The sequence below is a fragment of the Lissotriton vulgaris genome, chromosome 6, assembly GCF_964263255.1.
Source record: "Lissotriton vulgaris chromosome 6, aLisVul1.2, whole genome shotgun sequence".
NCBI lineage: Eukaryota > Metazoa > Chordata > Amphibia > Caudata > Salamandridae > Lissotriton > Lissotriton vulgaris.
In genome coordinates, this window is record NC_141694.1 from 455121953 (window position 1) to 455194041 (window position 72089).

The following is a 72089-nucleotide window of genomic DNA, read 5'->3' on the forward strand; positions in this document are numbered from 1 at the left end:
TATAAATATAGGGACGCTGATCCCAAGAAATTAGATCACTTTGGACTACAAGAAAAAACCTTTACTGAGGAGAGGAACCTGATGAAACTGAGGAGAGACTTTCCCAAGCTGAAGTGCTGCTAGGGGTATTAGCCTCAAGTGGTTGCCTTACTGCCAAAGGAAGGAGAAAGGAACTTTGTGTACTTTGCTTTCAACTTGTGAAGGAGCTCCAAGGGCTTGGAACAGAGCGTGCCTCCTGCCTAAGTCTCAGGGACAACAGACTTCACCCCCAGCTCCCCATAGTTCTTGTGGAAGTGCCTGCTGCAGTTTTGGGCCTCCTGAGGAACATTGTGTCGCAAGAAGCTGGAAGCGCGACACAATGAGATCAAAGCGTGTCACCGTCGCTGCTGATGCCGTCGCACTTCTAAACAAGGGTATCACCACTGGAGTTGTCACACTGCACCGCATCGAGAGAAGCGTGCCGCAAAGGAGAGAAAGTGTGTCACCATCGCTGCTGCCTGATGTCGTACTTCTGAACAATGGTGTCACTGCTGGAGTTGTTGCACTGCACCGCATCGAGAGAAGAGTCTCGCAACAAGGCCGGACCGTGTCGCCATCGCTGTGCCTGCCGTCGCACTTGAACTGGAACTGTCTCACTGCACCGCATTGAAGAAAAGTGCGCCGCCGTCAGAGCTGCTGCTGTCGCATTGTGGATGTCGCTGCTGTAGTTGTCACATTGTGCGGAAGCTTCACGCATCGTGGGAGAAGAATGTCGCAGTTGGAGCTGTTGCCATCGCATCGCTGAACAAGGGTGTCGCCGCTACAGTCCACGAATCGAACCGAGAACTTCTCGCATCCCCGGAGAAGCGTACCGCATCTGGAAGATCTTCACGTCTTTATTTCTTTGCACCTGAACCTTGCCGTATTTCCCTCGCTGCGACATTGCTTGTCGTGGAAGCGCAATGCATCGTAAGGTACATTGAAGCAAAGTTTTGCATCTTAAGAACTGAACTTAACTAAGCTAAATCTACCATCCTAAAGTAACAGTATAGTGTATTTTTGCAATTTATGGTCTTGTGGAAACTATATAAGTATACCTATTTTTTATATGAAAACCTTGTGTGGTGTCAATCTGTAGTTGTGTCACAGGGTTACTGTATGTGGTCACAAATGCTTTACACACTGCCTCTAAGATAAGCCTGTCTGCTCGTGCCAAGCTACCAAGGGAGTGATCAGGGGTTATTTTAGGAGTGTAATCTCCTTATCCTGACTAGAGGCAAGGTTCCCTATTTGTCACAAGTACCTACCTGTGCTAACTAGAGACCCCCAAAACTAACAGGGCCCAATTATGAATAATCTACTGCTGTACTGCTTTTATATTATTTTCAAGCTGTGTATTGAATTATTGTATTTGTATTCTCTAATTAATTGTTGACTGGCAGTTGCATGATTATGTAGCTGGATTTGTAAACATGATTCTAGGATATTGTTATTTTGGATTAATTGGTTTTAATTCTGGATCAACTACCTGCTTGGGAAACTCATGAAGTGCAAATCAGAACATAAAGTGTGATTTGGAGCATCTTTTAAACTGAGTAGAGATTATAGAATGACGGACAGCCGTTTGATTATTAATTTATTCATCATTTGATAATTCTTTGAACATATTTCTGATTATATATATTTTAACTATTGTGGATAGCTTTTGGAAGCTCGGCCAGCACCTAGAGAAACCTAGCAAACAAGCAAGCTTTTGGCATTTAATTTGAAATGTGGACACACACAGGCCAGATTTAAAAGGACACTCAGTGCACTACATATGAATCTCCTTTTGCTTTGTCTTTCAGGGACACACTCTAAATCTCTGACAAAGAAAGTATTTTTGGGATGTTGGAGGAATTATTCAGGAATATGAAATCTTTAATATGGACACTTTTTTCACCACTCAGATTCTAGTAACAATTGCCTGCTAGATTGCAACAAGGCCTACTACAGACTGCTGGAATAGTACAAACGTCATCTTGGAATCTGCAGAACATCTTTTAATATAACATAAGCATTTAAGGATGCCAAATGAAACAAATGAACAGCCAAATTCTTGTACCAGATTTATGATTTTTGAGCAGCATTGTAGCATTCCAATCTTTGATCTACTCTGTCTACACCTTGCATGTGTCTGCACTTCTGCTGCCTATCCCTAAACAGTCAAAGCTGAAGTGATATGATTGTGAATACATGTTAGTATGTGTACATCTCTTCTGCCTGAAGATTTCAAAGCAAAAAGTTCATTACTATGCATGCAAGGCATTGCCTTGTTCCTGTAAAACCTGGGTTACTGGTTGAAGGCAGTGAAACAATTCTCAAGCAGGGACCACAATCCTTGTCAGGGTGAAGACACAAGCACACCCCAAATTGACCTGTTCTTAACCCTCTGATAGGTTGGCACAAAACAGTCAGGGTTAACTTAGAGGCAATGTGTAAATAATTTGTGCAGCACTTCAAAAGGTAATAAAGTAAAAACACAACACAAGAAATACCCCACACCCATTTTATTAAATAGAATAAACTATAATAAATACATCAATACCAAAGACACAAACATCTAATTAGTAGAACAGGAGATATGCAATTCAAAGATTTAAATGAAAATAATTCCAAAAAAGCACAAAGCACAAACTGTGATCATCTGGTCGTGCCAAACCGGGACAAAGTTAGGCAGACTGCAAAATAATTCAATCCGGTACAGCAACCCAGTTAGGCCAGCTGAACGAGAGTACCTTAAATTCTAGTTGCAAAGATATAGAGAGTCCAGTATTGAGGATTTTGTTCACACAGCACAGGAAATGTTTGACCTAGGCAAGGAGATGTGTCATGAAGTGGTAGTTCCCGTGAGCTGCAAAGTGCAAAGCGATATTATTGTGTGGTGATGTGTCGGCACTGCTGGGCAATGCAAAGTCCTTGTGTTAGGAAAGTCCACATCACAGAGGCAATGTGTCAGTTCTGAGGGTGAAGGATAGTGCAGCAAAGGCAATGCACTGGTTCTACAGGAGATGCACCACACTGCACAGATGTCTTGATTACACTTGATCCACAGATAGGCTGGCAGAGCGCCATCAGGCCCGCTTCCCAGGGTCCAGGAACAGGATGGCACCACTTGGGACTGCAGTACTCACAGGGAGCAAAGTCAATTTCACAGGCATCCTAGTCTAGGAAATGGCTTCAAGGTTGTTAGGTCCCTGAGGCTTCTGATCAGGAGGCCAGCCAACTAGCCCTTGGATTCACTCTGGGGTCCTGGGTTTAGAGATGCAGGTCCAGTCCTCCTTACCCAGGCAAGAAGGCAGCATGTCAGCACAGCAGGGTAGCAGTCTATCAGAGCAGCAGTTCATCAGAGCAGCAGTCTAGCAGAGGGCCAGTCCTTTCAGCAGCACAACCATCCTTCCTTGTGGCAGAGTCCACAGGTCCAGAAGTATACTGTAGAGTTGGGTCTAAGGGTCCAAAATTTTAACTGGTACCCACTCTGAACTGGGAGAAGCTCCAGAGGATTTTACCCCACCCCCAGGTGTCAGCCATCCCTTTCCTCCCTGTCCTTGTCCAGATTGTCTAGGGTAACAAAATAATAGTGTCCAACCCTTTGTGAGAGTGCTCAGGCATGCCCTTTGTGATGTGCAAGTGTGGTAGGTGACAGCTCCTCCTTTTCATTAACTCAGACTGGCCCATCCTGCCAACATCTATCTTCACTTTGTCTCATTGTCCAGGAGCAATACACCAAGACCAACTGCCATATATACCTCGTTCTGTGAAGCAGATTCCGGCTGCAGGCACCAATGGGTAGGACAAGGAAATTTCAATTCCAACTTTCTCAAAGTGCCGTTTTCAGAATTGAGATTAAAAAAATGATGTTACCATTAAAGAGGGCTTTTAATTACAATTCTTTATAAACTAAACTTGACTTGTCTACCTGCTCTTACTTAGAAGTTATAGCCGAATACATTTAATAGGTTACCTCCAATCTTATACCATAGTGGAGGTAGGCCAGACAGCAATGAAAATCAAAAGTAGGAGGGTTTCACTACCAGGACATGTATAACTTAAAAGTACCTGCCCTACATTTTACATACACTGCATCCTGCTCTCTGGGCTGTTCATAAGGTTAGCATATGTATTAAAAAGGAAGGTTTGTGCTTAGCAAAAGTTGTTTGCCAGGTTAAAATTGCAGTTCAACATTGCATACACACAGGCTGCAATGGCAGGCCTGAGAAATGTTTAAATGACTACTTGAGTGGATGGCAAAATCTGTGCTTGAGGCCCATTAGGCCCATTAGGAAAACAGCAAAAGGAACAAATGATGTACAGAATGCTGCACAATGCAAACATTTACTCCCACTCACAAAGATCCAGGTTTATTCCATTGTTCTTTTGTTCACCACGCCACCCCAGTTTGGACCCAGCCATATGCAAATCAGTCTTGACCCTGTTCCTCATGGGAACAGTCCAGCCGAAATGGCAAGTCAGGTCTTCCCTGGACCAGAAACAAGCATCCTGGTACCAGTTCGGGGCATCAAACGTCATCAGCCAGGCTAGCTTGAATCCAGTGGAGCAGTGAGCACAGGACCCACATCTGGGATTACTCTTCCCACTTACAGCGACAACAAAAGCAAATGGAACAAATTATGGGTAGAATGCTAAACCATGCAAACATTCACCCCCAGTCACAAATAAATGGGATTTAATCCCGTTTTCTTTTGCTCACCATGCCATCCCATATGCAAATCAGTCTTCACCCTCTTCCTCATGGGAACATTCCCGCCTGAAATGCCAAGCCAGGTCCTCCCTGGACCACAAACAAGCTTCCTGGGTCTAGTTTCAGGGCATTACCCCTCAGCAGCCAGGCTAGTTTGAATCCAATGGGAAAGTGAGCAAGGGATCCAAGTCTGGGCATACCCTGCCAACTTATGGTGAACAAAGCAAACTAAAGGAGGATGGTATTTCGCATGAAACATTGAACCCAATGTTGAATGGTGCTGTTATTTTGTTTTACAGATACAATGTATGTAGTACTCCATCACACACAGTGCCCATTTATGCATAAATCACGTTAATAATGAATAGTGATGTTATTTTGTTTTGCAGATACATGGTATTGGTGAAAACCGTAAGTTACGGGATCACCTTTACATTGTTAGAACGCCTTAATGGGTGAACTAGAATTTCACGAGGCCTTTTGTTCTCAAATCACTTTTGATCCTGAAGAAAGCCTATCTAATTTATTTATTTATTTTGAAAGTTTTATAGAGTGCGAACATGATCCTTGTGGATATTAGAGCGCTTTACATTAAATCAGTCTAATTATACAAACAAATAAATGCAGATAAATCAGGTATACATAACATCTTGAGCAAATGAAAGCAGTAGGGTAGATAACAGGACATACCCGTTGAGTCAGGTCAGGGCAAATAAAGTGACTAGGATGTCTAGTTGGACCCTTAGTAAGGATTACTAGTAAGAGTACGCTTTTTCTCAGAATTTCTTTAGTCTATGATCAGGTGAATTGAACCATGAGAATTGCTTTAATTCCTTTTTGAAAGATGCGGTAGAAGCATTCAGTCTGGTTTCTGGGGGAAGTGTATTCCATATCTTGGGCGCCTTCCCAGAGAAGGTTTGTTTATATATTATCTTCTTGTTGAATCTTTGAGGTTTCAGTAGTAGGTTTTCCGCACTTCTTGAAAATCTTATCCCACCAGAGATCATCAATTTCTGTGCGAAGCAGCTGGGTGCATTGTGATGTATGGCCTTATGCGTCATGCACGCTATTGTTAAATGAATTCTGGCTTCAAGTGGTAGCCAATTCAAGCCTTTTACGTCTGGGTAAATGTGGGAGCTTCTATTCGAACCAGTGATGAGTCTCGCTGCAGAATTCATTGAGGCTCTTAGGGGTGCTGTTGTAGCTTTTGGAAGGCCACACAGAGAGACACTTCCATACTCCACACAAGGGTTAACTAGAGCTTGTACTGCCAGTCAATGACTGGCAGGAAGGGTTTTAACTTCCTCAGTGTGTTTATCTGGAAGTTTGCTCCCTTTGTTGCGTTGCTTATGTGTTTCTGCAAAGTGAGGTTGCTGTCAAGAGTTATTCCCAAATATTCCACTGAGTCCACGATGGTTGGTTGAACATTGAGTGCAGTAATATGTTTGATTCAATCTTGCCTTATGGGGACATTGGCGGGTGGAGCTATAAGGAGTAATTCAGTTTTTAGAGCATTCAATTTGAGATGTTTTTCTACCAGCCATGTCTGGGTGTTCCTGAGCGTTGTGTTAAGCAATTTAATGTATTTTAGGGTGTGGATCTTAAGATAAAGTTGTGTGTCGTCAGCTTACATATGATATTGCATGTTAGACGCATGTAGTATTTCAGTGAGTGGTTCCATGAACAGGTTAAACAATGTTGGGGGACTCCCAACGTTACTGGTGCGGGTTGGAAAGAGTGTTGTTGACCTTGACTTTTTACGTTAGGTTATGGAGAAAAGAGGTAAACCAGTTTAGCACTGACCCTGATAGACCCATTCTATGTTTCAGAAGATCTATCAGATTCTTGTGTTTGACCGTATCAAAGGCTGAGGATAGCTCTAGCAGGATGAGTAGGCATGTTCCATTCTGATCAAGGATTTGTAGCATATCTTCAATAATGTGTGTCCTGGCTGATTCAGTGCTATGACTTGCTCTGAAGCCTGATTGGTGTTTGTTAAGAAGGTCAAAGTGATAAATATGTTTAGTCAGTTGGTGGTGTAAACATTTTTCAAGTAATTTGGGCAAGGTAGAAATACTGGAAATAGGGCGATAGTTGTTTAGGTCCGAAGGGTCAGCTGTGGGTTTCTTTAGGATGGGTGATTCCTGTCCTACTTTCAGGGAGTCTGGGATGCAGCCTTGTTGAAGTGAGCTGTTAATGATTTTGGTCCAGAAAGGCAGAAGCCATGGGGTTAAGTATTTGCTGGGAGAGGATCGGTGAGGTGATTGGCAAGCTTCAGGGCATTAGGAAATTTTGCCTAAAGCTTCTTCAGTGTTAGTAGCAAAGGATGACCAGGCTAAGTCATTTTTTAGGTCGAACTTTGAGGGGATGTGGTGTTGCGCGGTTGGGAGTGAAGGGGAGGTTTATGTATGGGGACCGGAGTGTAGTAATAGATAATTTAGGAGATCCTTCTTGATGTTATCAGTCTTCTGAATAAAAAAGGCAGAAAATTCTTCTCAGTTGGGTTGCGGGCGGGCTATGTCTTGGAGCCGTTGAGGTATATCCTTAAATTGGGTTTTGATTAATTCAATAAGTTTTAGGGGACGATTTCTTGCTTGGTCTAGTTGGTGGCTGAAGAACTCTGCTTTAGTGCCCTTGATCTTTCTAAAGTAAGCATTTCTCTTTTTCCTTAATAACTTGAGGTGATTAGTAGAGGGTACTGATCTCCAATTGCGTTTATAAGTTCTGAGAGACCGTCTATCCTCGTTAAGTAGACCGTTGTACCAGGGCTTAGAGTCTTTAGTGGAAACTGTCTTTCGTTGAAGGAGGGCTACCTCATTAATTACAGAGGTCATGGAATTGAGTTAGAGGTTGGTGAGATCATGGACGTCGGAAGAACCTGCAGGGGCAGAAGAAGGCTGTAGCTGGAGGAAGGTAATGTGTTGGAGTTGAGTTTTTTCAAGTCTCTTTTCCATTTCTTTGTTTTTGTGGATTGAACAAGTTAAGTTTCACTGTTTCCTTGATAGAGAAGGTGATATTATGACGGTCTGACCGGTCATAGGGTTGGATCGACTCCAACTGAATGACGTCACTTTTGGAGATCATTAAATCCAGGACTGAGCTTTATTATGCATAGGGCTATTGCAAATTTGGGTGAGGCTAGATCATCTAGGAAGTTTTTGAGACTATTGACCACTGCGTCGTTGTGGTCGTTCCAATGGAGATTGAAGTCGGCGAGGAATATTTGGGTATTTTGCCCCCGGGTGTTGAAACCATATCCATGAGGTGTTCGGTGAAAATGAGGTTGTCCCCAGGTGGATGATAGATTATGTGTAGCGAGCAAACTGATTTGCCGTTGCTGCTGATGTCGAGGCATATGTATTCGCAGGAGGGGAATACACAGGATATGGCTCTGTTTACAGTGATGTTGCTACGATGTATACAGGTGATACCTCCCCCTATATTATCAATTCTATCCAATCTAATGATGTCGTAGTTAGGGGGCACTAGAATGTCGATGAGTGGAGTGGAGGATTCTGTTAGCCAGGTTTCGGTTAATATTATCAAGTCCAGCTCCTGTGAGATGATGAGGTCAGCTATATCCGCTGCGTGTCTAGAGGCGGATCTACAATGTAGGAGTGTGCATTGAAGACGGGGTGTGATGAGGGAAGAAGTGGGATTCTGAATGAGAGGGACTCTTCTTAGGTTGTTATAGATGATTCCTCTATTGTTGTGTGTAGAGGACCTGTGTGGATTGAGGGGGATAGTAGGGATGCTCATCTGAGTGAGAGTTAAGGGGTTCATAAGGGAGGGTTCATAAGAGTGAAGTAGAGAGAGAAGATCGCTCTCCGAAAACAGATTGATGCTTCACATTGGGCGGGTTAGTATATTACGGGAGGGAACTGTTTTCCAACTGGGTAGAGTACGTTTCTAGGAGAGTGTTAAGTGGTTCGGGCACTCACTCGATTTAGATGTGCTCGAGGAAATAGTGTGCCATGATTGTCTCGACATCACCTCCTTAAAAGATTGGAGTTCCTTTTTGATTTGCTGAAGTGCGGTCATAATCTCATCCAGTCTTGGGTCTGGTGCAGTTATGAATGAGGTTGGTGGCTGTGTTATGCATGTGGATGGCTGCGATGTGGTCAGGTTGGGTGTGTGATAAGGCACAGGTATGAGTAGTGTTGGCGGCAATGTTGTGACTGTGGATGGATGAGTTGTGGATGTAGATGGCTGAGTTGTGGGGGTGGCTGGCTGGTGTTTTTTTTATAGTGCTGACCAGACCAGTGGGTATCGGAGCGCTTTACAACATAGTTTCAGGATAGACCAACATATTAGAACAGTCCCCAGCAAAGAAATTAGGTAGTCCAAAGAGTGCTGAGGTTTCTAGAGGTAGGGTAGAGTTCAATGGTCATCTTCTGGAGTGCTAAAGTTCGGTAGACCGAAGAAGTTCAGCAGTTCAAGAGCGTTGAGTCTTCGAGAGGTAGTAGTAGAGTCCTGAGGTAGTCTAGTTGAATGCTGAAATTGAGGTAGACCAAAGGTATCATTAATAAAGTGCACAATTAGTCCTGAGACGCGTTGAGGGGATTTGAGCAGAGTATAGTCTGAGAGCACCGGCAACAGGGATAGCGTGGCAATCCATTCAGGAGGGCGCCGTTCAGCAGAAGGGTTTTCAGGTGTTTTTTTAATTTAGTGAAGGAAGGGATAGTTCTGATGTCTGCTGGGATGGAGTTCCAAATTTTGGGCGCTGTTCCAGCAAATGATCTAGCAGCTGTTTTGTGTTTGCGTGTTCTCAAGGGGATGAAAAGGAGGGAGTTTGAGCTCCTGAGGTTTCTCGTCTGCCCGGCCCTTTCTAGTTTGGCGGCTAGATAGTCTGGTTCTCCAGTGTGGAGGGATTTGTGCGTGAGGCATGCCATTCTGAAATTGGCTCGCTGTTCAACTGGGAGCTATTTAAGTTCTCTAAGAGCTGGTGAGATGATGGTCATATTTCCTGATTCCAGTGACTATTCTGGCTTTGAGGGGGGCCAAGTTGCATTTTGTGGTCGTGGCGGTAATTCCGCCGCAGCGCTGCGGGGTACGGGGGTCGCGCAGAACACCATGCTTGTGACAGGACCACTCCGTCACGAGCCACGGGCGAGCTATGCTCTTGACGGAGTGGTTCCGTCATGACCCCATCCGCTCATTAATTCACCCGCGCAGGGGAATTGATGCCGCATGGACAGAGCGGCTGTGGCGTGACAGAACTACTCCGTCTTGAGCACAGAGCACCCGTGGCTTGTGACGGAGTGGTTCCGTCACTAGCACAGAACGGGTTAAGGTCTTTAGGAGGGATGAATGGTTTGATTTTGTATAGAAGCTTTAGATTGAGGGAGGCAGTCTTTGCAGAGTTTTTGATGTAGTTGGTCATGTCCAGTTTGGGGTCTAGGGTGATTCCTAAGGATTTTACGGATTTGGCCAGGGTGAGATTACCATTTAGAGTGTCCAAAACTTTAAGCCTCTCTGCAATTTGTGGGTTCTCTTCTTTGTTGGAGATGAGGAGATCTCCTTTTTGCCTTGATTGAGTTTAAGGTGATTCTGGGATAGCCAGCGTTGAATTTCTTTTAGAATGTTGTTAAGTCTGAGGATGTCGTTTGGGGAGGAGGTTTCTAGATAGATTTGGGTGTCATCTGCATATAGGTGGAAGGGGATCTTTGCCTTTTCAAGAATGGTGGTAAGACGTTTCTTGTATATGTTGAACAGTTTTGGTGAGAGCACCGAGCCTTGGGGAACACCTCTGCTAACAGGGTGGAGGTCAGAGGTAAAGTTTTTGATTTTTATCTTTTGCGAGCGGTCCTGGAGGAAAGATGAGAACCATCGGAGGACCATTTCATTGGCACCAACCTTTTCTTGTAAGGCCTTCATGAGAAGTTCGTAATCTAGCGTGTTAAATGATGCCGATAGGTTGAGGAGTATGAGAAGGCAGTATTGCCCAGAGTTGAGTGATTCGTGGATGTCGGCTGTGATCTTGAGGATCACCGTCTCAGTACTGTAAGCTTTTCTAAACCCCGATTGGTGTAGGTCAAGATGGCTGATGTTGTCCATGTGTTGAGTCAGCTGAGAGAGAACGTATATCTCCAGGTTTTTGGATAGAAGGGGGAGATTGGAGACAGGTCTGAAGTTGTTCAGATCTGTGCAGTCAAGGCCCGTTTGTTTAGTAGTGGCGTGACTTGGCCAACTTTGAGGCAATCAGTTATAATGCCGGATTGTAGGGAACTGTTGATGATTCTGCACCAGAAAGGAGCTATGGAGAGTTTGAGATTTTTGGTCAGTTGAGTAGGTATAGGGTCCAGGAGGTGAGAAGCGGGTTTGGACGTGGAGATTAGCTTGGTAATCTCGGCTTCAGTGATGGGAGTGAAGCCTTCCAAGAAGTTGTGCTGAGAAGGCAAGTGTTTCTAAAGTGTCTAGAGGAAGGCTTTCATTGGCAGGATCGATGCTGGTGTCAGAGAGTGTTCAATCTTGATGAGTTTTCCTCTAAGAAGATGGCGAAGTTTCCTGTGAGTTCAGTGGAGGCCTGGGTCAAAGTTGCTGTGGGCTTAGTTGTTTGGAGCTTGATGATTTTAAATAGTATGTTGGGCCTGTTTTTTTCATTATCTAGGGCGGAGCAGAAGTTGGCTTTTTCATTATGGATGTATTTTTTGTAATTTCTTCGGGCTGCTTTGAGTTGTTCGAGAAGGCTAGCCGAGGGGCTGTTTCTCCAAAGTCTTTCTGTGGCTCTAAGTTGTCTCCTTTCGTTATTGATGTCCATATTGAACCAGGATCTGGATAGGATTCTCCTGTTTTTTTTTTTCAGAGGGGCTATATGATTAAGAATAGTTGACATGGATGTGTTGTAGTGGGCAGTGAGTTCTGTAGTGGAAAGCTCAGCCGAGGAGGGAGTGAGTAGAAGAGTGACCTTTTCTTCCAAGTCAGTTATGTTGATTCAAGTGAGATTTCTGGTCCATTTTGGTTCTTTTTGAGTGGGGTGTTGAAGGGTGGCTGGTTGAGTGAGTTGGAAAAGGATAAGGTGGTGGTCGGACCAATCTATGGGAAGGGTGTGGTTTATCCTCACTGTGTCTTGATTATTTATGATGGCATCTAGGGTTGCTCCTTTGTTGTCAGTTGATTCTAAGCAGTGTTGCATGAGGTTGTTATTGCATAGTAACTCGCTCAGACTATGGATTAGCAGATTATTATCTTCATTCCAGTGTAGGTTGAGGTCACCCAAGATAAGGTTGTTCACATTTCGTAGGTAGCAGTGGGAAATTAGGTTCAGACGGGTGTTCAGTGAAAGCAGCAGAGTTGCCTGGAGGGTGGTAGATGAGGTGGCAGGTTAGTGGATTTTTGTTACAGGTGAGGATGTTGACAGTTAGGCACTCAAAGGTGTTGTAGTTGAATGATTCTGATTCCGTCACAGACATATTGTCTCTGTGGATGATTGCTAAGCCTCCACCTCTATGACTTTTTCTGTTTTTGTTAGTGATTGTAAAGCTTGGGGTGACAAGTGTGTCCAGGAGGGGAAGGGAGGAGTCGATAAGCCAGGTTTCAGTGATGAATGCTATGTCGATGTCATGAGTGAGGATGGATTCAGCTAGTTCAGTTGCATGTTTGGTGGCTGACTTACAATTTATGAGCATGCCATTTGTGGGGGTCGTCTCTGTTTTGGGTTTCTTCATGATGGGGCAATGGGGATGTACGTGCGGGTGGTCGAGGTCTCACTGAGTTGGCGGGGGTTTGGACTCTACCTAGTACGGTGATCACCTGTATTTTGGATTGGTTGGTGGCAGCACTATGATTGTCGTATGAGGAGGCGAGATCCGCCGCATCGTTCACAGATATATCGTCTCTGGTTCTTTTCGGTCTCTGTGATAGATTAGGGGGGGTTAACTACCCCATTGTTGGGAACGGTAGTGTATGGATTTTGTTCCATCAGAGTGTTGGAGGAGTGGGTGTGATCTTGATGTTGGGGTACTAAGAGGTTGGCTAGGGTTTGCCTGAGGCCCCGGAATATGGCAGTTATCTGGGTTTCAAGCAAGGACATGCTTTACTCAGTCTCTAGTTCATAGAGGTAGTGGGATTAGACCTGTGTAAGTGTGATGGGCTTGGGGGGAAGAGACGGTGAGGGTGGGGGCTAAAAGTTGATGGATGGGGGTGGGAGCCCATGGTGGTTATGGGGGGTTATTGTTGTCTATGGGGGTTGTGTGTGGGATGTTATGTTATGTTAAGAGATTTTTTAAGCCCAACAGCTGCCCCATCAAAGAGGCGTCCCGGTGCGATGCTGTGTGATGTGCCAGTAGGGGATTGGTGAGGGTGAGAGCTGGTAGGTGTTGAAAAGGGATGGGACGGAAAGGAAGGGGATGGGACTGGCTGTGCTCTGAGGGCAGTGTGTTTTCAGAGAGGTAATGGGGTGTCCTATTATGTGTCAACAACTGACCTGCGGGGTGGCTGTGATGGGGGAGTACGTGTATGGAGTAATATTAAGAGGCAAGGATGAGGTAATGGGGGGATGGTCATGGGAGATGATGTTAGGGGGAGGGGGGCTATGATCTTAGACTAAGGGACTTCATTATCTATTGGGGGAGCGTATGCTGTCTCAGACGTGCTGGGAGGTAGCATGTGTAGGTTTGGTGAAGTGATGTGAGGTATGTTGGTGGGAGGAGTAGTCTGGGTAGAAGTGTCATATGAATCCGATGCCAGTAGTAGAAGGGGTGGTAGAGGGGCGAGGCTGTCTGATGGGATGAGAGATGTTACATCTTGTGTGCTGGAGATGGGAGTAGTTTGGGTAGAAGATTGGGGTTTAGACATTCGTTTTTTGATGATGGGGAAGATGTTGTCCAAGAGATTTGAACTACAGTCTGTGGCTTGAATGAGAATAATTCCGTTATTGAAGATGGTGATGGCTGCTGTCGGTTGGAAGAGCTGGGAGGGAAAATACAAGTAACTAGACCATGCGCGGTTTTCCACATCGAGAGTGAAGCTAGGAATGCTTTCCTCCATTGGGCTCTTCGTTTCGTGTGGAAAATGATATTAGTAGTTGTAATCCCTTTGTTTGGTGAAAAGTAGGGAAGCTTATTTTATAAGACATACCAAAAAAAAGTCATTGAAGATTTAACCAACCCCTTAATGTTTAACGAGTATGTCAGACAAACACTGTAGATTTTAATAAATCAGCAAGACCCATAAACACTTTTTTATAAAATAACTTTAACATTTCTCGTAACCCTCGTCATTGCAAGGATTTCTTCTATTTCCATACTAAACTATTTAAAAACATCCGCCTCTCCAACAAACACCAATTCCGAGTGGACGGAGGCAGAGACAGCACATGCTGCGGACGAGGACGCTAAGGCGAAAGGTAGAAGACGGAGACTCCGCTCAACCAAGAGACAGAAAGCGCAAGTAAAACCTGTCCGCACTAACGAATGTTTTACTCCCTTTAGCGCTACCGTCTTCCTCATAGAACCTCCCTCCCCTGATGAAGCAACTAGCTACAAACAAGGAAGTAGGCATAATCTCTTGAACTAGATAGGGAATCACGCCCAATCCGATAACAGCCACGGATTCTAGACCACTATCCCCGCAAGAACTTAGAGGGAAGTAAAAGAGAGTTTCCATGTAATGATAATCCACTATATACGTGACAAATGAGAGTCATGTACATACAATGGGAATAACGAGAATGCTACAATTAGCACATAAACCCTCCATTACACCACACTAAGAGCACGGAGTGCCTAAAATAAGCATGTGATTTTCACCATACGAAAGAAATGTGATAACACCAATTACCGGTTACAGTTAAGAGCACCAAAGAACAGTATAGCATAATCACCTCACGCTGATAAGGCATGAGAATGGATGAGTTGACGCCTGAAATGAGAGTGATTCTGCGCTAAGTATTGCCATTTTACAGTTTCTTTATTCAAAATCAAGTGATTTTTGAACGTGTACATATTTGTACTTCACCAAGTTCTTTTCTCCCCCTACCCCCTATCTCCCTTTTTGTTTTTTTGTTGTGTGTGTCTTTAATTACAATAAGACCTCTCATCACTTGAAGAATCAGGTTACAAATTTACCTATTCTTTCACTTTTTTTTTTTTTTCATCACTTTCACCCCCTGGTCCTGAAGAAAGCTGTCTGACAAATTGTCACCTATAGCTGAAACATGTCGACCATTTTAGCAGACCTTTAAGTGCGCTAGAATTCCTAACAGATTCCACAGCAGCACGAACCACCCATTTTTTAACAATAGTCCGATTCCAAATTTAATAAACTTCCAAGTACTGGATATCTGGACTATACTTTTAAAATCACTTATCACCATCCTGATCACCCTATTTCCACGATCACTACTGCCTTAAACTTAAGGTACAACCTCCTGGTGGAGGGTGCACACAAATGACTTGACCCAGTGATTACGCACGCACGTGTGATACAAGCGGGGACACTTCATATACCGCTAACGAAAGCAACCAAGAGAGAAACACACGTGTATGAGGGTCATTTTATTGGGAGACACCCAGTTACCAACCTGCAGACCTGAGTTTTTCGCAGGACAAGTGATCCTTTCCCCATTTGATGAAATGCAATTTAACAGGAGTTTGAAAGGATCTCATCTCTTACTCCCCCCAATTGATTACCTGTATCAAGCAGCGCACAGCTGTGGGAGCTCAAAATAAGGAATTGAGTACACATTCATTCCTAAATCATCTATCCCGCCTTAAGAGTCCATTATGGCGGGAAGTTTTGGACTCAGTTACACTTCTGAGGACTTTGATGAAATACTTTCCAGACCACCATTGCTCATGGAAGGTGACCTCACCCAGACTCTATCTTCAACAGCTGAATGGGACGAGTTAAGTGAAGCCAAGAAAGAACAAGTACGCACGGCCGTGCATGGGATAATAATGACAGAATACCTTCGGGTAAATGCAGCACCAAGAGGACTTTGGGTAACGAATGCGCCCCGGATTTTTCTCAAAGATCTCGCTTTCAGGACAGACTGGTCCGCCATCTCCTGGAAGTGCACCAGAGACTACCTAGTCCTGATAATAAAGACAGCCACAAGACTAACAAATGAATTAACAGTAAAAATAGAACTCCTTGAGACAAAATTGAACAGTACCATTAACATAACCATCTACAAAACCCGCTTAGAGGAAATTAATAAAGAGATGAAGGAGAGTCAAGAATACTTAATCCAAACAAAATTACAAAAACTAGCGAAAGAACTAAAGAGGTTCTCATTAGAAAGAATCCATCCTTACAGCAGTAAAGATTACAAACCCAATGAAAATACCACAAATTTGAATTCAAGTAGTGCCTCATCCAATGATAGTTCAGACCACAGCGGAGACAAACAGTCAAATAGAGGCAGAAACAATTTCCGGAATAAAAGAGGATATAGGAGAGGCTACAATACCACAGGACGCCCTCCATATTATCAGAACAATGGACAAGGAATGCCCTTTCATCCCTTCAACCCCATGTTCCAAGGATGGCCTAATCCTTATTTTCAATTACCTCTAAACCACCAAATGCAGACACAAGGTGGACATAATTACCAACAAGGGGTTCCTTTTTTAGGGAATGGCCGCAACAGCCACCGACCAAAACAAAAAGGAGTAACCTGGTCCGATCAGACAAGACAGGTCGAGACCAGGAGTGTAACCAAGGCAAAAACAGGTCCCAATCCAACGACATCATCGTCAACTTGACTGACAAAATCCTCACAAACGAACAAATAAGTGTCCTAAATAAAGGACTTGGGTATGTACCAACTCCCAAAACAGACATTTTCAGAACCAAATGTGAAATAGCTAATTTCTGTCGCACTCTAAAACTGAAAGCCTTCTTCAAGGATGAAGCACCACCACCCCAAGAAGGTGATACCACTTTGAGAAATAAATCCAACTTCTGTCCCTTGAATTCTCAAGTACCTATTGAAATCTGCACATTTGAACAGGCCATAATGAAGGAACTGGATGACCTTAACCAACAACCACAAAAGGCCTTTCAAAACATCACTAAAGCGGAACAATTTGCCCTAACAGATCTAAGGAATGATAAAGAACTAGTGATCAAACCAGCTGACAAGGGGGGAGGGATAGTTCTCCTAACTACAGAAGGATATGATAAACAATGTACTGATTTATTGGCTGACACAAGATTCTATGAAATTCTCACTTCAGACCCCACTGCACGCTTACAAAAAACAATATCACTCATGATTGAGGAAGCTGAGGCTAACAATTGGCTATCTAAAAAAGAAGCGGACTACCTGGTAACCAAGTCACCCACAATACCTTATTTTTACTCCCTTCCAAAAACTCATAAAGGGAGAGTACCGCCCCCAGGACGACCAATCGTCTCTGGAATCAACTCACTCCTGGAACCATTATCCGAATTTGCTGACCAGTTTTTGAGGCCTCTGGTTAAAAAAAACCCCACATATCTTAAAGATACGAGAGATCTTTTGAATCTACTCAATTCCTTTGAATACTCTGAAGACTCTATGCTCCTGGTGGGGCTAGATGTAGAGAGCCTCTACACGAGCCTACCGCAACAAAAAACACTAAATATTTTAGAGAGCATACTTTTCAGTATTGATTGGCCCCACAAAACCCCAAGACATTTTGTGCTAGAATGTTGCAGATTGGACTTGATAGAAAACTTTTTTATGTACAAAGACACCCTCTTTCTCCAACGCCATGGGACAATCGATGGGCAGTACATTTGCCCCCAGCGTGGCTGGGTTGTACGTGAGCAATTTTGAGAAAAAGTTCATCCAAAACGATATCAACCCTTTCCTTAACAAGATTGTCTTTTGGAAAAGATATATAGACGATATCATACTGATTTGGAAAGGAGATGAACAGACCCTTAATCACTTCCACCGGTGGCTGAATGACCAAGACGACTGCCTGAACTTCACGTGCACTGCCAACAAAGGTACACTAGACTTTCTAGATATAACCATCTTTGCAAAGAACAACTCCCTACATACAAAAACATTCTTCAAACTAACAGCCAAGAATAGCTTACTATCCTTCAAAAGCTTCCACCCTCGGCCTCTAAGGGAAAACCCCCCTTATAGTCAATTTCTCCGTCTTAGGAGAAATTGCAGTACCACAAGTGATTACAAGGACCAAGCAAATGACCTCTTTGATAAACTCGCAGCACGAGAATACCCCAAGAAGATAATTTTCTCTTGTAAAAAACGTGCACAAAACCAGCCAAGAGATGTACTGTTAGAAACACACCCCAAGCCACGGGATGATAGAACAACATGTGTCACCACCTACAGCCCAGTCACAAATAAGGTTAAGAAGATAATCAACAAGAACTGGAAAATAATTACCTCCAACAACCTTGACTGGCCAAAACCCCGTTTTGCCAACAAAAGAAGCAGAAATCTTAAAGATCTATTAGTACATACCAGACCTCCACCAAAAAAGAAAAAAGAACAACAAGGCTTATGGAACACTATCCCGATAACAGGACATTATCCTTGTGGTACTTGTCTAGCTTGTGAAACTACCAAACCCACCAAAGAACTACAATTACTCCCTGATCTGACTTGGAAATTAAAGAAACATACTAATTGCAACACTAGTCATGTCATATACATGATAACATGCCCAAGTCAGATGAAGTACATCGGCATGACTTGTCGCAAGGCAAAACAACGGATGTACGAACATCGTAGCAATGTCAATTGCAAAAGAACAACAACAAAAATGTCAACACATTTCAAAGACCAGGGACATACGGCCAAAGATCTACAATGGGTCATCCTAGAGACCCTGGAAACTATAGATAGAAATGCCTCAAAAATTCTGTTCGAAAAAGAACAACGCTGGGTGCATAGACTTAAAACTGACACCCTGGGACTCAATGACTCTATCCCCTGGCTTGCCCTCAATAAATGAGAAGTCCATCCTGGCTATCCATTTTTCTCACTTCCCGGTTCAATAACCATTTCTTGGTAAATATAGATCACTTTCTAATTAATTTATCCATTTGCTTATTTTATAAGACATACCAAAAAAAGGTCATTGAAGATTTAACCAACCCCTTAATGTTTAACGAGTATGTCAGACAAACACTGTAGATTTTAATAAATCAGCAAGACCCATAAACACTTTTTTATAAAATAACTTTAAAATTTCTCGTAACCCTCGTCATTGCAAGGATTTCTTCTATTTCCATACTAAACTATTTAAAAACATCCGCCTCTCCAACAAACACCAATTCCGGGTGGACGGAGGCAGAGACAGCACATGCTGCGGACAAGGACGCTAAGGCGAAAGGTAGAAGACGGAGACTCCGCTCAATCAAGAGACAGAAAGCGCAAGTAAAACCTGTCAGCACTAACGAATCTTTTACTCCCTTTAGCGCTACCGTCTCCTCATAAAACCTCCCTCCCCTGATGAAGCAACTAGCTACTAACAAGGAGGTAGGCATAATCTCTTGAACTAGATAGGGAATCACGCCCAATCCGATAACAGCCACGGATTCTAGACCACTATCCCCGCAAGAACTTAGAGGGAAGTAAAAGAGAGTTTCCATGTAATGATAATCCACTATATACGTGACAAATGAGAGTCATGTACATACAATGGGAATAACGAGAATGCTACAATTAGCACATAAACCCTCCATTACACCACACTAAGAGCACGGAATGCCTAAAATAAGCATGTGATTTTCACCATACGAAAGAAATGTGATAACACCAATTACTGGTTACAGTTAAGAGCACCAAAGAACAGTATAGCATAATCATCTCACACTGATAAGGCATGAGAATGGATGAGTTGACGCCTGAAATGAGAGTGATTCTGCGCTAAGTATTGCCATTTTACAGTTTCTTTATTCAAAATCAAGTGATTTTGAACGTGTACATATTTGTACTTCACCAAGTTCTTTTCTCCCCCTATCTCCCTTTTGGTTTTTTGTTGTGTGTGTCTTTTATTTACAGGTACAATAAGACCTCTCATCACTTGAAGAATCAGGTGACAAATTTACCTATTCTTTCACTTTTTTTTTTTTTTCATCAATTTCACCCCCTGGTCCTGAAGAAAGCTGTCTGACAAATTGTCACCTATAGCTGAAACATGTCGACCATTTTAGCAGACCTTTAAGTGCGCTAGAATTCATAACAGATTCCACAGCAGCACGAACCACCCATTTTTTAACAATAGTCCGATTCCAAATTTAATAAACTTCCAAGTACTGGATATCTGGACTATACCTTTAAAATCACTTATCACCATCCTGCTCACCCTATTTCCACGACCACTACTGCCTTAAACTTAAGGTACAACCTCCTGGTGGAGGGTGCACACAAATGACTTGACCCAGTGATTACGCACGCACGTGTGATACAAGCGGGGACACCTCATATACCGCTAACGAAAGCAAGCAAGAGAGAAACACACGTGTATGAGGGTCATTTTATTGGGAGACACCCAGTTACCACCTGCAGACCTGAGTTTTTCGCAGGACAAGTGATCCTTTCCCCATTTGATGAAATGAAAAGTAGGGATCACCAAAGAGAGATATCAGGCTGAAGTTTTATAAAATTGTGTTTGAATCATTTGGCTGATTTTTTTGAGAGGTTGGGGGAATAAATGATGTTGTAGGTATGTTTGCCTGTGAGGTCCATGATATGACCAGCACAGTAGTTCAAATGATATGAGGCGCAAGGTGGGTATGAGCCTTGTAGGAGTTAGTGGTATGTGCCAAGGAGAGCTTGGGGGTGGGAGGATAAGGATGGGTGAGGACAGCAAGTGAGGAGGTGGCTAGATAATCATGGGCAGAAGGGGAAACAGGGGTTGGATCTCAGGTATCCTGGTGGTTGCATCAAGGGTGCTGGGTGCAGAGTAGAATGTAGTGGAAAAGACACGGGGCTTAAAAATAGGGGTCTCCAGGGGCTTACGGTTCCAGTAACAGGAAACCCAGAGTCTTGTCCTGGGGTCAGCAGGGGTCCGCTGTTGACGTGGCGGAGTAATCTTGAAACATCGGTCTGCTGGTCACCAGAGGCTGCTACAACAACGGGGAAAGCCTACAGCCTCAAGTCGGGGTCTCCCGGGGCTTACTGCTCCATCGCCTGCGGTCTCAGCCGCGGGTTCGTCTGCTGCCGCAGCAGAGATGTCTTGAGGCTTTGCTCTGCGGGTCACCGGGGGGTGCACAGAGCATCCAAGGACCAGCTGACCTCTGCCCTCATCGATCTGGCCAAGGCTCCTTAGGCTATCGTCGTGTTCAATCCCATCTCGCGGACGGTTAAAATCAGAAGCAATCCCAAGCCCAAGCCTGTGTGGGCGGAGATGATCCTAGGAAGATCCGGCCATCTCCTCCGCACATCAACGGTCAAAACAGCATCACAGATGGCGGCAAGACCGTTGTCAGCTCCGAGGTCCGTCACAAGGTAGGCGCTATATTTTTTCTGAGGCCTAGTGTGAATAGATGTGCGATTAACACACAAAGTTGTTAGAGTTATTCCTGTTACTCTTACATGATCGGTTCCCAACGATGACTGTCGCTGAAAGGGATATTCCCAGAAAAGGGAATCCCATGCTCTTGGAGCTCCTTCTGAGAGGCTGAAACATGTAGACCATCATCAAGACCAAATTTGTCTTAAAGATATCCACCATATTCTTTTTTAACCTTGTCCTAGGACCTCAGCATTAAAGTACTTCCAGTTTGGATAAGGATACGAGAGACATTTTTAACCTGTACACTCACCTCACGTTTGTCACGAAAAAAATACCTGCTGAACTGTGATCAGACATCAAAGCACACCTAGGATGCACTCAGCACCCTAGGTGGGAACCCGGTGATGAAGCATGCCACCAACTAGGTTGGTGGGCGAGGGTTCTTCTAAAAACCCAATTGGTTTCCCTTATGTTTTTGCCTGTTGATGAAGTGAAGTTGGATTTCCTCCTAGGGCGCGTCCTTATTGTACTTCATAGTTTTTTTTACTAGAAAATACTTCAAAGGAAATAAAATAAATTTGTTTTCTTAATCTGGTGAAATTCTGGCTTAATTCCTTTCAGCCAGTCAGTGCTTTTATATTAGGCATGTGTTGGTAAAAAATGGCCCTGTGACTGCTTATCACATCACATTCTAATGAAACTATGGGACCAGCAATGTACTGCTACTGTACCACTACATAATGGTAAACGTTTTTACACAGAGCATTGTTTACAATTTGTGTTTTTTCTTATTTTGTTTAGCTACTCCAGCTGGTCCACCACCTCCACCCTACTTACTCGGTAGGAGATAGCAGCCTGACTGCGGCTGCAGAGTATGGAGGCCATCCAGGCAGAATACTTTCGGCTAGTAACTCTGGAGGAGAAGGCTGAGGCCGCATCTGCCAATGCCCTGGGCCCCAGATTCCTCCATTCAGCTGCTAGCACCTCCATCCTGGCCACAACATTGCCAGTAAAACTGTCATATGGGAGCTACCCTAACTACCACTGCTGCCCCACACTCCAACCCAGACTACTTGTTGCAACGCCACATGCTGGTGCAAGTTCACCTGCAGGTGTCAAGCCTTGAGAAGGAAGTTGGAAGGCTCTAGACCCCCATTGATGATGTCCTCTTCTGAGCCCTTTCTTAGTTTTTTGTTTTGGTGAAGGGAAGTTTGTTGTGGGTGGATAGGGTGGGTACTGGGAAGGAGCCAGGACTTTTGACTGGTTTTATTTGGACTTTTTTTTGGACAATGTAGGGATGAGGTGATTTGTTTGGGGAAAGTGCTGGCCCTATTGCGGGTTTAGAGTGTGGGTTTTACTTGTTGAACATTAAGCGAAGGGAAAAATTATTCTTATACTTTATGCCTTGTTAAAAATGGCATTCCTGGTTGGCTGAGATATGAACCAACACTCTAGTGAGGTTAAGCTAGATAGACACTAACAGACAACCTGTGCTCACATCTGGTAGCTTAGCACAGAACAGTCTAGCTTATCTAAAGAGGCAATGTGTAAAATATTTGTGCAAATCTAAAGTTTAGGCTGATCACAATAGAGGGCAGGCCGGCTACTAGACACAAACCAGGTAAGTTGAGAAAGTACCTTGGATGAAGAAAAGCATCAACGCTGAGGGCTCAATGCATAGATCTTTTTCATCCATCATCCAGCTGTACAGAAGTGAAGGCAATGCACCATTGTTGAGCTGCAGGGGGCAACTCTGTTGGGCCGTGCAGACTGTAGAACCCCTTTCATTGATCAGCCTCTGTGTTGGTGTTGAAGGGTGATGCGCAGGTTACTACTATTGGCGCAGTGGTGAGGATCTGTTAGTTTTAAAAGAAAAACAGCTGCCTAACCCACTTCTGAGGCCTAGAACTTAAAGAGGGCACCTCAGGGAAAGTATCTTGTATCCCTGAGACTTCAGATAACAGGAGGCAAGACCTTGGAGATCACTTGGAGGGAAGGTATAGTCCAGGTCTCCTTCAGCAGAGTCAGGGAGCAGCAGGCAGCAGGGTATCACGCAGAAAAACATTCTTTCCAGAAAAGCAGTCTATCTGAGTAATTTGAGCAGAACAGCAGTACAGAGGTTCAGTTCCTGATCCAGCATTGTGTGTGGACAGGACACTACCTATTGAAGTGTGTCAGCCCCTCCCATTTCTCCCTGCCCGGGAAGACCCATCAGAATGAAGATGAATGCAAATGAGGGCTCAAAATGCAGATAAGCCTCACCTTCCTGTGTTTGTGTCTGTCTAGAGGGTAGGCATGTAGTGAATCCTATCTTCCACCCCTGACATGTATTGGAAACAGTCTGTCAGGCACAAAGAGCAGTAAGTATAGTCATATGTCCACTTTCCAAAAGTGAAATTTCTAAAACAGTCACGCAACATCCAACTTCACTAGTAAGGAGGATTATTTCATTAGCATTCCAAATATATGGACCATGAAAAAGCTACTCCTTTCTGTTCACAAATTATGTATTAAAGTGTATTAAGGAATTCCTAGTCCCGGCTTATCAGAGGGGCGGAACTCATAGTAGTGAAAAACAAAATAGGCTGTTTGCACTTCCAGGATATTCTAAATATACTAGTAGATGTCCTGCCTTTTACTTACATGACACCTGCCCTGAGGGTTAAATAGGGCCTACTTCAGGGGTGACTTCTATGTAATACAGTGGGTGTTTTAGTTTTGGCAAGTAGTTTTAAATGTCAAGTCTGAGTTAAAGTAAACTGCACACACAGGCACTGTGAAGGCAGGCCGGAGACAGGTTTGAAGTGCTTCTTCTGTGGGTTGCACTATCAGTGCTGCAGTCCATTGGTACAGGCCCTGCGTAAATGGTATACCTTTTTCAAGAGATTTACCAGTACTGCAAATATGCCAATCCGGTATGCACCAATGTCATCATGTTTAGGGGAGAAGAACATGCACTTTACCACTGGTTAGCAGTGGTAAAGTGCTCAGAGTTCTACGGCCAACAAAATGAATCAGAAAATGTGGAGGCAAAAAAATTAAAAGTCCTGGGGAAGACCACCCAAATGATGCCAGATTAAACATGCCGGGAATGCTTTTTGTGCTTTACTTTTACTTTACACTGCTGTCTTTTTGAGTATGTTTTTTTAATCTGCTTATCAAAGTGTATACTGCTTAGTTATAGTTAGTTATACCCTTGTCCTACTACCCTCTGCAACTATATAAACCACTGGGAGCCTTTCTGCCATTGTCTATATTACCTACAAAAACCTAAATAAACAAGAACTGACTTATCTACAGTAGAAGTTAGTTACCAACTAAGATAGCTCTCATCACTCATTAGTTTTCTTACCTGAATAATTGACGTGATGACAGCTACCTCTCTCAATCTTCCAAAATCTTACTGCATGGTTTCCCAAGGTGCCTTCTTAATGGTGGTGATAGTAGTAGGAGGCTAGCACGCTAATAGGGAAGGCATCACAAGTGAGGTCTCACTCCCACCTATGTGAAACTGTAGGATTAATCAAAAGGATTATGAATCACAGGCAACTTGCTTGAAAGAAAACACAGTTAGTGGGTTATTTTCATATCACACCTTTACAAATACTGAGGCCAGACTACCACAATGCCACAATTTTTTTCGTACTGTTAAATTGTTGCTACTTTGACCAATTGTTTATTGTATGGCCATTTTGACACCGGTCAGGTAGCATTTCGGGTTACCCCATTGATACCTAGCAGAGTACCACAATGACACAACAAAAAAGACCTGATATTATAACAAAACTGGCTATAGTAATTTCCAGTAATGACCAGCATGGCTCAGGGGTGGAGTGGCTTGCACAGAGAGGGGAGTTGCATAGGGATGGTAGGTCAATAATTAAAAAAAATATTTAAACCGACTTTTCCCCCGGCCCGGGTCCCAGGTCTTCACTACTCCTGCTCTCCTGCCTGTGATAGGAACAGGAAGCAGGGAGCCTTCCTCCCCTCCGCTAAGCCAATCACAATGCTCCAGTAGAGCTTTGTGATTGGTCGGGATGGCACCCAGCCAGGGGCTGCAGGGGATTGCATGTTCTCCATGTAGGCTGCAATGCAGCTTGCATGAAGAAGTGCAGGGTGCCCATGACTGGTTTGGGCAGCCTCAAAGGGTGACCAAACAGTCTTTGCACACACACTTCTGCCATGCCCCACCAGCTCTGCCCACCAGCAATACGCAAAGAAACATAAAATGGTAATAACCAAAAGTTATTATCATTTTATGTTTTGACTTTCTTGCACTGCGATGCTTCTCCGCCCTAGTGGAGGGGACGCCTGTTAACTTCTTCTGAGCAATAGGGAGCTAGTATTTTATTAAAACTAAATTTACAAAATCCTCGAGTTAGTAGGACTGGACTCAAGGTGAAGTGCAGTGGTGTAACAAAACATGAGGGCTACCCTATGCAAAGTAATTGAAGGGGCCCCCTCCAGACTCAGTCAAGAGCTCTCAGGCCAGCGTACTATGCTAAGGGGGCACCCTGGAGCTCGAGCCCCCCACTACTGTTGGAGCTGCAGCGGCCTGTTAAACCAGTGGTTAAGCGTTTGTGCAATACAAGGCCTGAATGATGATGTTGATGGATTATGGTATATATCTAAAATATGGATCCTTTTTATGCGTGGGGGCAAGACGGGCTGGTAGGGATTATTGCTCAGATAATAGAAGATCCCATAGTCAGTTGATGTCACTTTCACCACAGCCGTCCACAAAGTTTGTGAGCCATTATGATGTAAATTTTGACACACCCCAATAAATTACCCAATCCAGGAGAAGAAGATTAAGAGATGATGAACGGATGGAAAAGGGGACTTGGGGAAATCTGTGACAATAACAAACACTGGGCAACAACAATATCAAGTTGATGAGCAGCAAATCATTATCAGTCTGTTGTGGAAGGAAATGGAGGAATGACACAGTTCAGTTAAATGCATTGCAAACAGTTCTTCAGACTCAGAGACCCAAGTTATATCTAAATGTTCTTTCATCTAGATTTAAAAAATACAAATTATGGAGAAGCGAACCAACACAGTTTAAAAATTATGATTGTTAAAAAGAAAAAATATACTGTATATAAGGGCCAAATTGGGCGATGCGTCTGTATTCTTCTCGGAATGTCCTTCTTGGGTGCCTGGCTGAACTGGTCCGGTGAAGATTTACAGAAGTGTTATGGAGCTTTCACTTTTTGTGCAAATGAAGAGAAGAACTGCATACTTTAAAATATAAACAATATTTTAGAGTCAAGGAGAAGGACAGAAAGGAAGCTCCATGAGGAGTGAAGAGCAAGAGCATAGACTGCTGAACTCATTCATTTTATGACTTGTGTGATTGATTATTTATTTATTTATTTATTGGATTCGTAAGGCACTACAACTACCCAAAAAGGGTTTCCCGGAGCCATGACGGACAGGGAGAAAATGAGATGTCTGAGCAATTTATAACCAATCACAGACACGTAACTGCCATGTACCGGGCTGGTCAATCTCACAACTGTCATCATAAGTGTGTACATCATGTAATGATGCTGTGGCTTCTCAAGTCTGTCTCAGGTTACAAGCAACAGGCCCTCAACCACGACCACATAAGAGGAGTTTCACATTTGAGCCAGCACACACACTCAGCAGCTTTTCCGATATCAATGGACCTCTATTTGAAGTCGATAATTTCTTCTGTCTGTTGAGGTAGTTCTGCCCTTATTCCTTCCAGCCTCCTCCTGATTCTGAGTAATGAATCAGCCCAACTCCGTGGCAACCTGAGCAAGATAGACCTGTAGTGAACTGTTGTTGACGAACAAGAAGAGAAACATAATTTGAGTATTTTGTGTAGATGTATGTATGTTAACTACAGTGACAGGTCTGGTCTCTGAAGAACCAGAAAAAGGGAGTGGAACCCACAAGTGAATCTCGCTAAGTGTGAAAGGGCAAACCACCTTCAGGAAAAATGATTACACAAAATGCCCCGAACACTGCAAATCATAAAATTCAAGTTTACAAACACATTGAAATCTGGCTGTGTTGTGAATCAAATAAGCTTTACTGTGGCAGCCTGCTAGGGGATGAAAAAAGAAGGATAGGCATGGGACTGAGGCAGGCATTGTCTCAAATGCCCTAGAAGGGAATTGGGAGGCTTCTCCACTGCACACTGGTCCAACTCCAATCAGGCCAAACATGTGCCTAAAAAAAGTGGGGCTACATAACTCAAGCACAATATATAATATTTCTCCAGATATAACCATTTTTTGGCCATGCACTAAGCAGTTCGACAATAAATATCTTAAAGGGTCAATGGTGGCCTTCTCAGTCAGGGAAGGATAGTTGATACTCAAACTCAGGTGGTTCACCCAGAAGTTGATCAGCTTACACATTAGAGTCTCATCAATCGTCCTCATCCTTTTCCTCCTCATGTGGTATTTCAGAAACAGTGTAATTATGTGGTATGAGGTGTTGGTACATGTTTATCATGGTCAATCTCTCTGTGTTTTGAGGAGAGAGACTGGTTATTCTCACTGTGACAACTGCACCAGCTGCACTGAACAGATGTATGTCATTACAACGCATACTTTTACAACACATACCTTTACAATGCATTTTTTACACCACAACATCCCTTACAACGCTTTCCATTACAACGCATGCCATTACAACGAAGTCTTTGAAACTACCTTTACAACGCATTCCACTACAACACATACTACATTAACAACGCATACCATTAAAACGCATACCATTGCATTGCATGTATGGTAGGTATTGGATAGTGTAGGGGTAAAAATTACTATTCTAACTCCAGGGGGTGCAACAGTAGGGTAAGTATTGGATAGTGTAGGGGTAAAAATTACTATTCTAACTCCAGGAGGTGCAACAGTAGGGTAAGTGTTGGATATTGTAGATATTCGTTGTAATGGTATGCGTTGTAATGACTGGGTTGTAATGACATACATTGTAGTGGTATGCGTTGTAGTGACATGCGTTGTAATGGTTGCGTTGTAATGGCATGCGTTGTAATGGATGTTGCGTTGTAAAAGTTTTGTTGTAAAGGTAGTGCGTTGTAAAAGTTGTGTTGTAAGTGTTGTTTCCCGCACTGAACAAACTTTCACCAGACACAATGGCTACGGGACTTACCAGATACTTCATTGCCAGCCTGTTGAGCTCTGAAGATTGGCGCATCTTCCCATACCTATAGACAAATAGGTTTTGATCCATGAAGACCTCTTTTGAGTTATACAGGTAGTTCAGGAACATCCTCTGAATGGTCATTGTTGCCACTTGCTTAACCTTTTTTGCTTTCACCTCTGCACTTGAGTTTAAAAGCAAGCCAATGCAGAGGTTGGGCCTGATTCTTCTGTTCCTGTACTTGTTGCTGGTGTTGGGTGCTCTGAGACAACATCATCACCTTCTTGGGAAGTTGAAGGCTGCATCCCAGATCCTCTTGCCTAGACTCAAATTTCCACCCCTTCTTTTTTAAGGTCTTTTGCTTAGTTAACAATGCACATCTTGCATAGTGAAATATCTATTTCAGAATTAAAATAGAAGTTGCTGGTATTATTTTGTACTGTGATGCATAGGTGTACTCTTTGGGTGGCACAATGCTTCTGTGCAGCCTTGGATTAACAGCCAAGTGAAGGATTAAGCTCTCAACCAAGTGATGCACTTCTCAATTGAAATCCAGACATGCAAACCTTTGCAACACCTTTTTTACCTGTTCCTGTAGCAGATGAAACAACAGGATAGCCTGGCTCATCATACCATCCTCCTTGCTGGCTTCTCTGATGAAAACCTCATCTGTGTCAGGCATTTGACAAGGCTCCATTTGCCCACTTTATTGGTCATGATTTTCACAGTTGCATCTCCTCCTCTTTGAAGGAGAGTCATTTATCGTTTTGTACTGCTCAAGCAGATGTCGCAACATGTAATAGGTCGAGTTCCAACCTGTTGATACCTCCTGTATGAGGGCTTGAACTGGTGTTCTACTAGAACACTGAATCATACTCAACTGCTTCCAGGCTTTAAAAGAATGGCTGAAATGAGAGCAGATGTTTATGCAGGTGCTCAATATGTTGCTGACTAAGTCTTCTTTTCTGAAAAAATTCTGTACAATCAGGTTGATGTATTATGCCAAACAAAGGACCCTAAAATACCCACCATCTGCCATAGCCTTAACTATCTAACTGCCATTGTCTGTGGCGCCATATCCAATTCTGATATCTCTGGCCACAGCCACTCAAACAACTTGCTGTAAAGTCTTCAAAGCTGTTTGCAGCTGTATGAGATTTCTCCATTGCTAACATGGCTAGTGCTGCAAGCCACCGAACATGCTTAAAAAGTTTCTTCTGTGCTGAGACCAGTAGATAGCTTTTGCCTAAAACCCACAAAACAGATCTAGTTTGCAGTGGTACACGTGTAATCAGTGGCTTGACAACTGGTCCACATGTCTGTCATCCGGTGGGTAGAGTGATCAGCCCTCTGTTGCAAAGTTTGTCCTACAAATTGCAGCATATCATGACGATGTGCTGGAACAGCAACTCTGACAAATAGGTCCTGATGGAAACCTTCCATTGTGGGCAGATGACCCCCACAAATTCTGAAAGTTTCACTTCTTTCACAAAAGAAAAAGGGAGAAGGTCCTGCATTAACATTTTAGCCAGATTTCTGTTGCAAAAACATGCTGTTGGGTGGTTGTTTTTGCAGGGACCCTCCTCCCTAAACATGCCAATAATAGAAGCATGGATTCTTCTCTTTAGTGGTACCACTGATGCAGGCAACTTCCTGAGAAAACTTGGAGGTGGTAGACTCAATGTGCATCTTGTGGCAGTCACTGCATGCAATGGTGTCTCCATCTGACTCATGTGCCATTTGAGTTTGCGGAGGCAGTTGATACAGGCACACTGCTGGGGATGGGGCTGCTGTGCGTAAAGGTGTTACCATCTTCTACCTCATCACCGTCACTCCTACTGAAATCAGAGTTGATTCCTTCTTTCATCATCACCATCACCACCTACAGCAATTTTTTAAGGTGCAACTTTTACAAGATTGTGTGATGTTGTTTCATATGGGTCCTTTGGTTTCCAATACCATAGTGTGAACCAGGCTTACCTCGAGGAACACTCACGTAAATGGCCCATATTGCAATGTTATCCTTTTGCTTGCTAATCTAAAGAAGTACCAAATTGGGGAAGAGAACTTTGTTAGTGTGCCACTACCAATTCCTGAAGAAGAACTGGAGGTAAGTGGCTGTGTCATTGATTGCCTCTCTGCAGTGTATACTTCTATTCAGGTACTGGTGGATGCAGGTCCCAGCGGGGGGCCTTACAAAAAAATACAAATATGGAAAGTGATGGCGGTGGTGGCACCAGTGCAATAACCCTCAGAGCAGGTTGAATAGGAGGTGTAATGTTGGAGTCCTCTGACCCAGCTTCTATGACAATGACTGGCTCATCATTCTCATCCCCTTCCATAGCTATAAGACTTTCTGGAACTTTCCCTTTCCCTTGTCCTTCCTGGTGTGTCTCGAACTCAGCTGGGGGGCAATCTATGTCATGAACATCAGAAGGGGGCTTGATGAAGATGGTGGAGTTCCCTTTCTTTTTCTAGCTAGAGATCTGAAAGTCAAAGTTTCAACAGCAGGCACATCTTTCTCAGCAAGACTCTCAACCTCCCGTCCTTCTACTACTTCAGGAAGATCTACTATTACTAGCTGCAGCTCCTGTTCTCCACTTTTTTCAGGCCCCTGCGATGATTGGGTACTGGTTTGTGGCTGAGATAAATTCAATTCAGACGCACTGCCTCCACGCCATGAATTTAAATGTTTTTTATTTTTATTTTTTGTGTTTTCTATAGCGCAAACATGACTCATTACGTTGATCTCATCAAGTGATGTGATCTTGATTTACAGCTGAGTGTCATCTTCATACATGTGGAAGGAGATGTTAGCCTGCTGCAGTATTTCAGTGAGTGGCTCAATGTACAGATTGAATTGGGATGGGGATAGAGTTGAGCCTTGAGGGACTCCAATATGACTTGGGGATGGAAGGGATAGATTGTGGTTCACCAAGAATATTTGCGATCTGTTCTCTAGGAACTAATGAAACCCTTTTGGGACTGTCCCCGAGAAACCCATCCTATTCTCCAATCGGTCTAATAATTTGCCATGATTTACGGTGTCAAATGGTGAAGATAGGTGGAGGAGGACTAGTAGACAGGTTTCGTTACGGTCTAGAGCAAGCAGTGCTGCCTCGCTGAGACTCATGGCCTTGGGCTTAAGTTGGGGTGGTGCCATTGATGAGGGATTGCTGCTCCCCGCTTGCTCCTCGGAGAATGGTGCGGCAGGCATGCCACATTTCCTGAAAAAGGTGGAGGGTGGCATGCCACTGGTGGCATTCTGCTTCTTCTTTTCCTCCTCATTTGTCAATTTCTTGGTAGTACCCTTTTTTAGGGCCAACTTGAAGCTGTCAGTTGGTAGTGGCATTTGGCTGCACAAACAATAGAGACTGGAGGACTCAAGTCATGTGTTGTGGTCATGTCACTTTGTACAGACGTTCTGTCTGGCAGTACTGTTGGTGATGTCTTTTGTGCATCCAAACAAAGACACATTTTGTGAAACATCACGTTTTTGCAATTTGAATTATTCATAGTACAGATAATATAATTTAGTGTTGTTCATTCCAAAGTCAAACCACACCACCATAACATTTCATTTTCATTCAGGATAACAACATACAGATGTCATTGTTTGCTTTATGTGCTTCTTAGGGAGGGTGTGTGCACTTATGGCAAGCAGGGAGGGCGGGGGAGGTGCATATACATATAAAAATACATATGCGGAAAAATATAAAAATGCTTATTATACAAACCTTTGTTCATATAAACATACACTAAATTGGTCCTCAAGTATATTAAACTGATATCATGGAAAAGTTGAAAAGTTAAAAATATGACCAAAAAGCATAGCCATCTCCTTTCAATCTCCCTGGAAATTGGCTTTGAAAACTAGAAAAAAAGAACGTACATAGTGGCGAACTTCACAAAATGGTCACCCGCTACAAGGTCTACCAACAACTGGCAAGGAGGCATGGACACAACAAAGAACACATGCAGGCATATGGCAAAATCACGCTGGCTGGCTACACAATTTTGCCACTGGTCATATAGTCAAACAACAACAGCAAGCAAGGAGGCAAGGCCACAACAAAGAACACATGCAGGCCTATGGCAAAAGCACACTGGATGGCTACGCAGAATGGTCCACCATCACATGGTCGAATAACAATAGCACGCAAGGAAGCATGACCCCAATAAAGAACACATGCTGGCCTATGGTAAAAGCACACTTGCTGTCTATACAAAATGATCACTGGCCACAAGGTCAAAGAACAATCAACGAGGCACAAAATGGCCCACAGCCATGTGGGATGAAGACAAATGATGGTCTATGGCATTCTCACTCACACACACACACACACACACACACACTGGCAAGACAAAGAAGGCATGGCAATACTGAAAAATACACTACCATTAATTCAGCAATGGTAAAAACAAAAATTAAGTGAGCCATAAAATCTTTACAACAACACACATCCTCTCAAGATACCAAATATTACCCCACCAAAATACTCCATTTTGCAGGGAAAAAATGTGAAATACAATAAAAAAACACATTTATCATTTTATCCAATGCCATCACTGACCTAAATAATGTTTTAAAACAACATATACTACAGCAACAGTTGTTTCATGTACTCATGACTAGTACTTGGCCTATTGGCTGGATGGCCCACGGGCAGACTAAGCCACATAATAAAACAAATGAAGTGTGCAAATTTAACAAACATGGAGAAAATGTCCTGAACTGTGCAACCTTTTTCCCTTACAAAAGATAAAACATTAAATGCAAAAAATACTGGGGCCTGCCCTCTATCAAACAAAAAAAGTGTTTGAACTTACTTGCGATAACAGAAAAATAAAGTCCTTAAATACAATGACATATATGTAGCAGGCACTGGGAGGAGCCTGCTAGACAGGAACAGGAAGTTGGAGTCTCTGGGGTACTCCCTTCTTGTTGAACAAAAAGTGTGATAAAAAATGTTTCTCAGACTAAATAACAACGTAGAATATTAACTCTAAAATACCTTTTCAAGTAGATTTAGCTGTTTCTCGAATAGAGAATCTGCTCGAGAAGGAGCACTTGAACTCAGCAGCATCAAAAAATGGCTAAGGAAGGTGCTGTGGTGACCGGAAGCCATGATAGAGGGCAGCAAATCTCAGTTGCGCTCTGCAAATCTCTTTGCGCTTGCCAGTGTGGGCCAAAACAAGGCTTGCGTGTGCTAACAGAAAAAACTTTCTGTCATGTGCCGGATGGTGAAATTTAGTGGGAACCCCTGTGTTACATGCGTAGCATGGTTCCAGAATTCCTGCAACTCTATGAGCGGAATTATATTTCTGCCCAGGTCTTCTCAGATGCCGAATCTTACCTTGAGCCACATTCAGAGGCAATTTCAAAAAGAAAACCAACAAAATCCCGAGTGGTTAGTCTGTGGCTGTCTTAATGCATACTAATAAAACAAACTAACCCATGCGACAAGACAAACATAAGCAACACTGTGTCAAATTAGAGCTCAACACATTGTGGCTGTACCGAACAGTACTTATAACTATTGACAGATAATGATCTTGAAAAACTATTAGTACTAATCACACAATGAACTTTATACCCCAAAAAGATACCCCTCACTTGCCAGAGTAGACAGGGGATGAACTGCACTTACTCTGCACAACAAGGATCAAAGATATCCCACTAGAAAGAAATAAACAATTACACACATGCCAAAGTAGATCTTGCACAAATCTGAACCTGAATTTGAAACAAAATAACACAGAACCTAAATATGCTATAATTATTACAACAGTTAATAAAAATCATTAACTCAGTGTAATGATGCTCACTTAAAGGAAAAATTACAAAAAACCTTTCCTTACCAGGGCATGTCAGCCTAAATAATGGACTATCTTCCCCCACGGGGGCAGAAAACAACGGAAATGATCATTTCAAAATTGGGATTGAACCTTGCCCAAGGGACCACTCCAGTAACATTATAAATAAAACTTCCCTGTTGTCTAGTGCTTTCCTGCCCACCAACCACTGGGGGCGTATTAGTCTAAGAAATGATAGGACTTCACCTTGGGGGAGGTGGAAAACAAAGGGGGTGCCACTCTCAAACTGGAGAGCAACCTTAAACGAAGCTGCTGCTTTCCACTTGCATCAATTGATTTTCCTGCTCTTTCTGAGCAAATCAGCTGAAAAAGTGGCCAGTCTGCTAGAGGAGGGGCAGAAAATGGCGAAAACATATGCCAGATAATTGGGAAATGACCCACGTTCAAGGGGTCGCATACCTAAGAGATATCACTGGTGTCTAGTGGGTGCATATCTGCTGTGTGATCATAGTCCCATCCATGTATCCACAACAGGAATGCATTGAAAAGAGACACCAGGGGAAAGGAAAAACTCTTCCCTTTCACCTGATGTGTCTCTGACCTCTCTGACATGAGGAGTTACAGCGGGTACCTGCATGTTTGCCAGCTCCGATGAAAGCACTGTTGTATTTTTAATCACTTGCTGAATCACTTCGCTTTTAACTTGGGAATTATTTTTAAACTGGGGGGATAATGGACAGCCAAAGTTACCTTCACTTTGCCTCTTTGCACAGCCGGTTCCCGGTCTGCCACAGCTGATTGCTGATTGATGCAAAGGGACCTTGCTCCTCCACCTATCTTCCCTCGCTTCTGTTGCTGACTCCTCTTAAACCAGGGACTTGACAGAACGCAGGCTAGTAGTTGCAGCTCGTACCTGCATGTTTGCAGCTCCGGTGAAAGCACTGTTGTACTTTTAATCCCTTGTTGGATCGATTTCCTTTAATTTGGGAATCAATTTTAAACTTGGGGGATAACGGACAGCCGAACTGACCATCACTGTGCCTCTTTGCACAGCCGGTACCCGGTCTGCCACAGCTGATTGCTGATTGATATGGATAGACCTGGCTCCTCCCCCTATCGCCCCTTGCTTCTGGGGCTGACTCCTCTTAAACCAGGGGCTTGACAGAAGGCGGACTAGTAGTTGCAGGTGTACCTGGATGTTTGCAAGCACCAGTGAAATCACTGTTGTATTTTTTATCACTTGGAAACCACCCCAAAAAATCATGTGTTCATCAATTTGTTTTTCTACATCAATTGTGAATTAATTTGTTTTTTCTACATCAATTGTGAATTAATTTGTTCTTATTAAGAAGATCATATATATCAATATGACTATTTGAATGTAGTATGCTTGTGTCATTTATGAATGTGGTTAGGATGTTGTTTAATTGTCAGACTCTGTAGGACCCTTTTCAATATGTGTGTCCTATATTTATCAAAATTACTTTGAAGTTTAATAAATTATTTTTGTATTTTTCTAATCATTAATGTCACTATTGTTTTTAATTTTACTATGGTTTAGACAATACATTTTTGAAGTAGCCCTAGATTATTTACATTAACGTACCTGCATGTTTGCCAGCTCCGGTGAAAGCACTGTTGTATTTTTAATCACTTGCTGAATCGCTTTGCTTTTAACTTTGGAATTATTTTTAAACTGGGGGGATAACGGACAGCTGAATTTACCTTCACTTTGCCTCTTTGCACAGCCGGTCCCCGGTCAACCACAGCTGATTTCTGATGGAAGCGTTGTTGTATTTTTAATCACTTGCTGAATCGCTTCGCTTTTACTTGGGAAATATTTTTAAGCTGGGGGGATAACGTACAGCCAAACTTGCCTTCACTTTAACTCTTTGCACAGCCGGTCCCAGGTCCACCACAGCTGATTGCTGATTGATGCGGAGGGACCTGGCTCCTCCCCCTATCTTCCCTCGCTTCCAGGGCTTACTCATCTTACACCAGGGGCTTGATATAACGTGCGCTAGTAGTTGCAGCGCATACCTACATGTTTGCCAGCTCTGGTGAAAGCACCTGTTGTATTTTTAATCACTTGCTGAATCACTTTGCTTTAACTTGGAAATTATTTTTAAACTGGGGGTTAACGCACAGCCGAACTTACCTTTGAAGGACTGGGTTAGTTAAGACCCAGCGGTGCCAGGGGACAACACCTGAAACCTTCGTGGGTAACCTGCTCCGGCGTACAAATGACAGAGACACGGGACACTTCCTTCGGCGTCAAAGATTCAAGATTTATTTACTGCAGGGAACAAAGAAGTCACAGGAAGTACAACGAGTGTAAGTTCGAGGAGACTGCTTCAAATTGCTACTGTGGATCGCTCCTTTTATACCGATTTCTCCCATAGGTTTACATGGTACACAAAGGTTTACAACTCGGTTCCCATAATTATCCCCGAGAGGGGTCGCTTTGGTCACTTTGATACATTCAAGGTCCGGGGTATAAGTGCGGAAACATTTGGCGGTTCCCAACTGTAAAAACCCATCTTCCTACCATTAGTACATTCCAATTGGCAATAAACAGATCGAAGAAGGAACAAGAACAGGTGCAGAGGAAGATGGAAACAGTGGGGAGATCGAAAAGGGTGTAAAAGGGGAGGTATTAGGAAACACGAGCTACAGGCATCAAAGGGACGTGCCTAATGAGATGCACGGCTGAGACAATAGTCCGGCAGGGCAAGATGAGCCTCGAGCGGGGCCATCTGCCTTACAGTATCATCCCCCTCGTCATAAAGACACTTTCAAAGGACATGTGTCTTCCGCGGATGTCTTGGGAATCCCAGGGTCGCGAAGCGGACAGCATCCGTTCGCTGGCTACTTGAGGGCAAGAAACAAAATGGATGCCATATCTAAGATGGAACCCGTGGGTACAGACGAAAATCCCACGTAACAAACGAACGGTTTAAGTTAGCACAGCGAAACTGCGCACACTCACTAAACTCGTTATTTGCGGTTCATGGATACCAGACTCGACCATATTCGTGCGAGTCAAAAAACACCACTTACAATCATCACGGAACCTCAGACGCTCCTTTTGCCATCATGTAGGCAAGCTCTAGTCGGAATCATATTCGATATTCATCAGACCATCTAGATGTTGCTGCAGCATAGCTCGGTCCAACCGAGTCCCCGTGGTAACAGGTGGCTGTCTTATACACGTTGTAGCACAGAGGCCACATAAGGCAGGACCACACTGCACGCAAAGGCAGCACGTGAACAGGAACGCTACAACAACCCCGATGATCATCAGAATCTTCCAACCCCAAGTCGACATCAGGCCCCAAAACCACCCAAGCAGCGTCCAATCCCCTACGTCCACGTGTATGGACTCAGAGATCTTATGCAACTTTGAGATAGCTTGATAGACGGTCGGAGCGTTATCTGGAATGAAAATACAGCAGCTCGAATGGATCACCTTACATACCCCACCTCGATCTGCTAAGATCACGTCTAAAACCATACGGTTTTGTAACGTCATAAGTCTATCCGCCTGAAGTTCTGTGGTGATATTACCAAGGGCACTGGCAGTAATATTAGCTGTCGATTCCACCACTCGAGTCAACTGTCTCAGGTTCCTACTATTAACCAAAGGCCCCCAAAACGGGAGGAAATCCTTGAAAAAGTCTCCTGCCTCTTGACCGGCAGCGTCCTCTTCGCTAATTACGCCTCTCACAACTCTAGTTTTGTGATAGTCTGCGTCTACAGTGAACGTCGGAGGCAACAGATTTGCGATAAAACATGAGCCCACAAAGTCGGAGGGCAACCATGCATACGCACGATCATGGCAGACAAAGTATGTACCCTTGGCAGCCAGAAACACAGGGGACGAGACCATCGGCAGAATGTAATTCTCGGTGCAAGCACTCTCTCCAAGTCGGGCTTTCGATCTTCGGCCACGACCCATTAGACAAAAATTACCAATGTGGGGTACGACCCATATCGGAGGCGAGCTTTTAAGCTGTTTTTCACTCGTGAGCGCACTATACTCGACCTTACTCAGGACCCTATAGGCTTGTACCTCTTCCTCTGGGATGAGCGACGGCTCATAGATATCTCTATCTAGATCTTCTATCGCTATAGACAAAGGCTTATGATACGAGCCAGGGCCAAAGTAGGGAGAACGTGGCTCTCGACTGGGGTAAGAATCTAGTGCGCTTCGAAACATTGTTTGGAATGCTCGAGCTGAACCCTGGTAACTATACGGTAAGACCAGATATGGAATTCCCTTATCCGTGGTATGTGGCATTAGTCCACACACCCAACAATTTGTAGTATTTACCACTAGCTGGTGCTGATGAAGGAGCTGAATAAAGGAATTATTTCGGAATTCTGCACGTCTAGCCTGCTCGTGTTCAGGTAGGATATGGAAAGAATGAGGGGATGCAGTGGAGGTAAGTTTAGGGTCAGAAGTAGGAGTAGGTATGGCAGAAGGTAAGAAGTACGACATCATGTAATACACCCCACCCGCCAATAGTGCAGAGACAGTCAAAAGTAATACGACCATTTGAAACATGAAACATTTGGTACGCATAAGTTGTTGTAGTTTGAATCTTTGCGCCTGAGCTTCTTCCATGTCCATCAGCTTTGAAAACGCCATCCCCTATGACCGTCCGCAACGTTTCTTGACGCACTTCATTCTGTGTAGCAGTAGTCAATCCCCAGGAGTTCCCAGGAACCGACGGTCTTTAACCTAGCGTCAAGACCTACTAACCAGAAGGAAGTACACGCGCGGCCCTACGGCCTTTAATTCACAATGTATGTACAAAAATGTCTCTCAGCTGTGGAAGCAAAAATACATATGGAACAAAACTCAATATATATACAAAAATAATTACAATGATTCGGGTGTTCAGACTGATCGTGGAAAACGGGAAATGCAATTGTCAAGGGACAAAACAAAATCTTTTTATTTGTCCTTAGTGCTAGAACGCAAAAAGTATCGAGTTTTCCCAGGACGTGTATGTTCATCAAACAAAGGATCCGATGAGGGAACAGAGTCCTGTCGATCAGTCGAATGGTCTGGTCTTGAGTCTTTTGGTGACAAATGTTCAACAGTGTCTTTCTGCTGTGCTGAGGATTCTCCGACAGGTTGTGCGTCGCTAAAAGGTACAAAAGCCAGCAATCCTTCGGATTCAGCTGAAGCAATGCCCCTTCTCACCCACGAGTCTGCCGGTAAAGGGATAGGAACTTTCTTCGTATGAGTGGCATGCACCCAATTTTTCCGGCCTTCTAAACGGACGGCAGTCCTCGTGGCAAGGAGGACCTGGTAGGGTCCAGTGAAGCGGGGTTCCAAATTCTTCTTACGGGCAAAATTTCTGGTTACCACCCAGTCTCCGGGCTGGAGCTGGTGGCCTGGACCCTCCGTCTGCGTCGGCAATGCTTCGTAAACCTCTTGGTGAATTAACCTCAGTTTAGCAGTCCGATCATGAAGATAGTCAATTAACATAGGATACTCAAGACTAGAGAACACACCTGGTCTAGGGACCCCCCAGACATTCGCAGGACGACCGAACACTATTTCACAGGGACTAAGCCCTACTCGGGAGTGTAATGTCGTCCTTGTTGACAACAAGGCAAGGGGTAAAGCGTCAGGCCACGAAAGACCAGTCGTAGCCTGAATCTTAGCCAGTTTGAGTTTAAGGGTGCCATTATACCCTTCAACCAAACCTGCTGACTGGGGATGATTGGCGCTATGGAATTTTTGATTAATTCCAAGGCCCTTACACACACACTTCATCACGCTCCCTACAAACTCACTTCCGTTATCAGACCATACAATTCGAGGCATTCCATACCGAGGAAAGTATTCCTTCAGTAGGATTTTCGCAGTAGACAGGGCAGTATTGTCTTTAAGAGGGTAGGCTTCAATCCATCGGGAGAACGCGCAAACCACAACTAAAACGTATTTCAGGTTGTTGCATCTCTCCATATGGATGAAGTCTAATTGAATTACTTCAAAAGGATATGAAGGGGGAGCAAAGTGGCCAGGAGGTGTAGGAGTTCCCTTACCAGGATTGTACAACATACATATCATGCAATTTTTCACCAATCTCTCTGCACATTTCGTGATACCATCATTCTTCCTCACAGGGGATAGCAACTTACAAATACCTTTCGCACTAATATGTGCTAACCCATCCGCCATTGTCACAACAGCTAGCACATACGCATCCGGTAACATCCATCTCTTGTGTTCCGACAAATCAACCCAACAACCATTCGCATCCAACTTTCCCGTACTTTCTTTCCACTTCGTCTTTTCAGTCTCGGTGGCCTCATCTTGAATCGCTTTCACACTCTCAATGGTGTCCTCACACATACTAGTCTCTGTAGGCCACCTAACCGAACTCGTCACATACATTCTAGTGCTAAGGTTCCGGGCAGTCTCCTTAGCAGTCTCATCCGCGAACGCATTACCACGACCAACATCATCCGTCACCTTACGATGTGCACTACATTTAACAATCGCTACCTGCTTAGGCAACGTAAGTGCATCCAAAAGATCATTCACAAGTTGTCCATGCTGAATCTTCGTACCATGCGACGTCATGAAACCTCTCTCTCTCCACAACCGTCCAAAGCTATGCGCGACGCCAAATGCATATTGGCTGTCGGTAAACACATTCACACGTTTCCCTTTCGCTAACACACACGCTCTAGTGAGAGCAATCAGTTCTGCAGCCTGGGCAGAGTTCTGATTCAATCTTGCAGTTTCCACAACAGTATTCAAAGTCACAACAGCATACGCAGTAGTCACATCACCATTCGACAATTTAAAACATGAACCATCCACATCCAAAGTTCCAACTGGATTTTCCAAAGGAGTGTTTTTAAGGTCCACTCGACCTTTTGTTTCCTCTTCTGTTCTCAAATAGCAGTCATGGGCTGCTATTTCATCTGACTCTGTGCTAATTGGTAACAAAGTCGCCGGGTTCAGAACATTGCAACGTTTTATCTGACTGTGACTTGCCAACAGTGTCAACTCGTACCCAGACAACCTCGCACTCGTCAAGTGCTGAGTTTTCGTACGATTCAAAAGAGTGTCAACCGCATGCGGAACCATCACCGTAAGCATATTATCCATGACCAATCCTGCTGATTGTCGGATGGACACCGCAGCTGCCGCTGTTGCTCTCAAGCAACTCGGCAATGCTCTCGCTACCGGGTCCAAGGTCGAGGAAAAATATGCACATGGACGCTGCTTATCACCAAAAGGTTGCGTTAAAACGCTCAACGCACAACCTTCCCTCTCATGAACGTATAGCGTAAACGGCTTGCTATAGTCAGGAGTACCTAACACAGGAGCCGAACACAATGCGTCACGCAATTCAGAAAAACTTTTCTGACATTCATCCGTCCATGGTAAAGGAGTTGAAACATCCTTGCACGTAAGAGCCACCAATGGTTTCGCTAACAATGAAAAATTTGGAATCCATTGTCTGCAGTATGACGTGATACCTAGAAAGGCACGCACATCTCTTTGGGTTTTTGCCACGGATATGCGCGCAATCGCTGCAATTCTTTCTGGGGTCAACCTTCTTCCCTCCTTTGACAATCAGTGACCTAGATAGGTTACTTCTTGACAACAATATTGAAGTTTAGAAGGAGACACCTTGTGATGCAAGTCACAGAGATGCTGCAACAACGATATAGTGGCAATTTTGCAAATGTCCTGAGTATCGGCAGCCACCAATAGGTCATCGACGTATTGGATTAAGGCCGCACCAGCCGGCAACACAAACGCATCCAGTTGACCCTTCAAGGCTTGACTGAAAATAGATGGACTTTCACAGTAGCCCTGAGGAGCGCGTTTAAACCGGAAGCTGCGACCACCCAGAGAGAAACCGAAAAGGTCTCTGCTTTCTTCGGCAATCGGAATGCTAAAGAAAGCATTCTTCAGATCGATCACCGAGAACCATGATGCAGAAGCTGGAATCAGAGTCAGGAGCGCCGTGATGTCAGGCACAACAGGGAACTGAGGAATCACAATTTTATTTACCTCCCGTAAATCGATAACAAAACAATAAACAGGTGGTTTAGAAGGATCGGTACGTTTCAGGATAGGCAGTACAGGGCTGTTGCACACGTTTCCCCGAGTCTCTTCAATAACATCTTTCTCGATCAAATCATAGATGATCGCCAACAATGCTCGTTCACCATCAAGGGAGATACGATACTGGGGAATACGTGGCAACCGCACATTAGATTTCACGTAAACGACATAAGGGGAGATGTCGAGCAGGCCCACGTCATTGGGACCTGTTGCCCACAAAGATGCAGGAAGAGAACTCAATTCCGGTGGAAGCTTATCGAGAGACAAATACATAGGAGAGACAACTCTCTCTCCTAACCTAAGCTTTACACCCGCAGGAGAACAATACAAAGTTGCATACAAACGTTTTAGCAAATACAGGCCCAAAAGATTTTCACCACAACCAGTAGTTAAAATCAACGGAGCTTGAAGCTCACGAGGCCCAATTGTAAGGGGCAAAGGGCGCGAAACTGGATTGCTAACGGGGGCGCAAGAGAATCCAACGGAAACATTTGTTAAGCCAGACAAAGGTGCGCCAGGGAGTTTCGAATGCATTATGGAACTTTTCGCTGCACCAGTGTCCAACAGAAAAGGCTCAACGACGCCCGATGTAGCAACTGCGACGTAAGGCCCTCTCTGATCAACCGGAACTGATACCACTCCCTCTCCTTGTCTATGGCTGTCCTAGTAATTACTGTCGTCAGTTCCCTGATCGACGTAATAATCATCTACATTATACTGCGCAGATAGTCCCTGCGATGATCCACGCTGGTCAAAACAATTGTTGGAATTTGACGAATTGTCTGAACGATCATTGGGAGCACCTCGACCCCTACCACGTGATGTCTGCTGAGTACCACCACGACCTCCTCTAGATGTGTTACCACTATTACGATCGTTTAGAACGGGACAGTTGAATTTTAAATGACCCTCCTGTCTACAATAGGCACACTGATTGTACCCTAACAAAGATCTTTGGGAAGAGGAGTCATTTCGAGGTTGTGACCTATTCGATTGCGACTGCGATCTATTTTGCTGAGGAGCGTTCTGATTTGAACGCGGAGGATAGGCCTGCTGCAACAACACTTTTGTTTTAAGTTCTTTCGTCTTTTTATCAGCACGATCGTTCTCTTCTTTTTCTCTGTTTTCATAATACTGTGCCGTAGCCATTATTTGAGGGACGTAGAGACAGCCCACGCACTCTCAGAATTTTTTAATTTATTGCTCAAGTCGGGCAATAAGTTAGAGACAAATTTGTCCACGAACAACCGTTGACCACCCTCAGTGCCCATATCCTGACCACTATGATCGATGAATGCCTCCTCAAATCTCGTAAAGAAATCAGAGACACTCTCGTCTTTCTTCTGTCTACAAGCTGACAATTTGTCCCAGTTTACCCTCATAGCTGGCATAAGCGTTTTCATTAAGGTAATTATTCTTTGAGGGAGAGCAGTAATAAGCTGTTCAGGCTTAGCCCCACCAGTTTGCAACCCATCCGCCGCTACAATGGCAGCCCAATCACCGCCTAATTCGTTGGCATGATTCTCCTGACGAATCTTAGCCCATACCGGTTGCGGTACAACATTACCCAACAACATATCGATATCGGCAAGATTCATTATCGTAGCGTCTACAAGCTGCGACAATTCCTTGTAGTACCCTGCAGGATTCTTGCGAGGGTCAGGCAAAGATTGCTTCACCTGCAACACTTCCGATCGTTTCCATGGGAGATGTATCCACACCCTTTGGAAGTATGGTGGAATAATGGGGTTAGCATTAGGATCGCCTGGCATCCACACTGGTGGAACTTCACGCATAGGAAACTGACCAGACGCATCTAACTGACTTTCTACATCCTCAACGAACAAGGCTTGGGGTATAGGAGTGGGACGGAAAGATAACAACCGCTCAACAGCACGTCAAACGTTAGTATCCACGATCAGTCCGCTCGAGAACTGAAGTTGTAGATCAGACAAAGCGGTCAACACATCATCAGGTGCATCAGCCGATATCTGATCGCGCAGAACCTTGCACATTTCTTCGAACACGTATCTTTGTGTCGGTACATTGAATTGACAGAACGTATTAAGTACAGCACGTTGAGGATTTCTAAGAGGGTGCGCCATCCAACCCATCGCCATATTATATAGCGCAGCACGTTCCCTGTTACCGGGGAGCTGACTACGTCTTTGAGGACCGTCCGAACCAGCGGACCCAAGAACAGGTCCAAGAGAATTAAAGAAACTAGCCGCAACCGGAGGGGTACGACTTCGAATAGATGGAGAAGTATAGCACAAAGGACTAACAAGAGAAGGGGTAGAAACAGAAGAAGCAACAGGAGTAAGTAGAGCAGGAGCAGTAGCGGGAGCAGGAGTATGTGGAAGCGGAGGAGCAGTAGGAATAGCAGTAGGCAAGGGAACGGGAACAGTCGGAGGAACGGGTGCAGGTTGAGGAACAGGTACAGGGGGGACCACAGGAGCTGCGGTACCCTGTACGTACGGAGGTGGTGACTTCATAAGATAAGACATTAAAGGATCCTCAACTGATTCTTCCTTCTTGTCCGACTCCGCTGGCAAAGCAGGATAGCATTTATCTATGGACATACGCTGTAGCCTATCAAACACTTCCTTTTCCTTATCCTCCTTATCACGCTGAAACTGCTCTGCTTTCTTTACAATGGTAGCAACACCATCTCTCTGATTACGTTTAGTCTGTCTAATCTCTTTCTGTCGGGCTTCTTTGCGCCACAACCGAAAAGCATCAAACATGGCCGGCCTTGACTTCTTCTTAAACAATTTAGCCTCGAGGTTATCTAAAATGGGGGTCTCAAAACTACCGTAAGGTGGCCAACTAAGGACACCGTCTTTTTTAGTATAACGAATCCAATATTCATTAAAGGTAATCGGACCTAACCCGTGCTTACTGTAGAGCTCATAAGTGGGAGTTCCAACCGGAGGTATCGGACACGAGTCCTCCAGTCGGGAATCCGTACCACAACGTCTGAAACAACTGAACAAAGTACTACGACCAGGCATCTTGCACACTAGCCGAGTTTCACAAACGTCAAGGGTTACGGGATTTACCAAGTCCCAGCAATGAGCGAAAACCCTCGGTTTTTGGCAACTGCAGATGTCAAATAACACAACAAAGAACCAAGTACTAAGAACCACAAATGCAATGGAACCATGCAACAACGAAGAACCACAACTAAGGACCCTGGAAGCGACCCACAAATACTTAACTCAAAGATCGATGGCGTCACCAGGAAGGCCCGTCAATCGTCTCGCTATACCAAGGTCTACGCCAGGCGCCAAAACAGGTCTACAGTCAGGGCAGCAGTCCGTCGCAGCCGTCAGGAGGCGGGAATCTTCGTGGGAAAAGTCTTCGGGCCACTTGTTTCGACAACAGGATCGATGAAGCGGGGTGCACCTTCCCTCGGAGATTTCACACGAAGTTCCTCACGATCGTCGGGCTTGGACCGGTACCACTGATGCAGCCCCACGTTGGGCACCAACTGAAGGACTGGGTTATTTAAGACCCAGCGGTGCCAGGGAACAACACCTGAAACCTTTGTGGGTAACCTGCTCCGGCGTACAAATGACAGAGACACGGGACACTTCCTTCGGCGTCAAAGATTCGAGATTTATTAACTGCAGGGAACACAGAAGTCACAGGAAGTACAACAAGTGTAAGTTCGAGGAGACTGCTTCAAATTGCTACTGTGGATCGCTCCTTTTATACCGATTTCTCCCATAGGGTTACATGGTACACAAAGGTTTACAACTCGGTTCCCATAATTATCCCCGAGAGGGGTCGCTTTGGTCACTTTGATACATTCAAGGGCCGGGGTATAAGTGCGGAAACATTTGGCGGTTCCCAACTGTAAAAACCCATCTTCCTACCATTAGTACATTCCAATTGGCAATAAACAGATCGAAGAAGGAACAAGAACAGGTGCAGAGGAAGATGGAAACAGTGGGGAGATCGAAAAGGGTGTAAAAGGGGAGGTATTAGGAAACACGAGCTACAGGCATCAAAGGGACGTGCCTAATGAGATGCATGGCTGAGACAATAGTCCGGCACGGCAAGATGAGCCTCGAGCGGGGCCATCTGCCTTACAGTATCATCCCCCACGTCATAAAGACACTTTCAAAGGACATGTGTCTTCCGCGGGTGTCTTGGGAATCCCAGGGTCGCGAAGCGGACAGCATCCGTTCGCTGGCTACTTGAGGGCAAGAAACAAAATGGATGCCATATCTAAGATGGAACCCGTGGGTACAGACGAAAATCCCACGTAACAAACGAACGGTTTAAGTTAGCACAGCGAAACTGCGCACACTCACTAAACTCGTTATTTGCGGTTCGTGGATACCAGACTCGACCATATTCGTGCGAGTCAAAAAACACCACTTACAATCGTCACAGAACCTCACCTTCACTTTGCCTCTTTGCCTCTTTGCACAGCCGGTCCCCGGTCCGCTACAGCTGATTGCTGATTGATGCGTAGGGACCTGGCTCCTCCCCCTATCTTCCCTCGCTTCCAAGGCTGACTCTGCCTTAAGCCAGGGGCTTGTCAGAACGTGCGCTAGTAGTTGCAGCCCATACCTGCAAGTTTGCCAGCTCCGGTGAAAGCACTGTTGTATTTTCAATCACTTGTTGAATCGCTTCGCTTTTAACTTGGGAATTATTTTTAAACTGGGGGCTAATGGACAGCTGAACTTACCTTCACTTTGCCTCTTTGCCCAGCCGGCCCCCGGTCCACCACAGCTGATTGTTGATTTCTGATTGATGCCGAAGGACCTGGCTCCTCCCCCTATCTTCCCTTGCTTCCGAGGCTGACTCCTCTTCAACCAGGGGCTTGACAAAACGCGTGCTAGTAGTTGCAGCGTACCTGCTTGTTTTCCAGCTCCGGTGAAAACACTGATGTATTTTTAATCACTTGCTGAATCGCTTCGCTTTTAACTTGGGAATTATTTTTAAACTGGGGGGATAACGAACGGCAGAACTTACCTTGACTTTGCCTCTTTGCCCAGCCGGTCCCTGGTCCGCCACTGCTGATTGATGTGGAGGGACCTGGCTCCTCCTCCTATCTTCCCTCGCATCCGGGGTTGACTCCTCTTAAACCAGGGGCTTGACAGAATGTGTGCTAGTAGTTGCAGCGCATACATGCATGTTTGCCATCTCCAGTGAAAGCACTGTTGTATTTTGAATCACTTGCTGAATCACTTCACTTTTAACTTGGGAATATTTGTAAACTGGGGGGATAACGGACAGCCGAACTTACCTTCACTTTGCCTCTTTGCCTCTTTGCACAGCAGGTCCCCAGTTTGCCACAGTTGATCGCTGATTGATGCTGAGGGACCTCCCCCTATCTTCACTCACTCTTCTGGCCCAGACTCCTCTTAAAGCAGGGGATCGAAAGAACGCGCGCTAGTAGTTGGAGCGCGTACCTGCATGTTTGCCCGCTCTGGTAAAAGCACTGTTGTATTTATAATTGCGTGTTGAATCACTTCGTTTTTAACTTGGGAATTATTTTTAAACTGGGGGGATAACAGACAGCCGAACTTACCTTCATTTTGCCTGTTTGCACAGCCGGTCCCCGGTCCGTGTTCAGCTGATTGCTGATTGATGCGGAGGGACCTGGCTCTTCCCCCTTTCTTCGCTCGCTTCTGGGGCTGACTCCTCTTAAACCAGGGGCTTGACAGAAAGCGCGCTAGTAGTTGTAGCTCGTACCTGCATGTTTGCTAGCACCAGGGAAATCACTGTTGTATTTTCAATCATTTGCTGAATCGCTTCACTTTTAACATGGTAATTACTTTTAAATGGGGGGATAACGTACAGCCGAACTTACCTTCACTTTGCCTCTTTGTCTCTTTGCACAGCCAGTCCCCGGTTCACCACTGCTGATTGCTGATTGATGAGTTGGGACCTGGCTCCTCCCCCTATCTTCCCTCGCTTCCGAGGCTGACTCCTCCTAAACCAGGGGCATGACAGAATGCGTGCTAGTAGTTGCAACCCGTACCTACATGTTTGCCAGCTCAGGTGAAAGCACTGTTGTATTTTTAATCACTTGCTGAATCGCTTTTAATTTGGGAATTATTTTTTAACTGGGGGTATAACGTACAGCGGAACTTACCTTCACTTTGCCTCTTTCCACAGCCGGTCCTTGGTCTGCCACAGCTGATTGCTGATTGATGCGGAGTGACCATGCTCCAGAATACCATTCAACCCTACCGACCCTACAGAAGCCTTCGTTCAAAGAATTAGAATTTTGTCACAGTCCCGAGGGTCAGGAAGACCAGAAGCGGTAGTTGGCAATTCTCTTCTAAAGTGGCCAGGTTCTGGAACTCCCTCCCTCCTCCCCTACGTGTAGAAACCAACCACCTAACCTTTCCCAAACTGTGAAAAACATCACTTTTCTCCTAACTGGTGAAACTCCTCACCACTGCGGCTACTAGCGCTGGGTTCCCTCCGGTAGCCATTCGCTCTATAAATGTTATTTCCATTCAATTCAATTCAATCCCCCAAGTTTGAGCATTTACCATCCGAGAAACACACGTGCTAAACCATTCTGGATCTGAATGGCTTTAAACTCAGCCCCAGTACATCTTGATGGTATTGGTGTGCTGATTGCCAGTGTAATACAGTACCTACAAAATAAGTAGGAATGAATATCTGGACAACATGAACTTCAGAATATGGAGATTCAGTTCACACATCCTCAAAAAATGTAGACCCAACTCCAAGCTAGCTCACAGTACCCTAGATAAACACCTAAACGTACTGCTGTACCAGATGGTATCAGCAACCTCGAACATGGCCAATCTTATTCCCCAAGGAAATTGTGGAAACAGATCTACCCTTTTGTTGTAACCTTTGCATGCCAAGTATAAACATCTGATGCAAATGTGGCTTTTCAAATATTTATAGTAAAAATTGTATTCTTGTACAGAAAGCGTGAATTGCAATTATTAGGCAGGTGAAACACAGCATTTTAACCAGCATCATGAGAATGAGGAAAGAGATAAACAGTTCAAACATGATAGCATTACAATGTGATTATACTCCCATCTAATACTATCTATACTATTAAGAGCATATTGAGTGTACCCTCTCCTAGATAGCCTAACCCCCTTTCCAGGGTTTGATGTGCTAGGAATAGGATCTGATGTAGAGCAGGCTATCGTCCTTTGCAGGATAAAGGTTAGAGTCAGCAGAGTTGCATCTCAGTCACAGTGCACTGCATTCAAGGACAATCCCAGCAGAAGTGCCCCTCTGCTGAATGTAGGACAGAGGTTGTTTATATAATAAAAGCACTGTTCCAATCGCAGTGTGCCACAGGTGCGGAGCTAATGTTTTGGTTTATCTGGAGACCTAGAACCGTCTCCAACCGGACAACAAAATACGAGAACATCATGTTCTATGTGTCTAGCATTGGTTGGAGTGTTTTAACAGCATCATAATAATACTAAGAAATGAAATGCATGTAGTCTCAGCACATTAATGTGTAAGTGTAAACGTGTACATATTCCTCATTAGAAAAAATATGCTAAGCTAAAACGTGAACCAAAAATGAAGAGATTGGGGTGTCAGGAGGAGCACTTTTTTAACGTACAATTTTGGGTGACGATTTGTGCAAAATAATTAAGGGCGGGGGAGAATTCCACTTCGCCAGCGGAGTATGCAGAGATTTGTCTACTCCGCGTTCCACAGAGAACACGAAGTATAGGGCAAAACTTCCACTCTGCAGTGGAGCGGAGTTGGCCAGCCCCGCCTCCACCTCCCCTAAAAAATATGTACAAATTAATGTAAAAAGAAATAAAAATACACTTACCTGTACTGCGGCGTCCCTGGGCTGCCCTCTTCCTCCTCTCCACCGTCGGACGTACATCTTGCGAGAACTGCGCATGCGTGCACTCATGTGCATGTGCAGTTATTGCAAGATGTCTTGCTCATGCGCAGTTCTTGCAAGAAGTACGTCCAACGTCGGCGAGGAGGAGGAGGGCAGCCCGGGGATGCCACAGTACAGGTAAGTGTGGTTTTATTTCTTTTTACATTAATTTGTACATATTTTTATTAGGGGGTTGGAGGTGGGTGGTGGAGTGGAGTTCCACAGAGTTTGGTCCCAACTCTGTGAACCTCCGCGTAGTTGCGCTCCGCCAGCTACGCCTGCCCTTAGAAATAATGATTTCTATGATGAATATAGTTGAAACCAATTAATTAATATGTTGGACTAGGAACAAATTGATTTTATTGTCTATAAGTGTGTTTATTAAAGCAGTTTAATATTGCCACATTTTTCATATTTTAATCAGTTGTTTTAAAATGAATGCAGTTTTCTGGTGTTCCGTTCATATTGCTTCTACTCATTCCCAATCAATGCCCTGCTGCAAGACTTCAATCCCCACAGTTTCTTCGGACCTTAGTGGATTATGATGTAGTTAGTAACTTTGGTTAGAGAATATGCATTGTTAATGAAGCTTTCCATCATGTTCCTGACATATCATTTTCTAAATGACATTTACACTGGAAGTTCCAATGTAGGCCTGCAAACACTTGTTATTGCATCAGCCTTTGAAAATGTTTCATACTGTATTTTTGTGTTATCTTCCATTAACAAGTGAATCTTCCTGTGGTTTCATCCCCTACCATTGTTTGTAACTGTTCTAGAATGTTGAGGCGACTGGTGATAACTGAAGTAACTACTTTTCTAATATGTCGCTGGGGTATTGTTTCATTAATGTCTCTTCCTCATTCAACCTTGAGTCCCTGATTTTATTTTATGGAACTTCATACTGGCAATGTGGTTTGAGAGCATATATTAACTTCATCTATTTTTTTAAATGGCACATGACTTCGGAATAAATCTGCACGGTGATCCACACACTAGTGTGTAAAAGAATTACAGAACAGGGGCTATCCTCAATAGAGAAAACTTTCTGAAATTATGTGGAAACAAAGCAGGCCTGGAGCAAATCTGCTCTGCTGATTTAGAAGGGGTTAGCTTACTTAGAAGAGGAAATGGCAAGATCAATGAGTGCACAGAAATCAACTTTAAAAGCCCAAACCCCATCAATGCCCTAGAAAAGCAAAAACACAGTTCAAGTAATGGGGCAAAACATTGGTGGATCCCATGGTAAGGAAATACCCTGCCTGTTTCCTCCAGCAGGATGTGGGCATAAGCAAAAGGGCCAGCCAGGAGTAAAACCTAAAACCCAAGAACATGCCGACTACTGGCTCAGTCTTAAGGGTTCCTCTGGTGGTAGCAAGCCCCCAGAAACAATGGAAAAGCCACTAACAATAATGACAACCAGAACAAGTGCACAGTCCAACACTTGGTTCCAACAAACTGGACATGGCTCTCAAGCATTAAATGCTTGATCTTAGCTTAGGGCCTCAAAACATTATAATTTGGGCCCAGCCTGAAAATAAGCTCATGGAATATAAGATGGCGGAACGAGACAGTAATCAAGGGCTCATCCATAAAAGAGTTGCGGAGACACAACATTATCACCCTTTAAGAAACCAGGACACTAAATTCCTTCCTCATGCCAGACTTCACAGCATATAAATCGCTTGCAAAGGCCTCCCAAACTGATGAGCATGCCTCGGTTGGGATCAATGTATGATAAAAATTACTTAATGGCATCAACCAAGATATTAAAAGCTGGGAAGGGGGGCTATATCATAGTGAAAAAAAACCCGACTAGCTGTGGGCGAGCAAGGACTAGGCTATCTCCCTTCATGGGCAGTATATACTTGCATCTCATCAGACTAAAAGGAGAAACTACTATGATATCTGCTCCCATTTCTCCGGGATCTCAGTGCTCTGGACCCAGATGATATGTGGATAATTTTGGGGGACTTCAACTCCAATTTAATGCAAGATGAGCAAAATGTTAGCCTAACAGGTTCACAAGATGAGATATGGGATATACAACCAATTAAAGTGCAATACCAAAAGCCAAAAAGCAAGGCAAAGAGATGTAGCACTAACAAATCAATTTGGCCTCCTTATTATATTTGTCATATTGATCCTGCATATCCCTGCAGCTTACATGCACTATTCCCCTTTTAGGATGTCTATCCAAGACTACATGTGGGTGTCTTTGAATCATTTCCAATATATAGGTACATTTGAAGTTATTATAACCTTAAGCAGCAACCATACCATACATAGCCGTGAAGCCCAAATACAACCTCTGTTGTTCCAAAGTCACTCTGTTTGGAAAGCAAAACGAACTGTAACCCAGCAATAAGATAATGGGGGACATGGACAAGCAAGAAGAGTACAGTACATGTGTGGACTCCTTCTTGGATGCGATTCCAACAGTAAGCAATAAGCCTGCCAATTTAAATCTTTAGGGATGTTTGGCCACATTCCTAAAAGAGTCAGACATCATTATGACAATAAAGATCTATAATAAGGATGCATCTGAGCCCAGGCCTGAAAAAGTAGCAAAAACCAACTTAGCACTTTAAAACAACAGGTAAATAAAATCATGAAAACCACCCGAAACTACAAGGGAGAGAACAACTGGATATGATTCCGGACTACCATGGTAAGAAAAAAATATATAGAAGGGCACTCTATCTATAGCCAAAGAAAAGAAGAGGAAGTCAGATCACAGGCAGCATCATTTATGATAATAAAATCAAAAGACCAGAGGAAATTCTGGAGGTGGAACAATAAGAAACAGAAATCCAATGACTCAATTAATAGGTGGCAACATTGTACCCACTGACTGGAAATCATATGTTATAAGCCTGTAAAGGGAACAGGGGAAGAACAAAAAGGAATTCCAAAAGGAACACAAGGCTTGTGGCATGATCACCTACCTTCCCCCAGGACCAGTCAGCACTCTGGCCAGCAACATGACCAAAATAAGTCCTGTTCAAGTTACCACAGCAATCAAAGCTAGGCCCCCAAGTGGCGAACCAGGCCCTAGTGGAATTCTGACTGCAGTATATAAATGGGCCCCGCCAGAAGAGCCTTGGTCATGGCACTCTTATTCCAGTAATTTCATATGGGGTCAACCATCTATAGTCTTGGAGAGGCTCACTATTGCTGCCAATAAACTGTTGCAGGGATTCTACTCAGACACAGATTTGTGCACAGAGACCAAGGACCTCTGTGAATTGTGGTGGACCAAAAAACTCACCTCAGTACCTAGAACCCCTAACCGACTGGCATCAGTGTCACATTATCTCTTTGTCCTATAGCAAAGTAACCAATGATTAGACAACCCAGAACATGCGACTTAGGTTACTCTCAGGAATGGTGGGAATTAAGAACACTCTTTCATTTGTTATTCTCTACAACATGGGTAAAAAAGAGACACGGTAAAGTTTAAAATGTTTATTTTTAACGACGTGCTCTAAGATGCAGTATTTTTGCGAGCATAAGCAGGCATATGATTGAAAATAATACAAGCAACAGTGTTACAATTCCATAAAACACAAAATGGGAAATTATATTATAATGATGGTGGGAACAGGTCCTATAGTGCGTTGTATGCCACCACCCCCCCACTAGGAACTATGGGTTATAAAATATAGAAGGTCTATTAGGCTTGTGTGGGAGACCCAATACCTCTAAGATCAGCAGGAGTGAATCACATTAGGATCTGCAAATGCTCTCTGTCTCTCTGGAAACGGAATTCTTCCAAGTGTGTAAGATCATGTATGCAGTGCCATATTAAAGGCACCAGAATTCCGGTTAACTGCAGCTGTGTGTATGTTGTATCTAAGCGTGAGCCGATCACCCCGAACAACAGCTAAACATTGTTATGATAACCTTGGAGGCTACATAACTCACTGTGCAGACTAAGGTCGCAATGTAAGTCTAGGGATATTGAAAACAAGCGATTCTCATGTGAAGATATTTACGAATTCAAAAATTCCAATAACAGCTACCTGCAGTGTCTTGTGCAAAAGCGGCATCACTGACATGCAAAGTCGCAAGAAAACACGCGCTAACACTTATTAGCGTGTCCTTGTGACTAGGGTAATAAAAAATTGAAGGTTTTTCTGCGAAATGTGCGAAAAAGCGGCAATGTTTCCCTTGATAATATGTCCCATGGTGTGGTTCTTTTCACTTAATCTATACTATAAAATTGCATTCTGGTAAACAAGCTGCTTTACACTCCTTCTGGACTAAGCCTGAAGGCTGCTCTCCACAGATACCACTTAGAGAGCTTACTAAGTTTGTCTAAGACCTCTTAAATCACCATAAGGGTTGTCTGGACTGGTGCAAGGTGTCCACTTACATAAGCGTACATCATATACCAGGCCAGCCTCTCATCATATGTACTAGTTCATAGTGCTAGTTATTATTATTTTACAGAAGGCTATGCAAAACTTTGTTCCACCACTGATTTTCCCTTCCCAGCCTGGTGATCGATCAAGATGGATAAAAGTGCCACAGAAGTATGCATTTGTATGTGATCTAAAATGAGGTTTAGAAAGGAAATTGACATTCCTCTTACATTGTTTGGGTGCAAAGGGCAGGAAGTGCCAGAACATCTCCCTGAGCTAGATTGGTAGGAATCCCAAGGTCTGAAAGCGTGCGAAGTTCTCAACACAGAACTTTTACAATCTTGGAATGGGACAATTTTGGAAAAAGAACACAACAGGAGAAGGGTATGAGAGAGAAACAGAAAGCATTTTCAAATGTCAGTGTTTAAGGTGTGGACAGTTGGATCATTTGGCCAATGCAAAATGTTGTCCTGCTTTGGAAACAACATGCAGTAGGTGGGGGAGGACAGTACACTACATGGTTTGTTGCAGGAGTGGCAAATATGAAATGAAAAATATCAAAGCAGTGTCTGAGATTCTGGATCAACTGTACGTCAGAAGGGGAACACAGGACTCTGTTAATCCCAAAAATCTGAAAAATATTGAGGCACTGAGGTAAAAGTAATGTTTGGTTTTGTTTACGTCTAACCATCCTTTCTGAACATTGAAGAGACTATGGTGGGGAATAGGTCTGAACAGAATCAACATTCGGCCAGGAGGTTATGGAGGTTAGCCTATAAATATGAGTAGTTATTTTCAGGAAGATATTGAGTACAAAGGCAGATTTGGTATGGGCAAAATCTGTGGTTAAAACAGAATGGACAGCGTATTAGAAGACTATACACAAAGATTCGGGGGTGTATTTGGATCAGATTGCTTGTCCCTAAGTCCAGCTACAAATGGTGAAAGATCATGTATTATTTGAAAAAGATTTCCCAGAGATTTTAGGAAAGAACTAGGGTGTCTTAATATATACATATACAAGATCCAGTTGAAAGAGGGAGCGATCCCTATAGTATCAAGAGCGAGCAAACTATAATTCGCTATAAGCGACTATGTCAAATTAGAACCTGGAAAGATTTTGAGCCTCTGCAATATTAGAACCAGTTGAGGCAACCGAGTGTCTTGCCCCTATTGTTGTAGCTCACAAGGCTGATGACATAACATGGCTATGCGCCGATTAAAAAGCTTTAAATAAAATAGTGTTGGTGGATATATTTTCTGGGCCCAATATTTCAGAAATTATGGCCAAGTTTACTGGTACCAAAGTTTTCTCCACGCTGAAGTTAGCATCAGCCCACCACCAAGTAAGGCTACCCCCAGATTCCTTGGATGTTACAGCTTTTATCACACCCATGGGTGCCTAGAAATTCAAATGCATGCCCTTTGGATTAGTTTTCATGTTCTCTGATTTCTAGAGGGCATGCCATCCATGCAGGAGTAAATCCAGGGAGGGGTACTCTTTTATCAGGATGATGTACTTGCCTGTTGGAGTGATAGGAATGAGCATGATAAAAGAGTGAGATTAGTATTTAAGAAATTCATGGTGTATGGAGAAATGCTGGAATCACAAAAGTGCAGGTTAATCTGTAATGAAATTGAATTGACTATCTGAACATTGAGTGATGGCTGTGGGTGTTAAAACTAAAAAAGGACTGATTGGCACCATCAATAAGTTATCTACACCTAAGAATAAAGAACAACTGTGCTACATCGTAAGTTTGGTTGAATTTGATAGCAAATTCAATAAAAACTTGCCCAAGAGGATATTTAATATGAAGAGTCTGCTAAAAAGCAAGGTAATATTTGAGTGCCAGTTCTAAAGGTCAAAGGGCATTACTCATGCAATCAAGTGAGTCAGGGATAAATCGAAAATGACCATAGCTTTCCCCTCTAGAGCACTTCATGGGTCAGGCAGTACATATTCAGTTATAGAGAAGGAGACATTAGCAGTACACTAAGCTTTTAATGAGTTCAAGAGTTTTCTGTGGAGTATGCAACTCAAAGTGGGGATTGACTACAAACCATTAAGAAAACTCTTCACAACAAAGGGTTTAGATCCTATTTCCAGTTGAATAAGACGTTGGGTGCTCAATATACAAGAATTTACATTTGAAGTAGAATACATTCCAGAGATAACGATCAAAGCCACTAATTGCGTGTCCAGGTTAGTGGAAGAAGGTAGATATGAAAATGGAAGTGAAGGAAAGCTAGAGGATGTGCAATGGGTTTTGAAAAAAGTCTGTGCTGATACAGAGGGCATATTATCAGAAGAAGAAGAATGGAAAAGGGGCGCTAAAGAGAGATCAGATTGTGTTTTGAGTAAAAGTCATGAAAAATAATGGCTTGGAATGTGGGGAGGAATGCCTGGGAGGGTGTGACATCATTTTGGTTGTGAATGGTGAAAGAAGAATAGTAAGGGAGTGTTTTCTGTGCTGTAATAGTGAAAACTTGTTGTCATACAAGGAAACTCCCTGTGAAAGGCCCCAAGCTCCCTGATAGGCCTTGGGCAGAAGTGGCAATGGATACTGTGGATCCTCTGACTTTTGAATCAATGTTTCCATATGTAATATTCTTGGTAGATCTTTTCGCAAAATGGCCTGAAATAAAGTATATTGAGTATATCAGTACCTACAGTGTCAAAGATTTTAGATGAGTTGTTCAGGAGGGATTGTTTCTCCAACTCGATGCTCACTGACAACAGAGTCCAGTTCTGATCCAAGAAATTGCAAGAATGTTGGGTCAACAAAGGGTCTGAACATCCAAAGTGTGGTCTATCTCATCCAGAAACCAATGGGTTAGTAGAGAGGTTTAATAAAATTCTCAAAGTAGGAGTTCAAATAGCCAAAAGTAATGGAAAAAAAATTGAAGTCTGGAATTGCAGGAAAGTGCCTTTTTTTTAAATGGTTAGCTCCCACTTTTTGATTTCGAATCGTAAGTGCACCAGGTCCTTGCTAACGAGGTTCCCAGTGCGTGATCTCTTTCCCATACTGGACCTGGATTGGCACAACTTCAGCCCTCCCTGCAAGTCCCTAGCAAATGGTACCCCTGGTACCTAGGGCATTGGGACTGAAGAGGGTACTCTGGGGCTACAACGGCAATTGTGCCACTCCAAGGACCCCTCTCCAATACCATACACACTACTATTGCAAGCTGCGTGTCTTGGTGCAGAAAAAAACGAAGAGTCAACATGGCACACAGTGCCATGCTACCATACCTGCATGAGGTATAGGTAAGTCACCCCTACTGCAGGTCTTACAGGCCTAAGGCAGGATGAACTATATCCCATATGTGGACATATATGCATGAGTGAATTGACCCTACAATATCAAGTCCATTCTTGGATATTTTAAGTGCATAGGGAATACATAGAGAGTACATGGGCTGTATGCTTGTTATTACACAATTCCTAGATCCATGATGGCTTTACTGTACCCTAAGAAGTTTCGTACCAGAAATCTCATCTTACCAAATGTTCACTCATTCCAGTGTTGGATTTATTAGTAAAAGCACACAGGAGACCCCTTAGAGGGTCCCTTGAAAACCTGCTAAGCAATGGTGTTGTTTCTGTCTAGTTACAGGCAGCGTGCTACCATCAGTCATGTTTCTGACCGCCTGGTGTGAGGGCCAGGGCTCTCAGAGGCCAGGAACAAAGTCTGCTCTGGGCATGGGTGCTTCACACGCCCCAGTGCAGGAGAGAAGATTCAAAGGTGAAGCCACTTTTGAAATGAAACCAAGGCATCTCCAGATGGTGGAGGACGCCAACCCCCCCTCGCAAGCTCCCTTTTAGGCAAGAGGAAAGGTGGGAAAAGTGGTTAGAGGAAGAGGTGTGCCCACACTCAGCTTGCACCACCTCTAAGGTGTGACAGGTTATATGGACCCCACTTTTGCAAACCATCCATCTCTAGCTTGTAGGAAAACAACCTATCAGGGCTAGGATCGGGGCAAGGTCTGCTGAGGTGCTCTGCCTATGTTCCTCCATGATAGGACCCTTCTGCTAGGTTTTTGATTATTTAAAACTCTTCCTTTGTTTTTACCGTTTTTAAATACTTTCTTACATGTTGTGTTTTGAGGCTCTCTCCTTGCCTCTTGCTCTGGCCCACCACGGCTTCATCGGCGATTGCGTGGAGGGCATAGGTTCTGATCACATTACTTCCTCTATATTATTTCTGGCTGGCTAGTTTTTTTGTGAGCCCTGCTTGCCTACTTAAGATAATGCAGGTTTGGACGTGTAGTGGACAGTGGCAAGGTCTGCTGACGCCGCTCTGCCTACGTTCCTCCACTATAGGACAATTCTGCTAGGTTTTTAATTCTTTTAAACTCTTGTTTTTAGCATTTTTAAATATTTATTAAAATGTTCTTTACTTGTTGTGTTTCAACACGTTCTTGTCTCTTGCTCCTGTCCGCTGCGGTATTTAGTGCCAATTGTAGGGAGGGCAGAGGTTCTGATCACATTACTTCTGCCATTTTATGTCCGGGCGGGCTGCATTCTAGTTTTTCTTCTGCCCTGCTTGCCTACTTAATTCAGTGCATTTAAATCATTAAAATAATGATTTATTGGTATTTGTAAATAGTTTAGATTTATTTAATAAATAATATTTTTTAATATTTTAAAATATTAATGTATTTATAAGTATGTTATTTTTAATGTCTACGCTATCAAACACTTTCCCTACTGTTGCACTCTCTGGAGTTGGAATAGTAATTGTTACCCCTACGCTATCCAACACATTCCCTACTGTTGCACTCTCTGGAGTTGGAATAGTAATTTTTACCCCTACGCTATCCAACACTTTCACTACTGTTGCACTCTCTAGAGTTGGAATATAAGTTTTTACCCCTACGCTATCCAACACTTTCCCTACTGTTGCACTCTCTGGAGTTGAAATAGTAATTTTTACCTCTACGCTATCCAACACTTTCCCTACTGTTGCACTCTCTGGAGTTGGAACAGTAATTTTTACCCCTACGCTATCCAACGCTTTCCCTACTGTTGCATTCTCTGGAGTTGGAATAGTAATTTTTACCCCTACGCTATCCAACACTTTCCCTACTGTTGCACTCTCTGGAGTTGGAATAGTCATTTTTACCCCTACGCTATCCAACACTTTCCCTACTGTTGCACTCTCTGGAGTGGGAATAGTAATTTTTACCCCTACGCTATCCAACACTTTCCCTACTGTTGCACTCTCTGGAGTTGGAATAGTAGTTTTTACTTCTACGCTATCCAACACTTTTCCTACAGTTTCACTCTCTGGAGTTGGTATAGTAATTTTTATCCCTACGCTATCCAACGTTTTTCCTACTGTTGCACTCTCTGGGGTGGGAATAGTAATTTTTACCCCTACGCTATCCAACGTTTTCCCTACTGTTGCACTCTCTGGAATGGGAATAGTAATTTTTACCCCTACGCTATCCAAAACTTTCCCTGCTGTTGCACTCTCTGGAGTGGGAATAGTCATTTTTACTTCTACGCTATCCAACGCTTTCCCTACTGTTGCACTTTCTGGAGTGGGAATAGTCATTTTTACTTCTACGCTATCAAACGCTTTCCCTACTGTTGCATTCTCTGGAGTGGGAATAGTAATTTTTACCCCTATGCTATCCAACGCTTTCCCTACTGTTGCACTCTCTGGAGTGGGAATAGTAATGTTTACCCCTACGCTATCCAACGTTTTACCCTACTGTTGCACTCTCTGGAGTGGGAATAGTACATTTTACCCCTACGCTATCCAACATTTTCCTTACTGTTTTTTTTTGGGAATTGGAATAACATTTTATTTCCTCTGTTATTTAATATTTTTTGTTTTGTTTCACTTAATGTAGTATATGATTAATTTTAGAAACATTAAAAGTAAATTAACTTTTTTACATTTGTTTCGTATAATTGTTAAATTTGTATGTATGGATTATTTTATGTTTATAGTTGAATTTGTAATTTATAATATTTTTTATTATTTATAAGTTATTACAATAGTTATTATATCTGAATATTGAGTAAGTATATATATTATCTATTGTATTTGTTTAATATTTTTTATTACATTATGTATATTACTTATTAATTTTAAATAATATAAAATATGTTTAACTATATTTATTATATTTTTAAGTTTTTTAAAAATAATTTTACATATTGTTTTTAATTTAAAAAACAATTTTTTTAAACGATATTTTTGTCATCTATAATTTTTTTTCGATATTTTTGTACTTACCTTGTTGTAGATAGGATGTCGGTATTATTGACTTCGATTTTTTTGTTGCGATATTTTTGTATCTCGATATTCTGACTTTCGATATTCTGTCATAGATCCTTTTTATATACTATCCCCACCCCTTTTTCTACTTTAGATACTGATTAAATTTCTCTACATCACTGGCTTGAAATGGCTGTGAATTCAATCCTTCCTCAAACATCTAAAATACAAGGTAGTATGCTTCCTCCGGCCCCCTGGTTTAATGAAACACTTGGCTCTGAAGAAAAGTGCTTTAAATCCCTCAAAAAGAGTTGGAGGAAGCACTATGCACCTGAGGCGAAGACTGCTTATGTAGCTGCCTTGAAAAAATATGACACCTCATGCAAATCTGCACGGGCAGGTTACTAAAGAGATTTGATTACCAATGCCCAACACTGTCAAAAGACTCTGTTTAAAGTAGTAAATGATTTGCATGCAGATACTACATTCATTCCGCCCCTCGCTCTCTCAACAGCAGTGTGATGAAATTGCCTCCTTTTTCTTAGCAAGGTAGAGCTAATTCACCGGCAATTTGAAGCAGATGCTCCCATGTTAGTGACACCATCATCACTGCCACCCAATTGCTTGTGCCATTGGACCCACATCCCTTAGACTGTCAGCCCACCGTTAAGTCATATAAGCCTTGGAAATCGGGGCCTGGGCCCTTCTGGACTTAGCACTACTGAAAACTCTACTGGCTACTATCAAGTCTAGCTCTCCGCTTGATCCCCCTCCCACCAGCAAAACTTATATTTTTGGATAAGGCTGCCTTCACAGTGGTTCTGGATAGCCTTAATTCATCCTTGACCATGGTTGAGGAACATCAGAATTGGAAGCATGCCTCGATACTCCCTCTGTTCAAGAAAAATGACCTTGACCCTTATTGTTGGTTAAAATTTAGGCCAATTTCTCTCCTTTCTATTACTTCCAACATTTTGGAAAAACACGTTAACACTCACCTCTCCTCTTTTGTCACTGCTCATAATCGGCTACATCCATCCCAGTCTGGGCTGAGGGAAGGCCACAGCACCAAATCCGCCCTACTAGGAGTCACAAATCTCCTTAGGCAAGTACTTGATTCCGGTGGGACCGCTGCCCTTATCCTTCTGGATCTAAGTGCGGCTTTTGATACAGTCTCACACCCCATTCTTATGGACAGATTGGAGGCATCAGGCATTGTTGGCATTGCCTTGAGGTGGCCATCGTCCTTTCTGAAAGATCAAACATTTCAGGTCTCACCAGCTAACAATAAATCTATGACCTTAACACTGATCTCAGGAGTTCCACAGGGACCCACATTAAGGGGGTCATTAGGATGGCGGGCGGGCTTTGCTTGCCCGCCACCCTTGCGGTAAACGGGACCGCCCGCCTAAAGGGCGGGGGTCCCGATGTGTGCATCCCTCAAATTTAACATTGTGGCGGGCGGTGCTCACTGCACGGCCCGCCAAAATCCTAAAAATTAATGCACGCATTTGCATACATGAAGCGGTAGGCACCGCGCGGTGCCCGCTGCTTGATGTATGCAAAAGCTGGGGGGTACCTTTGCACCCACCACCTCGGCATTCACCAGGGGGGCCCCCAGGGGGCCCCCAAAGCAAAGACCGCCTGCCTTTCTGTGCGGCATCCCCGCCTTGGAAAGGTACCTATGCCCACACATCATGATATGGCTGGTGGTGTCCAATGGACACCGCCACCATATTAAGCTCTTTCTGCCGCGGTAGCAAGGCGACCGAGGCGGAAAAGTGGCTAATGGTCTATCCGTCCGCCGCGATCCCCCCGCCCTACTAATATGGTGGGGGGAATTCGGGATATGGTGTCGGGTGGATTGCCTCCGCCAGGCCGGTGGTGGCCACGCCAGCCTGGTGGAGGCAATTCGCCCGACATTGTAATGGGCCCCTAAGTCTCCAGGATTTTAACATTTACCTTCGCCCCTCAATGGAAGTGATTGAAGAGTCTGGCCTCACTGTATTTTAGTATGCCGATGACTCCCAAGTTATTTTTTCAATATCTGATGCTCATAATCGGGATCCTTCCCCATTCAGGCAAGGCCTGTCTAATCTCGCCCTTTGGATGAATAGAGTGCCCTAAAACTGAATGGCATGAAAACCGAAGTTCTGATCCTGGGCAAGAATTCCAAACTTTGGGGAGTTATCCACTGGCCCGTCATAGTGGGGCCTTAACCCGTGCCAGTTAAAAAGGTTAAGATCCTCAGCTTTATCATTGATAATAATCTTTTTCTTAAGCCACAGGCCTCTTGCTTCTCCACTCTCAAATGGCTCAAGAAAATCCTCTGGCTGATTCCTCTAAGTGCTCAGAGAACAGTGCTACATGCCCTGGGAATGTCCAGATTTGACAATGGGAATATACAGTATCTGGGTGCTGATAAATGGCTAGTGCCTTGCTTTTGTCCCCCCCAAGAGCATCCCAAAGCCAGAAAGGAAGTTCAGTAAGAGAATGAGGCAGGTCAGAAAGGATAAGCAATAGTGATTGGCGTAAATATAAACCGTGAACGCCCTACCGGGGATGGTAATACTTGTGAGGTATGGGGATTGGCAAACAGAGGCCACAAGAGGTTCTAGGACAAGAAGAAACAGCAAGAACTAATAAATACAGTCGAAGAGACTCTTACCCAAGGCAGGTTGAGTAAGCTAACTGCAAGTAATACACTTGTTAGTTCCCCTAATAAATTTCTTACTGCAGTATGTGATGGGTAAGTTGCCCAAGGTGCTTAGAATGAGTGCATACAGGAAACATCAGATCATATATATGTGAGTGACCCAGAGGATGATCCCCAACTGCCCTCGAAACGTAGTAAGAATCCTGATGTATCTGAGGGGATACAAGCAGTAACCCATCTTGGGAAGAGTTCTCTGAGGTAAGTAAAACGTCATTATCTAAGAAAAGGAAAAATACTGGTAAACAATTAAAAACAGGTGAACCTAGAAGGTATGTTAGCTCAGGGAGACCCACTGTGAACATGTTAATTGAGGGTCAAAGGCTTAAAATTGATCAAATTACAAGGAAAATTGATTGTTTATATAATTATGTGGTTGGTGCTTTGGGGAAATTAATAGAGAGAGTGGCTGTAATAGAGGGATGTTTAACAGGAGTCAGTAGGGTTACCACTGGGGGTGTAAATACACAACGTAATGCTAACCATCCCCGTAGCTCACTCTTAACCCCATATGTAGGGAACGATTCCCTCAGGATTGTACTTGTAGAAACCTTGAGCACAGGCCCTATGCCTGGTATAACAAGTTTGGCCACACATAGATCAACACCTCCTTGTTTCAAGTCGCAAGCTAATATTGATCATAATAAGCCAATAATATAGAAGAAACCAGTTAATAACAGAACAGGGGGACACCCAATAGGGACGAGGGAATCCCCAGAGGACCTAGAATATAACCATCTTGATCTACCACACCATACATAGTAATCCTAGCCAAAGTTCCTTCACTGCATACATCAGCATATGAAACATGGGAGGGTCATCAAAATAAATCTCTTTATTGGCTAGGTAAAGAAAACGGTCTTACTGATGCACTATTTGAAAAAATCAAAATGGTTAGACGGGTTACATGGATGGGAAATTGCAGAAAAACTTTTCAGGGATATTGTATTGTTTTGACTTTTAGCAACCCCATTTTAGTACATGCAGCTCTCACAAGGTCAGGGAATGTATGTTTTAATTATACTGAAATTAACGTCTTACCCCTAGGCGCTTTCTATCAGCCCCCACTTGTGAATCATTTTAAAAGCCATGTAAGGGATCCCTATGTTGACACAACACGCTCATGTAACGTACTGCTGTATAATCGTTTTGATCTGTTAACCACTCTTGAAGATATAGATTGACCAAGGGTACAGCATATGAGAGGGGATGGCCAAACTCGGCTGGAATAGCTACCATTCCCTGGTGATACCTCACAAGAGCAGTTCCCTGGACAAGGGATTGCGTTTGTTACTGGGATAGATTGTAATCTGAAAATAGATAATAAAAATGAGGGTGTAGACACTGTTGAAAACATGATTAACTCTGAAGGCAATACTGAAATTAGTCCCAAATATATAGTACCATCAATAATGGGTGGGGACAACCCCAACGGAGAAGAAACACTAAGATCGCAGGAGGGGGACAGGAAAAGGAAGACACAGTTCAGACATGCAAAATACTTTTTAGGAATATTGCTGGGTTATTCACATAAGCGAGAGACCCTCAGTGGTTAACCTTCGTAGAAGAATATTCTATAATCTGTCTACAAGAAACCTGGACAGTTAGGGAAAAACATATTAATATCTATCAAACCTTTCACACACCGGCAGACATCAGTGACCAGGGGCGTAACAAAGATGGATTATGTATCTATGTCTCTAACCCTGTGGGGGTGACCAGCTTGAAACTTACAATTGAGACTGATTATTACCAGATCCTAGTAATTAATTTACATCAAGCATTGAGTAATTTAGAAGACAAGAATTGTATTATATGGAGGGGGGGTGATTATAATTGCTTCTTGTACCAACATAGTCAAAAGGGGTATTTGTGGCCTAGGAAAAGATAAAGAAGATATGCTGGCCCATTTTACACATATAACACTGGGGGATTGATTACATGAAATAGTTTTTCAGTTTGACTTGAGATATGCCAACGAGTTGTTTACTCCCTTAGTACCTTTTGAGCCTAGCTTCAATTGTAGAGGTTGTAATTCAATTATTGACTTTGTTCTGGTGCCAAATACGTATTCAAGAAATGTCTGTACTTTTGAAACCCATGGTATTTTATTGAGTGATCATTTTCCAATCAGTATTGTTTTCGATCTAGATAGTTCTGATAGAACTAAGAAGAATAAGGGTTTACACTATAATTTAAATATCAATCTTCCCAGCACAAATGGGTACTCTTTGAATTGGTCAAAAGTGGATCCCATTGTTTTCATTAAGCAACTTGTAAAAAGGTCCAGGGAAGATCTTGAAGCTCGTCTCTCCGAGGAAAGGTATGACGAAGATGTTCTAAATGCCTTCCTTAAAATTATCAGAGAGGTACAGGAATGATTAATTAGGGAGCAGAAACGGGGACTGCACAATACACTGGGCTGGTTTGATGGGGAATGTAGTAAGGCACACTTCCACTTGAAGAAAGTATTACATAGGCAAATTAGAAATAGGGAGGAAATAAGACAGGCTAGAATTACATATCGGCAGGCAATAAAAATGCAAAAGTTACAATTAAGATTGGAAGCATGGCAGACTCTACACCAGGCATGTTTAAGGAAAGATAATAATAGCTTTTGGAGAGCAGTTAATGCACATTTTTTTCTGCTAGGGATAGGGATACTGACATTGTGTATATTGCCATTACTGAGGACAAATGGGTCCAGTACTTTACTGGTCTCTATAATGTTGAGACCAACAGATATGATGAGGTATCACTAGTAGTTACGGCAACAGATGATAGTGTACAGACTACAGTATTTTCTTTTTTCTTTAGAGGAAGTAACTATGGCCATAAATGAGAGCACATCTGATAAAGCACCGGTGCCGGATGGCGTCCCTGTGGATGTATATAAAACTAATATTGAGCTGTGGGCCCCACTTTTAACTAATGTTTTAGCTAGATGTAGTCGACACAATTTTTTTTCCCACATGGCCGGACGCAATAGTGATCCCATTTTAAAAAATGGAGATAGAAACTAACTAAGGTGGTATCGTCAAATTTCTCTATTAGATTCACTCTTGAAAGTAGTAGAGAGGGTAATTTTAAATAAACTACAATTATGGGCCGATGAGACAGGAGTGTTATCTAATCTGCAATATGGGTTCCGAGCGGGGCTTGGCACAATAAAGCAAGGACTCTATGTAACCCTGATTATAAGTAAATATACATTAGCAAAGGAGGGTAAACTATTGTTGTCATTCGTTGACCTTAGTTTAGCTCTTGACTGCATAAATCATGAACAGTTATGGGGTGATCTTAAGGAGATGAAGTTGATCTACCTTTGCTTCTATTTATAAATTGTACAGGGAGGCAGGGGCAGGGTTTGATTTGGGAGGCAGGGGCAGTGTTCAGCTAAGTTTCAAATGGGAAAGGGAGTGAGGCAAGGCTGTGCACTTGCCTCTTTTCTTTTCTCATTATATATTATTAGTCTTAGCCAATATTTGATTGAACACCAGCAGAACTATCTGATCATTAAAAATACACCTGTCCCCATTTTACTTTATGCGGACGACGCGGTTATAATGGCGCAGGCGCAAATAGGGTTGCAGAGAACTGTCCCTAATTTTGTTAATTTTATGCAAGATAGGGGTCTGAATGTGAATATCAGTAAGACTTACACAATGAATTGTGGAAATAAAAGGAAAAAAATGTGACATATTTTATTAAATTCTCCTATCTGGGGATTAACTTTGATCGGACAGGGTCTTGGTCTGCCACTATTCAGGTGAGAAAATTATTGTTTTCCAGAGCAGTGGGGGCAGTGATTAATGTTTCTAGGAAACTAGGCTGTTGACCTGTCCCAGAGTTACTATATTTATAAATCCAAATGTCCATCAACAGCTATGAACGGGGCAGGTATATGGGGATTCGTGGATGTTCAACATCTACAATGCTGTGAAAATGCATTTACGCGTTATCTGCTAGCAGTACCTAGCTCATCTGCTAATCTTAATTATCATTCAAAACTTGGTCTGCCTTTTTTTACTGATATCAGTAGAATTAACCCTCTTTTACTTTGGCACAAGGTTTGGGTATCAACTGAGACTGGTTTTAATTGTGATGTCATTATGGATTGTTTGAAACTCGATAGGTTTGCTACTATACCTTGGCTTGGTTATATTAAATAAATGGCGAATGAAATCGACCATCCTGAATTATTTGAAACACCAGAGACCATGGAAACAATCCCTAGAAAAACTTTAAAAACAGATTCTTTGACTTACCTAGAGAATAAGCGATGGCTTAAAGAAAGAGATTTAAAAAAACGTCATGGATATCCATCTGATGACAATACGCCCAGGTATACAACTCTATTTGAAACAGGTACAGGGAAGCTTTGTTCGCATGTTTTTAACCGCTTTCATTTTGGGACTCTCCATAGTTTGATTACCTTTCCAGAAGTAAAAGACTGGTCGACAAACCTACTCCTATGTCCGTGTGATGACATTTCAACCCAAACCACAATGTATAGTATTTTATTTTGCACATATTATAAATTTCCTAGGAAAAAGATTTTTAATACCAATTTTGAAGAGAATGGATTTAGGACAATGCAGAATAGCTTACCTGCAGTTACAATCTTTAGAAAACCAGTTGATTATAATGGCTATTTCCTTACTTTTAAAAAGTGTTATTAGGTACAGGAATACAATGTAAAGATATAAGTTGTGTAATTCTTGTTTGCCTGATATATATCTATTGAATTTACCCTGTAATATAAGTGGTTGTGTTTTCTTGACTGTGCTTTTATGATTTTTATTTAAAAAAAAAACCCAATAAAGCTGAATTTGAAAAGCAGGCGTTACATTCCTGCGATAACCGCGGTTAGCGCGGTTATTTTTATTGCTTTGCGGGTCTGCTACATGGCTTGTAAATATCCTGAAGCCGTGTTAGTGAGAATTCCCATGTTGTTGTGCTCAGGAACGGCTACTTTGCATGTCATTAGTGATATTGATCACTAACATGCAAAGTCGCAAGAAAACACGCGCTAACGCTTATTAGCGTGTCCTTGTGACTAGGGTAATAAAAAATTGAAGGTTTTTCTGCGAAATGTGCGAAAAAGCGGCAATGTTTCCCTTGATAATATGTCCCATGGTGTGGTTCTTTTCACTTAATCTATACTATAAAATCGCATTCTGGTAAACAAGCTGCTTAACACTCCTTCTGGACTAAGCCTGAAGGCTGCTCTCCACAGCTACCACTTAGAGAGCTTACTAAGTTTGTCTAAGACCTCTTAAATCACCATAAGGGTTGTCTGGACTGGTGCAAGGTGTCCACTTACATAAGCGTACATCATATACCAGGCCAGCCTCTCATCATATGTACTAGTTCATAGTGCTAGTTATTATTATTTTACAGAAGGCTATGCAAAACTTTGTTCCACCACTGATTTTCCCTTCCCAGCCTGGTGATCGATCAAGATGGATAAAAGTGCCACAGAAGTATGCATTTGTATGTGATCTAAAATGAGGTTTAGAAAGGAAATTGACATTCCTCTTACATTGTTTGGGTGCAAAGGGCAGGAAGTGCCAGAACATCTCCCTGAGCTAGATTGGTAGGAATCCCAAGGTCTGAAAGCGTGCGAAGTTCTCAACACAGAACTTTTACAATCTTGGAATGGGACAATTTTGGAAAAAGAACACAACAGGAGGGTGTGAACCTTAGAAGAGTTTATTTCAACACACAGGAAATTGGCAGCCACATGCCAACTAGGAGGGTTATGTGATGAGTGCATAATATACCAATTCCTTCCCTCCTGTAATATTGAAAGGGCAAGAGAGGAAATATGTATAAAGGTCAATCCTCTACTTGGGGAAGTTCTTTTCGTTGCTAAAAAGATTGAACAAATTATGTTGTGTGTGAAGGAAATCAAGAAGGACATCAAGAGAGAATCATATGGTAATGAATGTGAAAATTCCATAAAGGAGAAGGGTATGAGAGAGAAACAGAAAGCATTTTCAAATGTCAGTGTTTAGGGTGTGGACAGTTGGATCATTTGGCCAATGTAAAATGTTGTCCTGCTTTGGAAACAACATGCAGTAGGTGGGGGAGGACAGTACACTACATGGTTTGTTGCAGGAGTGGCAAATATGAAATGAAAAATATCAAAGCAGTGTCTGAGATTCGGGATCAACTGTACGTCAGAAGGGGAACACAGGACTCTGTTAATCCCAAGAATCTGAAAAATATTGAGGCACTGAGGTAAAAGTAATGTTTGGTTTTGTTTACGTCTAACCATCCTTTCTGAACATTGAAGAGACTATGGTGGGGAATAGGTCTGAACAAAATCAACATTCGGCCAGGAGGTTATGGAGGTTAGCCTATAAATATGAGTAGTTATTTTCAGGAAGATATTGAGTACAAAGGCAGATTTGGTATGGGCAAAATCTGTGGTTAAAACAGAATGGACAACGTATTGGAAGACTATACACAAAGATTCGGGGGTGTATTTGGATCAGATTGCTTGTCCCTAAGTCCAGCTACAAATGGTGAAAGATCATGTATTATTTGAAAAAGATTTCCCAGAGATTTTAGGAAAGAACTAGGGTGTCGTAATACATACATATACAAGATCCAGTTGAAAGAGGGAGCGATCCCTATAGTATCAAGAGCGAGCAAACTATAATTCGCTATAAGCGACTATGTCAAATTAGAACTGGAAAGATTTTGAGCCTCTGCAATATTAGAACCAGTTGAGGCAACCGAGTGTCTTGCCCCTATTGTTGTAGCTCACAAGGCTGATGACATAACATGGCTATGCGCCGATTAAAAAGCTTTAAATAAAATAGTGTTGGTGGATATATTTTCTGGGCCCAATATTTCAGAAATTATGGCCAAGTTTACTGGTACCAAAGTTTTCTCCACGCTGAAGTTAGCATCAGCCCACCACCAAGTAAGGCTACCCCCAGATTCCTTGGATGTTACAGCTTTTATCACACCCATGGGTGCCTAGAAATTCAAATGCATGCCCTTTGGATTAGTTTTCATGTTCTCTGATTTCTAGAGGGCATGCCATCCATGCAGGAGTAAATCCAGGGAGGGGTACTCTTTTATCAGGATGATGTACTTGCCTGTTGGAGTGATAGGAATGAGCATGATAAAAGAGTGAGATTAGTATTTAAGAAATTCATGGTGTATGGAGAAATGCTGGAATCACAAAAGTGCAGGTTAATCTGTAATGAAATTCAATTGACTATCTGAACATTGAGTGATGGCTGTGGGTGTTAAAACTAAAAAAGGACTGATTGGCACCATCAATAAGTTATCTACACCTAAGAATAAAGAACAACTGTGCTACATCGTAAGTTTGGTTGAATTTGATAGCAAATTCAATAAAAACTTGCCCAAGAGGATATTTAATATGAAGAGTCTGCTAAAAAGCAAGGTAATATTTGAGTGCCAGTTCTAAAGGTCAAAGGGCATTACTCATGCAATCAAGTGAGTCAGGGATAAATCGAAAATGACCATAGCTTTCCCCTCTAGAGCACTTCATGGGTCAGGCGGTCAGGCAATACATATTCAGTTATAGAGAAGGAGACATTAGCAGTACACTAAGCTTTTAATGAGTTCAATAGTTTTCTGTGGAGTATGCAACTCTAAGTGGGGATTGACTACAAACCATTAAGAAAACTCTTCACAACAAAGGGTTTAGATCCTATTTCCAGTTGAATAAGACGTTGGGTGCTCAATATACAAGAATTTACATTTGAAGTAGAATACATTCCAGAGATAACGATCAAAGCCACTAATTGCGTGTCCAGGTTAGTGGAAGAAGGTAGATATGAAAATGGAAGTGAAGGAAAGCTAGAGGATGTGCAATGGGTTTTGAAAAAAGTCTGTGCTGATACACAGGGCATATTATCAGAAGAAGAAGAATGGAAAAGGGGCGCTAAAGAGAGATCAGATTGTGTTTTGAGTAAAAGACATGAAAAATAATGGCTTGGAATGTGGGGAGGAATGCCTGGGAGGGTGTGACATCATTTTGGTTGTGAATTGTGAAAGAAGAATAGTAAGGGAGTGTTTTCTGTGCTGTAATAGTGAAAACTTGTTGTCATACAAGGAAACTCCCTGTGAAAGGCCCCAAGCTCCCTGATAGGCCTTGGGCAGAAGTGGCAATGGATACTGTGGATCCTCTGACTTTTGAATCAATGTTTCCATATGCAATATTCTTGGTAGATCTTTTCGCAAAATGGCCTGAAATAAAGTATATTGAGTATATCAGTACCTACAGTGTCAAAGATTTTAGATGAGTTGTTCAGGAGGGATTGTTTCTCCAACTCGATGCTCACTGACAACAGAGTCCAGTTCTGATCCAAGAAACTGCAAGAATGTTGGGTCAACAAAGGGTCTGAACATCCAAAGTGTGGTCTATCTCATCCAGAAACCAATGGGTTAGTAGAGAGGTTTAATAAAATTCTCAAAGTAGGAGTTCAAATAGCCAAAAGTAATGGAAAAAAAATTGAAGTCTGGAATTGCAGGAAAGTGCCTTTTTTAAATGGTTAGCTCCCACTTTTTGATTTCGAATCGTAAGTGCACCGGGTCCTTGCTAACGAGGTTCCCAGTGCCAGATCTCTTTCCCATACTGGACCTGGATTGGCACAACTTCAGCCCTCCCTGCAAGTCCCTAGCAAATGGTACCCCT